General features: G+C 38.7%; 1 protein-coding gene and 3 pseudogenes across 4 annotated transcripts; 1 reads left to right on the top strand and 3 right to left on the bottom strand.

Annotated features, from left to right (window-relative positions):
- Positions 1-18,744: 18,744 nt before the first annotated feature.
- On the bottom strand, positions 18,745-38,071 carry LOC308639510 (ribonuclease inhibitor-like; annotated as a pseudogene). Its single transcript, XR_014024285.1, has 8 exons — positions 38,036-38,071; positions 37,867-37,922; positions 27,042-27,221; positions 26,265-26,433; positions 25,990-26,160; positions 25,521-25,691; positions 24,977-25,150; positions 18,745-20,973 (listed from the first exon to the last, which is right to left on the bottom strand). The product of XR_014024285.1 is annotated as a ribonuclease inhibitor-like (transcript).
- Positions 27,672-28,102, bottom strand: LOC308639653 (NADH dehydrogenase [ubiquinone] 1 beta subcomplex subunit 4-like; annotated as a pseudogene). Its single transcript has one exon. The product of its transcript is annotated as an NADH dehydrogenase [ubiquinone] 1 beta subcomplex subunit 4-like (transcript).
- On the top strand, positions 33,980-35,524 carry LOC308638949 (testis-expressed protein 13A-like; the record flags this gene model as incomplete). Its single annotated transcript, XM_081276885.1, has 2 exons — positions 33,980-34,762; positions 34,803-35,524. Exons 1-2 carry the CDS (start codon positions 34,261-34,263, stop codon positions 35,522-35,524), a joined length of 1,224 nt encoding a protein of 407 aa, XP_081133011.1. The 5' UTR covers positions 33,980-34,260.
- Positions 38,072-39,791: 1,720 nt separating the features above from the next.
- Positions 39,792-53,017, bottom strand: LOC308639509 (NACHT, LRR and PYD domains-containing protein 3-like; annotated as a pseudogene). Its single transcript has 5 exons — positions 53,014-53,017; positions 50,236-50,292; positions 49,058-49,103; positions 43,759-45,400; positions 39,792-39,801 (listed from the first exon to the last, which is right to left on the bottom strand). The product of its transcript is annotated as an NACHT, LRR and PYD domains-containing protein 3-like (transcript).
- Between the last annotated feature and the right edge of the window lie 19,072 nt (positions 53,018-72,089).

The raw sequence follows: 72,089 nt of genomic DNA, 5'->3' as shown, positions 1-72,089 counted from the left end.
ACAGCATGGTACTGGTACCAAAACAGGCGGTGGACCAATGGTACAGAATAGAGGACACAGTAACCAATCCACAAAACTACAACTATCTTATATTTGATAAAGGGGCTAAAAGCATGCAATGGAGGAAGGATAGCATCTTCAACAAATGGTGCTGGGAAAACTGGAAATCCATTTGCATCAAAATGAAACTGAATCCCTTTCTCTCGCCATGCACAAAAGTTAACTCAAAATGGATCAAGGAGCTGGATATTAAATCAGAGACACGGCGTCTGATAGAAGAAAAAGTTGGCTATGATCTACATACTGTGGGGTCGGGCTCCAAATTCCTCAATAGGACACCCATAGCGCAAGAGTTAACTACCAGAATCAACAAATGGGACTTACTCAAACTAAAAAGTTTTCTCTCAACAAAAGAAACAATAAGAGAGATAAACAGGGAGCCTACATCCTGGGAACAAATCTTTACCCCACACACTTCAGATAGAGCCCTAATATCCAGAGTATACAAAGAACTCAAAAAATTAGACAATAAGATAACAAATAACCCAATCAACAAATGGGCCAAGGACCTGAACAGACACTTCTCAGAGGAGGACATACAATCAATTAACAAGTACATGAAAAAATGCTCAACATCGCTAGCAGTCAGAGAAATGCAAATCAAAACCACCCTAAGATACCATCTCACTCCAGTAAGATTGGCAGCCATTAAGAAGTCCAACAACAACAAGTGCTGGCGAGGATGCGGGGAAATGGGTACACTTGTTCATTGTTGGTGGGACTGCAAAATGGTGCAGCCAATTTGGAAAGCAGTATGGAGATTTCTTGGAAAGCTGGGAATGGAACCACCATTTGACCCAGCTATTCCCCTTCTCGGTCTATTCCCTAAAGACCTAACAAGAGCATGCTACAGGGACACTGCTACATCGATGTTCATAGCAGCACAATTCATGATAGCAAGATTGTGGAACCAACCTAAAAGCCCTTCAATAGATGAATGGATTAAAAAATGTGGCATTTATACACAATGGAGTATTACTCTGCAATAAGAAATGACAAAATCATAGAATTTGGAGGGAAATGGATGGCATTAGAGCAGATTATGCTAAGCGAAGCTAGCCAATCCTTAAAAAACAAATGCCAAATGTCTTCTTTGATATAAGGGGAGTAACCAAGGACAGGGTAGAGACGAAGAGCTTGAGAAGAAGATTAACATTAAACAGGGATGAGAGGTGGGAGGGAAAGGGAGAGAGAAGGGAAATTGCATGGAAATGGAAGGTGATCCTCAGGGTTATACAAAATTACATATAAGAGGAAATGAGGGGTAAGAGAAGAATAATACAAGTGGAAGAAATGATTTACAGTAGAGGGGGTAGAGAGAGAAGAGGAGAGGGGAGGGGAGGGGAGGGGAGGGGGGATAGTAGAGAATAGGATAGACAGCAGAATACATCAGTCACTAGAATGGCAATATGTAAATCAGTGGAAGTGTAACTGATGTGACTCTGCAATCTGTATATGGGGTAAAAATGGGAGTTCATAACCCACTTGAATCAAACTGTGAAATATGATATATTAAGAACTATGTAATGTTTTGAACGACCAACAATAAAAAAAATAATAATTATTTTTTAGTTGTAGTTGGATACAATATTTTTATTTATTTATTTATTTTTATATGGTGCTGAGGATTGAACTCAGGGCCCTGCACGTGCTAGGCAAGCACTCCACCACTGAACCACAACTCCAGCCTCCTGAGATTCAAATTTAACTGTACTTCTTGTATTATATGTCATAGCCGTATATAGGTTGCTCAGTCTAAAGCAAAGTGATTCTCTTCCTCCAGTGAAGGCATCCCCTAGTATCCATAATCCTCTTTATATCAGCAAGGACAAATAATTCTTTTTATTTACAAATGGTCATCCTTTTTTTTTAGTAGACACTAGAGCCACAATCCCACAATTCCTTCTAGTTTTCCTCTTAACTTTCATCAGAATAATAACCTCAGTGGTGGCATTTACCAGTGAAATACATACACTCCCTCTCTCTAACCCTTTGCTTATCTCTTTGGGATGCTTAATTTCTGAATATGTTTTTCTCTTTATTCCTTCCACCCTCCCTATCCTATTCAGACTAGAACTTGTAAAGCAGAAAGGGCACGCAAGATCAGGAACCATGGAACAAGAATAAGGCACTCAAAGAAGGTTTATTAGGGGCGTTCCGGGGTGAGGTTCACAGGTTCTTGAAAGGGTGAGGGCCATGGAAGTCGTGGACGGGAAAGGCAAGAACAATGCTAATAAGGGAAGCTGGAAGTAGGAGGGCCTGGGCCATCTAAATTGCAGTCACAGATAGCAGATTGGCTGAGCCAGTTTTGGGGTACTGTGTCTGTCGTGGGTTGGTCAGGGCTGATGTGAGTTGACAGGGCAATTGCTTCAGCTGGTGGGAACCCCTGGTCCTTGGGTCTGTTGACACGTCAGCTTCTGATTGGCCATTCCTCAGGGAGATGGAAAGTCCCCGCCCACAGCCTCCATGAAAGGGGAGGGGGAAGGGAAGGCTGTCGACTCAACGCTTGTGGTTGAATGTGCAGCTACTATTAGGTGTATACCCAAAGGACTTTTTTCTTGTTCTTTCAACCTCTGATGACTCAATGTGCTATCTTATCATGGCTTCCCTCAACTACTGTGCATTATCAAGGCCTCTATCCCCTTCATTTTGTAAAGCCACAAGGTTTCACTTCAGCCCAGTTATGGTTTGAACCTATAAATGTCCTCCAAAATGTTCATGTTTTGAAAGCATGATCCCCAATGAAGAAAGGTTCAGAGGTGGGGCTTTAGGGAAATGATGAGAGCTGTAACCTTATCAGTGGATTAACCCATTTTATGAATTAATAATCTGAATGGACTACTTAGTGGCAACTGTAGGTAGGAGGGGCATGGCTGGAGAAAGTTGGTCACTAGGTGTGTGCCTTTGGCAATTATATCTTGTTCCTGGTTCCGTGCTCTTCCTCTGCTTCCTAGCTGCCATGAGTTGAGGGGCTATCCTCTACCACACCCTTCCACCATGATGTTTTCCTTGGAGTCAGTTAGACATGGACTGATACCTCTCAAACCATGAGGCTAAAATAAATTTGTTCTCATCTAAATTGTTCTTGTCAGGTATTTTGATCACAGCTATGAAAAGCTAACTGATACAAGCCCCTTCATACTTCTCTCAAATTTTCAACCACGATCTCTAAGATTTACAATTTCCCTAATTCCTTACCTTGATCCAGTAGTACATAACTCTCTCTTGTGTTTACCTGATCTAACCTCTTCTCAAGAGTACTCTATCTCTTGGAAACTTTGACTATAAAAGGACATACAGTTTGTAAGGAAAATTATTTCCCCAGACCCAGATTCACTAAGCCCTAATATATTGTAGGAAGACAAATTCCTATAAGCAGACAGAAGTACAACCATTCCAAAATTCCCTCACCCTATCAAAGAGGATTTCTAGGACTTCAGGTATTGCAGATAGTGGGTTCTGAACTTTTCTGGATAAGTGGATAACTATGTATATGATAACTAAAAATAGCATCTCTGAGCCCTTACAAAATAGCCTTTGTCTAACTCAAGGCCTCCCATTTTGGGTGATCCACAAAATATACCAAGACTTTTTTTCTGTTTATACATGAAAGGGATGCTCAAGCTCTTAACATTTTTTTTATTTTAGACACATCCTGGGAATTGGAGACTCATTGGGTACTGGTTAAATGTAGTTATCTGTAGCTGCATTTAATCCCAGGGTAACCTTTCACCTTTTGGTACCTAATGAAATTCAGACCCTTTTCCTCACCCAAAATAGTCAACAATTCTCTGCTTCTAGATTCATTTACTGCGAACTGAAGTTTCTACCTTTAGTTCACATCAGTATGTATAGGAATCTATAGGAGAACTCATTTTAGGAATTGAGATATAATTTGTATACCATAAAATGTATTCTTTAATAATACTATTTAGTGGATTTTGGTATTATCACAATGTTGTACAACCATCACTACTAATTTCAGAACATTTTATTATACTAAAGATCAAACCCTTACCCATTGAACGATCATTCCTCTATTCCCCCCCTGGCAAACACTTGTCTGCTTTCTGTCTTTATAGATTTGCCTGTTTTGGATATTTCATATAAAAATAATCATAGGGCTGGGGATTTGGCTCAAGCGGTAGTGCGCTCACCTGGCATGTGTGCGGCCCAGCTTCGATCCTCAGCACGACATACAAACAATGATGTTGTGTCTGCCAATAACTAAAAAATAAATATTAAAAAATTCTCTCTCTCCCCCTTCCCTCTCTCACTCTCTTTAAAAAAATAAAATAAAAATAATCACACACTGAATGGTCTCCATGTTTGGCTTCTTTCCCTTAATACACTGTTTCCAGTAGTTATTCATGTTGTAGCGTGTATCAGTAATTTATTCCTTTTTCTTGCTAAATAATTTTCCATTGGATGGAAATACCACTTTTGTTTATCCACTTATCAGTTGATGAGTATATACCTAGGAGTGGAATACTGAGCCACATCCCCAGCCCCATTTTGTATTTTATTTAGAGACAGGGTCTTACTGAGTTGCTTAGCACCTAGCTTTTTGCTGAGGCTGGCTTTGAACTCTCCTCCTGCCTCAGCTTTCTGAGCCGCTGGGATTACAGGTGTGTGCCACTGTGCCCTGCTCTGTTTATCTTTTTGAAGAACTGCTGAACTTTTTTCCATAGTGTCTGCACCATTTTATATATCTAGAGCATTGTATGAGGGATCCAACTTCTCCATGTCCTCAGCATTTCTCTAATTGTAATATAGCCATCTAATGTGTACACCTCAAGGAGGTATCTCATTGCAATTTTGACTAGCCTTTTCCAAATAATGAAACATGGGTATTATTGGCCATTTGATTATCTTCTTTGAAAAAATGTCTATTCAAACCCTTTGTCTATTTTAAAATTGAATTGTATTTTTTAAAAAGATTTGTAGTTGTAGATAGACAGAATGCCTTTATTTTATTTGTTTATTTTTATGTGGTGCTGAGAATTGAACCCAGTGCCTCATACATGCTAGGCAAGCGCTCTACCACTAAGCCACAACCCCAGCCCAAATTGAATTGTATTTTTATTGATAAACTGTAAGAGTTTTGGGGTATTATGGAAACTAGACCATTATCAGATATATGGTTTGCAAATATTTTCTCCCTTTTTGTCAGATCTTTTCATTTTCTTGATAGTGTACTTTGACACTCCCAAAGTTTTTATTTTAATATATTTCAAGTTTTTCTTCCATTGCTGTGAATTTCCTGGGACAATAAGAATGTTCAGGAATTAGGTAGTTGATGATTGTACATTTTTAATATACTAAGAACTATTCAATTGAACATTTTAAAATGGTTAAAATAGTGGATTTTCTGTTATGTGAATTTTATCTTAAAACTTTATTTAAGTTTTTTTTTTTTTTAAACTGGACATTTACAACAATGTTTACATCAAGAAGGCCTATGTATATGTAGTAAAGTGTGTAAAGTCCAGCTTAGAAATACTGACTTGGAAGTGATTGACAAAGCCTGAAGGTGAAGCTCTTGGAGTAGGCAGAATCACTCAGGGAGTGTTTGTTTGTTTGGTACCAGGGATTGAACTCAGGGGCACTAGACCACTGAGCCATATCCCCAGCCATATTTTGTATTTTATTTAGAGACAGGGAGTGTTTTTGAGTCAGGGCAGAAATGAGGTCAGAATAATGAAGAGGCAGTTGTTTAAGGAGTAAATACAGGAAAAGAGTCTGCAAATGAAGCAGAGGAAGAGCAGCAGGAGGGGTAGAAGGTAAATAAGGAGCAAGATAGAAGCAACAATCACTTCACCACTAAAACTCCTTTGTGACCTTAACCATGTCAGTTTCTCCTCTAAACCTTAGTGTCCATATTTATCATTACTTGGTTGTCCTTTACAAGAATTTTAGAGCTGGCCCTCTAGAGAGTACTTATACCAGGTATCTCGACCTTGACACTGTTAACATTTTTTTAATTTTATTTTTTTAGTTGTTGATAGAACTTTTATTTTTTTTTAATTTATATGTGGTGCTGAGGATCGAACCCAGTGCCTCACACATGCTAGACAAGCACTCTACCACTGAGCCACAACCTCAGCCCCCTTGACACTTAAGTTTTAAAGCAGTATAGTTCTTTGTGGTAGGGGGCAGTCATATAGGATGTTTAGTAATATCTATGGCCTCAACCCACTAGATGTCAGTAGCAACCCTGCAGTCATGACAACCAAAATACCTCTACACATTACAAATGTCTTCCCAGGGAACAAAGTGATCTCCACTGATATGCATAATCTTCCCAGCTCTGAAATCCAAGTGGTGATGAACCTCAGGCAGAAAATTAAAAAAGGGTCTGGAACTCCGAAAAAGGGTCTGGAAGGAGGTATATATTTCACAGTTTACTAGCATGTGGTGGTAGTTGAAGCCATAAGCATGGATGGAATCAGTCAGAGACAGTGTGAAGTATCAAAAGAGATGAGGAACCAGGACAGGGCCCTAAAGAGCAATGACTTTTAAGGGAGAAGCTGAAAAGAGAATTCAGAGATGTGGGAATAATAATTCTACTATTGCCACTAGTATTATTTACTACAACTAGTCATGTGCAAAAGATTGTACTAAATGGTTTACTGAGCCACAGTAAACCATTTTGTAAATGGTTTACAAATTTATTATTTAATACCAAACAAAACTTTACAAAGTAGCCATTATGTTCCCATTTTACTGAGAAGGAAACTGAGGCTCAGAGATATGAAAACAACCTGCTTGAGTTTATGCTGCTAGCTGGTGGCAGAGTTGGGATTCAAACCCAGATTTGTCTGCCTTTGCAGTTCACATGCTTGTTGCCAAGAAATCTAGGAAAGATTGGTCCTGATATCCAAGAGGTGATGGAATGTAAGGAAAAACAGAGTAATCCGTAGTATAGTATCAAATACAGACAAATAGTTTGGTCAGGTCAGATAAATACAGAAAATCATGCAAGAGATTAGCAACAAGGATAACATAGACAACCTTGGTGAGAATAGTTTCAGTAGATGGTGTGTTTTCTATAAACAACAGAATAGAGAAAGGGGAGAAGACAAGTGGAAACAGTGAATGGAGATTATTCAAAAACTTCATATTTGACATTCATAGAAGGTAGAAATTTCGGTGTAACATTGTGCAATAGCAACTGCCATTGTGCAAGGGTAATGGAGAGACCGGGATGAAACAGTTGAAAATATTGGTAAGATAGGGTATGAGAGATAATGGAGGGATCAAAGGATTAGGGGATTAAATGAATTATAAGGATAGCTTTAATAACGATAAAGACTAGAGAAATAGAAGGATTGGGTCAGAGAAGTAGAGCTCTAGCTACCAAGGATGCTGCTGCTCCAGGTCACAAGGATTGAGATTGAAATTAACTCATCTGGAACCAGTGCCATTCCAGAGACATACCAGTACAAAAAGTGTAACCCATGCATTTGTCCCCATGTTAATCCAAGTAGACAAGAGACTACAGAATTGAGAGAATGCTGGCCATTAAGCCTAGTTTCCACCCTCCTGTAAGAGTCTGTTGAGGCTACATCTATAGGCCCCCTCATCCAAGTTGCCATCACTCTTCCTTCTCCTGGTACCTATCTGCCTTTCTGCCATTATCTCCAAAATACCATGTAATTTCTTGCCCCTGCTCCAGTCTGCCATTCCCACCTGAGGCCCAGAAAATTTCCTCTGTACGTCCTGAAACATGGTGAAGTGTCACATATTAAGCAAACTCTCCTAAATGCTCACACTCATTGAGCGTTCCTTTCACCTCTTAAGCTTTATTAAATCCTGGTGGTTTCCAGTGCAGCCTTCTAGAGTATGGGGTTTTTTTTTGTCCTCAGAGAAACATGAAGGGTGAATTGCTTCCTGCTTCTCCCCATCTCTTCTTTCAGACCATTACTTCCCTATGCTCCTGACACAAAAATGAAAACGATAAACCCCAAATCTGATCCTTTCAAGTTTTTCAATTATATCCTATTCCCCTGTTAGTCACTCATGAATTTACCTTTGATTACTTTCATACATTTATCATTTATCAATGGCTTTGAGTCCTGGTTCACAGTCTTTCTTCCTATCTCAAGCTCTGCTACTAAACTGACTGATTTCAACATCCCCAAGGATAACCCATTTGATATCTTGCCACTCAGTTCCTTGACCTCCTCAACTCAAATGACCTCTTTCATCTTAGCCACACCTAAGGTCTTATTACCTAAAGCTGCCTCACTCCAGAAACAGAATTAGTCAACATCACAAATTCAAGCATCGAAACTTCTAGCCACAACTGTTAACACTCTGATCATTCCTGAGCTCCTCAAGTCCATGGATCCCTCTACTTCTTCCAACTCTATCAAAGCCCTTCATTTTTATTTTCCTCATCATTTAGCTTAGATTTCATGGTTCATCATTTCAATAACATTCTTGCCAGTAGTCCAGGTTACCTTGTCTTAAATTCGTTTTGTAAAGCCCCCACCTTGTTGAACCCTATTCTCTCTGAGCACTGCTAAAGAAATTCACACAGCAGGGCATAATGTTTACAAGAAGTTCAAGATCAACAATCCTAAATAGGTACACAACACTACTACATTGCTGTGATTAACTCATTCTCCAGAACAAATGTTTCAAACTCTTTGCCTCTTCAAACCCTGATTCTTTCTAATGTACCTCCCTTCTCCCCTCATACCTTCCCCTGCTTACACCTGTTCTTTTACATCAAAGAGAAAATTTTACATTCCCATCCTCATCTTATTCTCTTTGAATAAGATTTTGTGTTTGAAAAGTAGTTACTACTTGTCTCTAGTGACAATCCCTGTATGTGTCTTTCAAGAGCCTTAATACAATTGCTGATCCTTTATCTTTCCTCTCTGTTCACCTTTTCCCTTTCCACTGCATCTTTCCAAACAGGTCTAAATATATTGAAGTGTTTCCATTAAGAACAAAATAAAATAACATTAAAACTTGTTTAACCTTGCACTTGACTCAAGATACCATCCCCCACTTCATAGCTAAACTTCTTTAAAGAGTTGTTTCTACTTACTATGATTGTTTCTTTGCCTCTTGTTTACATCTCAGCTCACTTCTATCTGGTTTCTAGCTCCTTTACTATGGCAAAGTAGCTCTTGTTCTGGTCACAATGACCTCCATATTGTCAAACTTAATGGACATTTTTTATTTGACTTGACTTCTTGGCAGCATTTGGTTCAATTAATCAGTTCTTCCTTTTTGAACTCTTTGCCACCCTTGGCTTTTTAAATTGAATTTATTATTTGGAGATGATTATAGATTCACATGAAGTTAGAAGCGGTAATACAGAGAAATCTCATGTACCTCTGCCTAGTTTTCTCCAAGGGGAACATCCTGCAAAATTATAGTACAATATCATATTCAAAATACTGACATTGATACAGTCCAGATTCAGAACAGTCCCACCAACACAAGGACCTTTAATGTTTCTTATTATGGACAAACTTCTGTCCCATATCCTGTCACAAACATTCCTATCTCTTTTCTTAACCTCTGGCCACCACTAATATTTCCCCCATTTCAAAAATGTTATATAAATGGAATAATAAAGCTGGACCACTTTAATTTTTTTCCCTCTTAGCATTTACAATAATTTGTTTAATCATTCAACCTTTGAAAAAATGGCAGGATTGTTTCCAGTTTGGGGTTATTATGAATAAAACTACAATGAATATTCACATACTGGTTTTCATGTCAACATAAATTCTCATTTCTCTGAGAAAAATAGCCAGAAGTTCAATTTCTGTGTCATATAGTACTTTTGTGTGTAGTTTTATAAGACACTGCCGAACTGTTTTCCAGAGTGGCTACACCGTTTTACATTTCCACCAGCAATATATGAGTTTTGTATTGAGTCTCTGTATCATCACAAGCATTTGGTGGTGCTGGAATGTCCCCCAAATGCTCATGTGTTAAAAAAAATTGGTGCTCAGCTGGTGCAATTAGAAGATGGTGGAAATTTTAATAGGTAAGGAGAGGTGGAGTCTAGTGAGAAGTCTTAGGTTATTAAAGCCATGCCTTTGAGAGGGATTATGGAACACTGGTCTCCTCTCTATTTTTTTGCTGCCATGAGGTGAATGGTTTGGGCATTCTCTGCTACCATAATGTACTGCCTTGCCACAGGCCCAAAAGCAATGAGGCCAACCAATCATAGACTTTAATCTGCAAAACTACAAGCCTTTCTCTTTATAAACTAATTATCTCAGTTATCTTTTACAGTAATGGAAAGCTAACACATCGTTTTTTATTTTAGCCATAATTATAGAAGTGTAGTGATATATATATTTTTTATGTTGCTGGGGATTGAACCATGGCCTTGTGCATGTGAGGCAAGCACTCTACCAACTGAGCTATATCCCGAGCCCTGTAGTGATATCTTGTTGTGGCTTTATTTGTAGTTCTCTAATGGCTAATGATGGTCAATATCTTTTTATGTGCCTATGTGTCCTCTATAATCCTCTTCTGTGAAATATGTTTTCATGTCTTTTGCCCATTTTTGGATTGAATCATCTGTTTTTATACTATTGAGTTTTAAAAAAATAGATGTTAACGGACCTTTATTTTATTCATTTATTTATATGTGGTACTTAGAATTGAACTCAGTGTCTCACATATGCTAGGCAAGCACTCTACCACTGATCCACAACCCCAGTCTCTACTGTTGAGTTTTAACAGCTATTTATATGTTTTAGATTAGTCTTTGGTCAGATATGTAGTTTGTCAGCATGTTTTTCCTGTCCTCTAGCTTGCCCCTTTAACAGGGTGCTTCACAGAGCAAAAATTTTACACTTTAATGGGGTCCAATTTTTCCTTGTGCATTTGGTGTTAAATCTAAGAAATTTTACCTATCTTTAGATTACAAAGATTTTTTTTCCTGTGCTTCCTTCTAGAGTTTTATAGTTTTAAATTATGTCCATGATTCTTTTTAATTTTGTATGAGTGAAGTTGAGATTAGAGCATATTTTTTATTTTGACCTATGAATGTCCAATTACTCTGATATCATTTGTTTAAAAGCCTATCTTTCCTCTATTGAATTGTTTTTGCATTTTTATAAGAAAAAAGAAGTTGGGCATATTTCTGTGAATCTATTTATTGGTTTTTAATTCTGTTTCAAAGATCTATGCATATATCCCTCCTTCAAAACCACATTGTCTTGGTTACTATAGCTATACAGTAAGCCTTAATAGATGATATATGTTTTGTTCACCATTGTATCCTCTGAGCCGTGCACCGCACCTAGCAAATGAAAGATACACAATACATTTTTAAAAATATATCTGAGGTGCAGCAGTTAAGTGTGAAAAGAATGTTGAGAACTATGTTGTCTAATACAATTTTTGTGATAATGGAAATTTTCTCTCTGCATTATCTGAAATGTTGGTCATTAGCTCCATAAGGGACTGATTTTAAATTTTTATTTAATATAAGTTAATTTAAGTTTAAATAACTACCTGTGGCTAGTGGCTCCTGCATTAGGCTGCACAACATTAGAGGGTAGCCAAGAAAGTATGTGAATAAAACAGAGACAAGTTAAAGTAACTGGGCTTTAAGTCAGGAACTGCTAGGACAAAGGTTTGGATAAATATATTAGATGGGCATTTAAGCTCCCTGGGATAATCACATGAATGTTGAAGAGGAAGTCTGTATATTAGAGGCTGAAAGACCTGGATCATTTTGGGAGCATGGCCAGTGTCTAGGCAATAGACATAAGGTACAGTAAGTGATTGATGCAGTTGGCATGTGCTTAACATTGTGTTTCCACATGGCAGAGAAGCAATGGTCTGGAAGCTGCCTCAGAAAATCAAGAAGATGTCAGTCCTTCCTCCAGTCCTTATAGTGTAAAATACCCTTAACTCTGCACTGTCCTATAAGGAGTGTCCCTGGGGAAAAGCCAGAGTCAGTGCAAGGAGGTGAAAGTAACATTCAACAAGGATGATGTAGGAGAGCTTTTTCATCACTCAACAAAGGACCTGAGAAACTTAGTGGAAATGTCTGTGAAAAAAAGGGAGACACGTGAAAGAAGGGCTGAGGAGAAGCAACATAAAATAGTATGAGAATGTAGGAGATGATTGAGGCAATTCTTCTCTTCAAAACTCTGCTGAAGTGGCAATATGCTGGCCTACTGGTCTCTTTGGAAAAAAATTCTGTTGCCCTGATTATATATCTTTTGAACCTTATTTTGCAGGAAGATAACTTTGTGCAACCATGCAAATCATATTAGACTTATTTTAAAAATAAAACTTAACATTTTGTATAATAAATATTTAATTTATTGTGGTAAACCCATATCACATAAAATGTACCACTTTAAGTATTTTAAAGTGTACCATTCAGTGGTACATAATACATCCATAATGAATAAATGGTTTTAAATAAAAAAGAGTGGTGGTAGTGGGTACTTGTGGTAGTGGCCAATGAAGGGACTCTGATGGGTTTCACTGTTGTCAAGATTCCAAGTGAAGTGAAGGTCAGGAGCCACACTGCCTCAGATTCAATGCTGGCTAAGGGACAGGTGATACTGAAGTAGCTGGTGGTTTATAGGCACTGCGTTGGTTCAGTTCACTCAGAAAGACAGACAAGTCAATGTTGAGTCCAGTTTTCTCCTTCTGCCTCTGAAGAGCTCAATTACACACTATTCTGAGTTACAGAAGTAATTAACTCTATCTGGGGATGGTGGCACACACCTCTAATCCCAGCAGCTTGGGAGGCTGAGGCAGGAGGATTGCAAGTTCAAAGCCAGCCTCAGCAAAAGCAAGGTGCTAAGCAACTCAGTGAGATCCTGTCTCTAAATAAAATACAAAACAGGGCTGGGGATATGGCTCAGTGGTCAAGTGCCCCTGAGTTCAATCTCTGGTACCCCCTCCCAAACAAAAAGAAGTAATTGACTCTCCACTAGTCTTGATTCCTTATGTATTCAATGAATTAATAGCTCCAGAGTTATCACAAGGATTAAATATATGTAGAATTTATCAGCAGAGGGCCTGATACATTGTATCTATATCAATAGATACTAGCTATTATTGTGTTATGGTACTGATCCAATTCTGTTTTTTTAAAAGACTTTTAGAACAGTGGTCAAATATCCTCTGTCCAAATAATTTCCTTAAGGGCAGGAACTGTGCATATTCACCTTTTGTATACTCCATAAACCCAGCATAGAGTAGGAAGTATATACATATTTTTCAGATGGAATAATTCTTATATATCCATTCTTCCTTCTTCCTCCAATCCAAGCTGGATTCTACATAAAGAGGTATGGTTATCAATAGCACAAGTTTTGGATCAGATACAGATTTGAATTTTAGCTCTGCCATTTGCTACCTGTATGACCTTTGACAAATTGCTTGACAGTACTGGGTCTCATATATAACATCCAGAAACTAAATACCTACTTCATAGAATTAAATAAGAGAATATAATAAAGCATAAGGTGTATCCAAAAAAAGTTCTTGAATTGTAATAATTCTTCATGCTATTATTATTATTATTATTATTATTATTATTATCTTTTTCTGTTTCTTTTATAAAAGAAGGCATACTCTAAGCACTTCCTTAAAGAAGTTGCTTGCTGAGATGGAGCATGATACATTCACATTAGGAAATAGAACATATTACTGCATCTTCAACTTTTTCAGGGTTAGAATTGAAAAAGCAAGAGAGAGAGAGACAGAGACAGAGACACTACCAAATTCTGGCAACTCCATGTGGAAATGAATCTGGATATGAGGTGGACAAAAGTTGGGGAAGACCTCAAGAGAAAGAAGATAAAAATGGCACAGTCATTTAGAGTAATATGTGAACATTAAATAGGTGGCCATAATTTTGAGGTGCTTATTGTGGTTGTTAACACATTGAGAATACCCAAGGTGTTTGCTTGGAAGGACCCATCTGTTTTATTTTCCTTTACTTCTTTTCAAGAATCACTCTACCCAAGCGCTCAGTAAGCAATTATCTATGCAGCATGGGAAAGTTTTTCCTGCCTATCTCTCTCATGATTTAAGGTTCTCAAAAGCACTGCATAGTGAGAAAATAAGACTCTCTTTGTAGTGTGTTAAATTCTAACCTATGATTAGCTCCTAGTTTGTTCCTAGGATCCTAAAATATAAATAGTAAGGGAGTTTGGGTGGTGAGAGGGGTGGAAGAGAAGGTTCTGGAGCATTAGTGAACAACATGGCAGGCCTGATTTAGGCACATCAGTAAATGCCTAAATTGGAGGACACTGCAAAAAAAAATATATCAGCTACTTCCCAGTTTTATTCATGGCTGATTCAGTTTTTTTCTGTTTTCCTGTCTCTCTCCACCATCTTTGAGCTTGCATTCCCACTGTAGGACTGCCTCTCTCAGTCAGCTACTACCCATGGATATTTCTTGAGCACCTACCATGTGTAAGGCCCTGACTTCTACTCTTGGATACTACTGAGACTCTAATGTATGGATTTTAAAAAAAAATATTTCTGGGGGTGTCAGTTGACTTTCATTTAATTTATTTATATGTGGTGCGGAGAATCAAACCCAGTGCCTCACACATGCTAGGCAAGCACTCTACTACTGAGCCACAACCCAAGTTCCATCTAATGTATGGGATTATAGTGTCCACTATTTATCTCATAGATGGTCTAATTTTCCAAGAAATGTTATACCTTTCAATTGATTTACTTACCTGATTCTTTTTTTTTTTTTTTGGTGGTTGTGGTATTGGATATTGAATACAGGGACACTTTACCACTGAGCTACATCTCTAGCCCTTCTCATTTTTATTTTGAGACAGGTTTTCACTATGTTGCCCAAGCTGGCCTCAAACTTGCAATCATCCTGTCTCAGCCTCCTTAGTAGCTGGTTCCTATTTTTGAAAAGTATGTTAACACTGAAATGATCAATCATCCTGGCTTTCCCAGAGCTGAAGGATATTCTGGGATAATCAGTGTTAAAAGCAGAAAAGTCTTGGGCAAACTTGGATGGATAGTTTCCCTAGAACACTTACTGATGGTCCACTGTTTATCTAGCATGACTTTAGGCACGGATGGGTTGTCTTCCAGTCCAGACATAAATGAATGCCAGAGAAAAATGATGCTTTAAGGCAGAAATGCACTAGTGTCTAACAACAAGTTCTTTGGGTAGGAAGGAGATCCCTGATTTGTAATATTTGATAATTTATCTGGTATAGACACTCCCACTATGGCCAATTTCAGGCTACCAATATGATGTCACTGAATGGGAAAGAGAAGAGATGTAAAATAAAACACAGTTATTTAATATCTCTATTACACAGATTATAAAAATGTAAATAACTTTAATAACATAGATTGTAGTAAAATTATTAGGAAGTGATGAGTTTGAGTATTCATTAAATTTATTTTAGTGTAACTTATTTAATTGTAGTCTTATATGATCTAAATTTTAATAATGACTTTTTTCAACCACTAACTTGAAAACTTCCTTTGGAAATTAACCACCAGCACTCATGAATCAGTACAAGTCAGTTCCAGCACACTATTGAAAAGATCCTGGGAAAGTCACCACTTGTCATTAAGTGTGTCTTTTCCACTGGTATGACACAAAAGCCTAAAAATCCACCAAATGAAATTTATTATGTTGATCTGAATTCCTCCTCTGGTGTACTAAGGACAAGAACAGGAATAAGGAAATTTAAGATCCTATCTCAGTCTTATCATGAATTAACTGTGTTACCTGGACCTATTTGGAGCCCAGGTTCTTCATCTGTAGAATAAGGGAGTTAGAAAATTGTGTTCTTAAATGACTCTTTCAGACATGTTTATGAATATGTGTATGAATATTTGTGTTTATAGCTCGATTGAGGTATAATTGACATATAACAAACTGAATCCATTTGAAAAATACAATTTGAAATTTTTTGACTGAAATCATCAAAGACAAGATAATGAACATATCTATCACCCAGAAAAGTTTTTTTGTACCCCTTTGAGTCTATCTCTTCGTCTCCCCATTCCTATTCCCAAATTAGTTCTTACTTGCTTTCTGTCACAAATACAGTACTTTTTGAATCTTCTAGAAATCTATAAAAATAAAATAATACAGTATGTATCCTTTTCTCCTAGCTTCATTCACTCAGCATATTTATTCTGAGATTCATTCAAATTGCTGCATGCATCAACAGTTTGTTCTTTTTATATTTGCTGTATTATATTGTATGGATATGGTACAGTCTGTTTATCCATTTACTTGCTCATGAGGACTTGAGTTGTGAATAAAGGTAGTATGTACATTCACGTGCAAGTCATGTAGACATATGGTTTCATTTCTCTTGAGTAAATACCTAAGAATAAAATAGTTTGGATATAAGGTATGTAAGTAACATTGTGAACAACTGAAATGTTTCTTCCAAATTGGATATACAATTTTACATTCATAATCAATTTTTTAGAGTTTCATCACTATAAATGTTGAATGTGGTCAACCTTAATGTTAGCCATTCTAGTGGGTGTGTAGTTGAGGCTCATGGTGGTTTTAATTTTTATTTTCCTAAGAAATAATGATGTTGATCAACCTGACGATGTGCTTCCATGGAAAAAAATTAGAAAGAGGAGCTATTCAGCATTCTCAATCTCTGAATGCTATTTTGCATCAGAGAGATAAATAGAATGTGGTTAATGCAAAAGGACACAAGGGGTAACACAGATTTGGGAGTCATGGTAACTTCCATAATACCACTGGGCAGAGGTAAAGGGCGCAGGTGAGAATCATGCATAGGACTCCACATAAGAATGACCCATAGAGGGGCTGTGTTGTGGCTCAGTTTTGCTCTGTCTTCTGCATATGAGAGAAAATATTCAACCCTTGAGCTTATGAATCTGTCTTATTTCATTTAGCATGATGCTCTCCAGTTCTATCCATTTACCAAAAAATTCCATAATTTCATTCTTCTTTATGGCTGAAAAAAACTTCATTGTATATCTATACCACATTTTCTTTTTCCATTCATCTGTTGATAGGCATCTGGGTTGATTCCATAACTTGGATATTGTGAATTGTGCTACGATAAACATTGAAGTTAGCTAATTTTAGGGGTTTTGTTTTTTGATAAATACCAAGGAGTGGGATAGCAGGGCCATTTAGTAGTTTCATTTCTAGTTTTTTGAGGAATCTCCCCACTGCTTTACAAAGTAGTTGCACTAATTTGCAGATTCACCAACAATGTGTGAGAGTAACACTTCCCCCACATCCTCTCCAGCATTTATTATTATTTATATTATTAAGGATTGCCATTTTAACAGGAGTGAGATAAAATCTTAGTGTAGTTTTTATTTGCATTTCACTGATTGCTACGAATGTGTAATACTTTTTCATATATTTGCTAGCCATTTGTATTTCTTCTTTTGAGAAATACCTATTCAGTTATTTTGTCTATTTATTGATTGGTGGCTTTGTGCATGTGTGTGTGTGTGTGTGTGTGTGTGTGTGTGTGTGTGTGTGTTAAGATTTTTCAATTCTTTATATATTCTGGGCATTAATTCCCTGTCATAGGAGTAAGTGACAAAGCTATTCTCCCATTTTCAGGTTCTCTCTTCATGCTCTTGCTTCCTTTTCTGTGCAGAAGCTTTTTAATTTGATGCCATGTCACTTATTGATTCTTGGTTTTATTCCTCGAGGTATAGGGTTCTTGTTAAGGAAGTCAGTACCTCTGGCAACATGATAAAGTATTGACACTGTGTTTTCTTCTAGCAGTTAAAAAGTCTCTGGTCTAATTCTGGCATCTCTAATCCACTTTGATTTGAATTTTGTGCAAGGCAAGAGATAAGCATCTGGTTTCATTGTCTACATATTGATATCCAGTTTACCCAGCACCATTTGTTTAAAAGGCTGTCTTTTCTCTAACATATTTTTGGCAGCTTTGCCAAGTATCAGATGACTGTAACTATGTGACTTTGTCTCTGTGTCTTCTATTTCATTCATTTTCATCTCTGTTTTGATGCCAATAGCATGCTGTTTTTTTGTTATTATAGCTCTGTAGTATAATTTGAGATCAGGGATTGTGATGCTTCTGGCCTTGTTCTAACTGGTAGTAAAATTACAGCTCCTTAAGTAAACAGAAAATGAGGTAGAAGGGCAAGAGAAAGTTTGAAATATTTAAAAAGTGAAGGGAGGGTAAGCAGGGGACAGGTAGCACGTGATGGCTATATTTTGAGCCAATATTTGTATGAATTAAGGATGTAGAGCCATTCATTTGCAAATGCCTATCCAATTGTTACAGCACAATTTGTTGAAAATATTATCTCTTTGCATTGCATCAATTGTCCAATGAGGGTAGATATTTCTAGACTCTATTCTGTTTCATTGTGTATATCTGTCTTTGCACCAGTATCACAAAGTGTTTTAAAAGAAGAAGAATAACTCACCAGTATGATTTTTATTTTTAACAGCAAGTTTATTAATTATAAAAGTAATACATGTACATGGTAAAAACATCAAGTAGAACAGGAGGATATAGATAAAAAGTTTCTTTCCTATTCTATTTATTGCCCTGCTTGCCAAATTCTTCTTGCCAGAGCTTATCAGTATTTGTGATTAATCATATATATTATTCCATACATTTTTCTGTACAGACACATACAAATACATATACATGATTTTTACACACACACACACACACACACACACACACACACATACACACAGTTTTGCAATTTTTCTTTTAACTTTATATCTTTAAGTTCTTAATGTGACTGAGTTTTATCATATTTTTTACCAGACTGACAGAGGAACTAGGGTAATCAGAGAATACAAAAGAGGGGAAGTGCTCAGGAAAAGGCATAATCATCTCTGTAAACCCAACATTAGCACAAAACCTGGCATATAATAAATATTCAATAAATATATGTTAAATGAGTAAAGGGAACTTGATTAATCTGGGAACAAACTACTTTGATTATTATTCTTATGGGAGCCTGGTCTCCTTACTGAGAGTTACCATCTCCCAGGAGGTGGTAAAAAATATACAATTATGGATGAGGTCATGGAACAGCTGGATTTTCCACAATCTCTCACCTGAAGTATTGTCTCACTTTGTTTCTTCTACCACTAGATTCACTGCCTCTAGCACATATTTAGTTCAAATGGAAAGTTAACTCGGATTACTACAGCAAGAAAATCTAGGAGTTCAAAGACTACACAGCTGAATGATACTATAGACACATACTCATACAAACAAGTACAGCTAATTGATGCCTACAGTGGAGAAGGAAACATTGGGAAGCAGCCCTTCAAGGCTAAAATCAATTTATCCCATTTTATAGATAAGAAAATGGAGGTTCTAGGAATCTAAGTGAATTGTTCAGGGTCACACAGGTAGTTGAATAGCTTCCAGGAACAACTCTACACTTTAATAAGGCCAGCCTATTTCTGTTGATCCCATACTCCATTCACATCTATTTCAATGAGTTTTTGCTATTTTCCTTGCCTGGCACTCTATTTCTGCATTTGTCTCATCTGACATTTTGTGGAAACTAGGCAGAGATAGGAATAGGGTGCTATGAATGATCATTGTTGGGCTAAGTGAGATGTCAGGAATGAGGAGTGTGTTAGTCTTGGTAACCCATGAACAAATACAAACACATTTATGAGATACTAAAAGTTCAGAAAAAGGGGGCTGGGGCTGGGGTTGTGGCTCAGCAGTAGAGCACTCGCCTAGCAATTCAAGGCCCTGGGTTTGATCCTCAGCACCACATAAAAACAAATAAAATAAAGGTACTGTGTCCAACTATAAGTAAAAAATAAATATATATATTTTTAAAAAGGTTCAGAAAAAGAATTAAGACTGGGAACTGGAGAGCACTCTCAGGAGCCTAGTAGTAGTATGGATACTATGGTAGCTCACTAAATTCTAAAGCAAATATTTCTCTCTTCTCTCTTTTAATGAGATACTTACAAAAATAGTCCTGTAACCTTGCAGTCTTTTTTTAAATTCTATTTTTTTTTTTTTGGTACCAGGGATTAAACCCAAGGATGCCAAACCACTGAGCCACATCCCCAGTCTTTTCTATTTTTTGAGACAGGGTCTTACTAAGTTGCTGAGGTTGGCCTTAAACTCACTAAGTTGCTGAGGCTGGCAATCTTTCTGCCTCAGCCTCCTGAGCTGCTGAGATTACAGGCATGTGTCACCCTACAGTTTTAAAACCAAGGTCTATTATACTTTTGTCTATCTCAATCCTTCTCACTCTTCAAGACCAACATCAAGTCTTACCTCCTCCATGAGACTTTCCCAATTAATCTAGCTCATTTCTCTCTCTTTCATGAAATATAAGTTTACTTAAAATCAGCACCATAAGATATAATGTATGTTTGTATACTCCTTTGTCTTTTAATCGATTCAAGGATCTTGTTTAAGTAGACTCATTCATGTTTTTTTTCCTACTGTTTTTTTGCATGGTCTGAGAGTTGGAAGAACTGGCTGAATTCCAGCCTCAGCTCTCTCACTAATGATCTGTGTAACCTGGAGTTAGTCACAACTTTTCTAAACCTAACCTTCCCACCTTAGAGGTTCTTGTGATAGTACAGTTAACATGGTAATACAATATATAAATATAAGGTATTATTGCTGAAAACATTTCAACTAAGGTGCTTCTGTCTTTTACATCCTATTTAGTGGACGGTTTTATGTAAGAAATGGCAATCACTGATACTTATTTCATAGGAGATTCCTCAGCAAAGGTTAACAGATTTGGAAAAACAATACTGCACATCTGTTAAAGGTGGTACCAAATGTAGAGAGTCTGTATGAAGTCTTTTCAGAGGCTCTCCTGGGAAATTACCAGGTAGGTCCAGGCTTGCTCATTTTTAAAGCTTCCATCTTTTTAAATGTATCTTCATGTAAATGATCTGTGTCAATGCTGTGAGAAACAAAAAGAAAAAATCTTGAGTAAAGTCAAGCCAGCAGATTCTTGAAGCAACTCTCCTATTCTAAAGGATAACATTCCGACTCATACTTGCTCCATGGCACCAATCAGTTACTGCATCCACTCATTTATCTACCTCCTCCCCCAGCCTTAACTCCTTTCCTCTTAGATTCTCACTCCTGTCCCTGCCTTGTCCAACCCCCTGTTCCATCATTCCATTAGTTCCCGATCCTGTAGCTGCAATGTCTCCCTTTCTATGGGCTCCTTTATCTCAGCCTACAAACATACCTATCTCAAGGCAAAAAGAGAACTCCCTATTTTTTGCAGCCCCACACCTCCGTCCAGCTGTGACCTTACATCTGTACTTTTCACAAACTTCTTGAAAAAGTACTCTCTGCTCTCTCCATTTCCTTACTTCTCTCGAGTTACTGCAATATGGTTTCTGAACCTACCCCACCACTAAAACATCATTTCATAAGGTCACTTATAAATTCCTAATTGCTCAATTCAATGCACACTTTTCAGTACTCATTCTAATGGACCTCTCTGCTGCATTTGATGTTGTTGAGCATTTCTTCCTTGAAACTCATTTTCCCCTTGGCTTCAAGAACACCATTCTCTCTTGGTTCTCTCCATGGTTTTTCCTTTCCATAGCTACCTCTTAAAAGCTGATATTGCTCAGGACCTATTCCTCCAGAGAGATTTTTCATGTTCTTCTCTCCTAACTCTTCCTAACAGATCCTAACCACTGCCATAACTTCAGATATCATTTCTACATAGATAATTGCTTCCCAGGGCATACTCCTGTATCCAGCTGCCTACCTACTAGAAAACTTCCTGAGTGTTTCTTAGGCACTTCAAACTCAATATATATATCCATGATTAAAGCCTACTGACTACAAAAGACAACTCTTTCAATTATGAAGTGAAGTATAGTTTTTGTGGATAAAAACTAATCTTTATCTAGAAAAGCAAAATGAATGGCTTCATTTATATAATTGTATGGTAGGTGTATATTTAATGCCATACAAGTGTAACAACACCTTTAGAATATTTTGAGTGACCTAGCAAAAGCTGCCTTCCCTTGTTATAGGTAGCATTTATCACTGAGTTTGCGGAGGCAATTTAATCAGGAAGCCTAGATGTCTTCTGGAAGTAAAGAGAACTCTCAATCCTTTATTTCTACATTTAAAATTAGGAACAAGTATCAAGGATGAGCTAGGGAATCTCATCCAAGGTCCACTGGCTGGGAAAGACGCCAAGATGACTAAAATAAAATTGACTTGAAGAAAGAGGAAGGCTTAAATGGTGAACATTGCTCCACTCAAAGGCCTTGGTGAGCAAGAGAAGCCTTCAGCATGTACATACCTGTGGTGATAAATGGAGCTCCTCCACACTCAGCTACCCTGACACAAATGGTACTTTATAAAACAATAAGTGCATATTTGCATATAGATTAAAATATCTGTAACTGTGGAGTGGAAGTGTAATGTCACTGCAGGGCTAGCAGGAATCCTTGAACAACCAGGACATCACTGTTCAGTTACCAAGCTTCTGTTTGAATGGGTAGGATCGTTCTCAAGATGAACACCAAGGATCAGTGAGAAGCAGCAGCAACCCTAGACTGATTTCCCATCTAGCTTTGGACATATGGGATAAGGAGTGGTTCCAAAATGTACTATTACTACAGGAGCATGTAGGATAAAGAGATGACTGAATATATGCTCAAATTCTACTAACAGGTCTAACTTGTCACATATGATATATGAGAGTCCTGACTCCTCCCCAGGCCCATTTACTGACATACTGCTTAGCAATTTGTGCTCTAGCAATGCCAAAGTTCTCAGAAATTTCACACCCCTGTTCTCATCACGAACCATAAACCATGTTGTTTGTTGTCTGGGTACCTTTCCTTATGCTATCTCCTAAGCCTGGACTACCCTCCTCCATCATTACCCCCACCTCCCCTAGCTATAGTCATAAACATTCAACTCTTGTGGCCTTTCTTCCAAGAAGCTTTCCCTGACCCTTTTGAGCTGGGTTAGTGTATCCTGCAATGGCTTCCTTAATACCTCTTGGTTGATTATCTCATTGCTTTAATGAGTTTAGGTATCTCTCTACTACTGGGCTCATTGGCCCCTGAAAAGTATTAACGATGTCTCATATCTTATTCATTCTTGTTTCATTACATCACCTGGAACATCAATCTGACACATAAGAGGTATGGAATAAGTGCTTGTGGAATGACTGAAGATGAGCTTTGTCATTTTAAGGACACACTTTTTATTTTTCTTGATCTTCTGAACATCTAGACACTTAGTCTTTATTGAACATAATAATAATTGTCTTCTTTCTTTGGCCCTGGATGATCTAAATTACTAACTGGCTTCTTATATGTAGTTCCAAGCACTGTGCCAGGAAATTTACAGAGGAACTATAATGAGGAACAAGATTCAGACCCTGCACTGAAGCAGCTCATAGAAAATAACCATCTTATAGCCTTTATAATTTCTAGAGAAGACAATTCTCAGGAGGCTCTCCTTGATTGACTCATCGCCGGCTCACTATATTAAATGATCCACATGTTCCTCTAACTTGGGTTAGTACCTGTTTCCAATGATTTCAGTTTTGTTTTGTATACATTCTAACACTCAAAATTTATTTGAAATCAACATATTATTTCTACTCTGTTTGTGTGTCCTTTATTTTATATTCAAATTTACAATTGCACACTGCCCTCAACTTGTGGATTGACAAGTTATGAGGGTTTGAAAGTTGGCCTGAAAACATAATTAAAGCTTTTAGGTTAAAAGACATAGGTTAAAAACATAAGAGAAATGGGAAATAGTGTAACAATTTATAACTAATAACAACAACAAAAACAAGTAACTGCACACCATCCCCCCCAAAATAATTTCTTCTTGCTATTATTTAGAAACTTTACCGCACCATACACACTGTTGGGTGCTGCCACGTTAAAACTACTTTCATTTAAATAAACCTTAAGTTAGTAGCTGAGTTTATTTAACTTTCTTGAAAATAAAGGCTCCATCTACATCTTTTTGAAAGAGACACTATGAAGGTCCCTAATCCCTGAGGTTTGTAATGTTGTGCATAATTACCTCTGCTTGGGCAATAATCACCACACTCTTGAGCCTTTGGAACCAGCAGACTTCATTCTCTGGTAAAGAACCAGTTTTGTTTTAGACATACTTGTAATCCATCCTTTATGCTGTTTTCATTTACAATTCAACCTATCAAATGGATTTTGGAATGTGGAATTTTTATTTTCAGGCTTTATTTTCCATTATGTGTTCCAGTTCTGAATGCCAGAAACAAATGGTCATTTGGCCACTAGTTAGTTGCCAACAGAGCACAGTTGTATTGTAATTAAGAATTACTTTGTGTGTTATGCCAGCCTGCTGAGTTGACAGACGGACACTGATCAGGGAGGGTTAAGACCTCCATCTTCTTTAATTATACAACTACAGCTTCATCCCCTTGAGTTTTGGAGACACTTAAAATATACATATTAAGCATTCCATAATGTACTAAAAGTAGAAATGGAAAGGGCCTAAAATTTATGGAGTACCTCCTATGTGCTAAAGGTTGTACATCTAAATCCAGTGCCCATGTTAACCTTGGGTAGTCAATACCAGCTTCATCCCCATTTTCAGACAAGGATACTGAAGTTCAGAGAGATTAAGTTAGCATGCTGGTCATGTAGCCAGTAGATGTTAAGATCCAGGATTTGAGCCAGACCTAGCAAAATCTAGATCCTATGCTCTCTTTCCCCTACCATGCTTCTTCCTTTAGTAGCAAGATACAAGGCTGCCTGTTCTCAGCTTCTCCCATTAAACTTACTTTATTATTTTGTCTAAGCTTTGTCTGCCTTCAGTTTTACTTCTCTTTCTTCACTGAAGTGAGTGATGACCAAACCCAATGTGCCTGTCCTGAAAAGGGCCCCCTGCCCATTTCCCCGACCATAGTGACTTACTAGAATATCTGAAGTTTGCATATTGGATGAATCAGTACATCACAGAGCATTTGCACTCCAAAATCTTTGAGGTCATTTCCACTTAAGTCTAGCAATGTTAAATTCTCATTTCTGTTTGAGGACTTTGAGGCAAGGGCTCCATAGCACACACCTGTGAGGTGACATTCTACTAACCTGAAGGGTTTGAAGATTTAAGAAAGAAATCTGTGAAATCCCAAGTTCCATAGTGGCCTTCCCTTTCATAAACAGCCTGAAACAAAAGCTCACTAGAGCCAGGCACAGCTATGCACACCTGCAGTCCCAGCAACTCTGGAGGCCAAGGCAGGAGGATCACAAGTTCAAAGCCAGCCTCAGCAACTGAGCAAGGCCCTAAGCAACTCAGCAAGACCCTGTCTCTAATAAAATATAACAAAGGGCTGGGGATGTTGGGAATGTGGCTCGGTGGTCAAGCACCCTTGGGTTCAATCCCTGGTACAAAAAAAAAAAAAAAAAAAAAAGACAAAACAAAACAAAATTCACTAGACATGAATCTCCCTACAATTACCACAAGGACTGTAGCTTGCAGCAGGGGTGTTTCAGCCCTTCACATAGCACCTTCATGCCCTCTTCCCCTAAGGCATTGTCACTGAGGTCAAGGTCTCTCAGGTGTTCATTTGTATAGAGTGCACTGCAAAAATTCTGGCAACACGTTCCAGTCAGATGACAGGTTCATAACCTGCCAATAATTAAGGAAGAGAAAGCTGATGACATTTCATCTATACCAGGTCACTTTAGGAGTTGTTTTTTCCCGTTAGAAAATCACATTAGATAATTAGAGTGCCACGTTAGAAAAAAATCCCTTGGGTCAGAGCAAAGCAGTGATTGTGGAGAAAGGATAATTTATTCCCTCTAAATTATTTGGCTCTTCATTTATTGCTTCCTTGGAGATTCAATCACCAGGCCAAGAAATATTTAATTTGGGGAATTGCTCAACTATCAAGAAACTGCCTATGGCTACAGTCCAGAATACTTACGCCAGATCCTTTAACTGACAGCCGGGCTGTTTTAATCCTTCACACAGCAATTTCAGTCCCAAATCTTCAATTCTGTTATTAATCAAAAGCAGTCTTGTCAGGCTCCAGGTGGAGCTCTGGACTTGGACAAGGGGCTTACAGGAAGCTACAGAGAGGGAACATTCAGAAAGCCTGGAAAGAAAAAGACACCACGATGGCTGTTAACTATAGCAGCTGGGATTCCTGCTGACCCTCAAATGCAAAAGCTCATGAGGACAAGGATAAGCAGACAATACACAAGATTCTCAATTACTCCCTTTGCATGCAGCAGACCTTCACAGAGATGCTGTACTCCTGTCTCCCAGGACATTGGCAAACACAAACAGTTCTTTTAAAATGTGACTCACTTGCAAGAAAGAAGAGAGCTCCACACAGCTCACATCTGAGAGGTAACATTTGCTTAAGCTAATCAGAGAAAAAGAAAAGAAAAATCAGCCACTGTCATCATTTGGGATTCCTGGGCATGTCCTAGCAGGCTCCCTGCTTCCTCCTTTGAATTCCAGCTCATGTCCCACCACCTTCACAGAAGCACCTCCTGATGTCTCCAGCCAACAGTGACCTCATCCTCTTCCTGAGCTCATCTGACATTCCACAATATGGTTACGTATCTGTTATGTTCTTAAGGGTAGCCCTGTCACATGAAGAACTTCTGATAACACCACTGACATCTATCCCCACAATCTTTGGATACATAGTAGGTATATTTTATGTAGTTAATAATTGATGTCATTCCTATAAACACAAAGCTGTGGTATACTACAAAGAATATCAGATTTGGAGACATATGTTGGAATCACATCCTGACTATCACTTATTAGCAGTATGACTTTGAACAAGTCACTTTTCCTCTAATCTTCAGTGTCTTCATCTTTACAATACAGATAAGAAAGTCTGCCCTTTATGTTTATTCTAAGTAGTGAATAAAGTGAGATAACTTCTGGGAAGCACCAAGCACATAGCTTGCACTCAACAAGTGATCATTAGATGATGCAAGAGAGTTGTAAGAAACTTACTCTAGTTTCTCCAATTTACAGTTGGAATGTCTAAGACCCTCACAAAGATACTTCACTCCTTTGTCCCCCAGGGGATTTTCATTCAGGTCCAATTCAGTGAGATGTGAGTTGCAAATGAGAACAGAGGCAAGATACTTGCAAACAGCCTCTGAGCTTTCTGGGAGAAGGCTAGCACACAACCTGAAAAGAAAGATGAAGAGAGATAGAATTGGCCATTTTAGAATACTACTCACTTTCTACCTATAATACCACATGAACAGAAAAAAAAAAGTTTCACAGTTATAAGACCCCAAATCTTTTTTTTTTTGAGAGAGAGAGAGAGAGAGAGAGAGAGAGAGAGAGAGAGAGAGAGAATTTTTTAATTTTTTTTTTTTTAGTTTTCGGCAGACACAACATCTTTGTTTGTATGTGGTGCTGAGGATCAAACCCAGCGCCGCATGCATGCCAGGCGAGCGCGCTACCGCCTGAGCCACATCCCCAGCCCAAGACCCCAAATCTTAAGCATGTCACAAAATTATGAAATGTTTCCAAAACAAGGTGTTTTCACAGTGGGAACTCAATAAATGTTGACTTATCTTAGAAAAGGGTTGGGAGGAAATCTTTTTTTTAAATGATTATTAGACGATTTATTAAGCAAGAATATATTAGTCATCATTGCCAGACTTAATAGGAGATATTAAATTTTCAGTCCAATTTTCCTTCCTGGGTAAGTTTTTCCTTCCTATTCCTATAAGTTTTGAAAACATAATACCAGAAGAACAGGGGTTCAATTCCAAACAGAGCTCCTAAGAGTGAGTTCTTGGGAGTGGGTCTAAAATTTGGATAGATATTTTCTGATCTTGCGTAGGTCCAGTGAATTAAGGCAGGATCTTCAATGAGCCCTCCACGGTTGGGGTCATTGTACTGAAGCAGATACCCCCATTTAAGCCGACTCTTATGGCCAACCTCTCAGCTTGCGCCTTCAGGGTTTCCAGAGATATGGTGTATTTGGTGTACTCAGCAGGGTCAAGGGTAGGGAGTAGAGTGGCCAGACGCAAGGGCTTATACTTTGGAAACGACATCTTGGTGCCCTGGCACAACTGCGACTGCCGAAATCTTGATAATCTAATCTAACTTTAAATTCCTGTATTAATTTAACACTCTATCTCATTTCTTTCAAATCCCAGAGGGAAAATTCTATAATTGTCCTTAATAAACTTTACAGCCAATGCACTTTGTTTCCTCTTTTCTTAATGTTTTTTTTTAGTTGTTGATAGACATTTATTTATTTATTTCCATGTGGTGCTGAGGATTGAACTCAGGGTCTCACAAGTGCTAGGCAAGCGCTCTACCACTGAGCCACAACCCCAGCCCTCTTTTCCTCTTATCTAAATATCCACTATTATTAGTTTCCCATCCTTAGAGAAACCTAATTTATCAGAATCATCCATATAATATTCATTTTGGGGAATGAAGAGTGTTTTTTATTGACTTCCCTGTTGCCTTAATCTCTGTTTCTCCATATTAAGTAGTCAAATTCCTGAACCATTTCCATCAACTTTTCTTTTACCACTTTCAAGAATTTCTAGATATACACTACGATCTTTTAATCCTCAATTTTTTCTTGACTCACTATGTTCCAAACTAAGTCTTTTTTTTTTTTTTTTTTTGGCTGTTGAAAGAAACTTTAGTAGGGCATGGCAGACTTTGCTTCTTAGAGTTAAAGGTTAAAGAGGAAGGGCATCACATGGACACTTTCTCAAAGCTGTCACAGAAACAGAGATTGTGATGAACAGTATTCTTCCAGCCTTTTGGTGCATTGCTGTCCAGAAAAAGGGGAAGTGTTGACAAATGAAACTGCAGATCTGCTACATATTGAGGCCACCCACAGCAAGGACTGTTTCTTAGTGCCAGGGCAATTAGGTGGAAGTAATTGAGAGGGGGCTGGGACCAGAGCCCTTCCCTCTGGGCTGATGGCTTTGGGAAGCCTCCACCTTTGGAGGGGAGCCCTTGAGTGAGGAGACAGAGAGCCACAGAGGAGCTGTCATCCTGGTCCTTAGCCGCCTCCTCTTCAGGGAGCTCCCAGTTGCTGGAGGAAGAGGTGAAGTGCTTCCAAGAGAGACTTCTCACTGGAGTAATGCAGCAATGATTTCGCCCTTGTGACCTCTAAGCAGCTGGAATCTTCCTCCTTCAGGAGTGGCTGAGGGGATGGGAACTCACTAATCAGATCCTCCCCTTTCTAGCTTGCCATGGGGATACACCACATTGGGTTTCACCCACATCCACAGGTTGGGCTCAATATCTGGACCATATTCATCAGCAATTGTTTCTTTTTTTTTCCCAAAAGGTACTTTTGGTGGTTCAACTATTCGAAGTTCATATCTGGTAAGGTTCTGCTCCATCAGGGCCAGGTACATTCCCCTTATGCCAGTCCAGCAATCCTGGGACCTTGCCATGGAAGCTGTCCCAGAAGTCAAGATCTTGGAGTTTGAGGTCTACTTTTAGGGAGAGAAGGCACAGAGCAAGAGTAGAGGATACACCAAACTCAGTATTGAAGAAGGTTCATAAGGAAATGTATTTATAGCTCCCCAGTTTTGAAATTTTAAAAAGAGGTACTTTGTATAAAATGAGTTCTCAAAGTGGATTTTATAAAGCTTTAATGCTAAAGAGCTTTTGCTTTTTAAAAGTCCCACATATAAGCTGGAACAGTGGCACATGCCTGTAAACCCAGCTACTTGGGAGGCTGAGGCAGGAGGATCTCAAGTTTGAAGCCATCCTCAGCAACTCACTGAGATCCTCAACAATAAGACCCTGTCTCAAAATTAAAAAGGGGGGCTGGGGTTGTGACTCAGCGGTAGAGTGCTTGCCTAGCACATGTGAGGTACTGGGTTCGATACCCAGCACCACATATAAGTAAATAAATAAAGGTCAATCAACAACTAAAAAATTAAAAAAATAAAAATAAAAAATAAATTTAAAAAGGGGGCTGAGTATGTAGCTCTATGGTAAGACACCCTTGGGTTCAATCCCCAGTGCTGCCAAAATTTTTAAAAATCCCACATATATATTGTGAGTTACTTTTATGTGTCAAGTTGGCTAGTCCGTGGTAGCCAGATATTTGGTCAAACATTGTTCTAGATGTTTCTGTGAAGGTACTTTTAAGATGCGATCAGTATCTTAATCAGTAGACTTTGAAAAATGTATGTGGGAGAAACATGTCTAATCATTTGAAAGATAATGGAAAAATACTGACCTTCTCCTCAGAAGAAATTCTGTCAACAAACAGCCTTTGGACTTAACTGTAACATGGGTTCTTCCCTTGGTTTCCAGTCTGCCAGCCTCCCCTGCAGATTTCAGACTTGCCAATCTCCATAATCACATGAGCCAATCTTTTAAAATTAATCTCTACACAGTCACATGTGTGGGTGTGTGTACATGCATACCTGCACACAAACATCCTATCCATCTGTTTCTCTGTCAAACCCTAATACATATATGATGACAAATATTTAATTAAGGTGAATACAATGGACTGTGAATTCATGTAAATCTGGGTTTTGAATTCTGCCCTTGCCATGTTGTTTAGCCTAATGATGTTGGGCTTCCATTTCCTCCTCTGCTAAAATGGGTACAATAATCTGAACCTCTTAGAGCTGTACGCAGATTAAAGGAAATCATTATACAAAGCACTTAGCACAGTGCTTGTTATAGAGAACTCAATAGGTACTCAATGAGTTAATATTGACATTGATTATATGCCATTTAGAATAAAAAATATTTTTTCCAAACTTGTTACACAGGACAAGTTCAGGGATTGCCACTCTTTTTCTTGTTTTCCATAACTCTTTGAAACGTGCTTTTTAACACCACACACATCTTGCAGAACAGCAACTAACAATTGCAACTTACTTAAAATGCTGGTTCTTTGGATGCTGGAAATATAGACTGTGGGTATGGGTATGTGGGGGTGTGTTTGTGTGTGTGGCCTCCCATCTGCTAGGCAAGCACTGTACCCCTGAGCAATATCCCCTTTAAAAAAACCAACTTTATATTTTTCTGTATTATAAAGATTTTTTATAATAAGCCAGGCACAGTGGTGCATGCCTTTAATTCTAGTGATTTTGAGAGGCTGAGGCAGGAGGATCACAAGGTCAAGGCCAGCTTCAGCAACTTAGGGAGATAACAAGAATCAACAAATGGGACTTACTTAAACTAAAAAGTTTTTTCTCAGCAAGAGAAACAATAAGAGAGGTAAATAGGGAGCCTACATCCTGGGAACAAATTTTTACTCCTCACACTTCAGATAGAGCCCTAATATCCAGAGTATACAAAGAACTCAAAAAATTAGACAATAAGATAACAAATAACCCAATCAACAAATGGGCCAAGGACCTGAACAGACACTTCTCAGAGGAGGACATACAATCTATCAACAAGTACATGAAAAAATGCTCACCATCTCTAGCAGTCAGAGAAATGCAAATCAAAACCACCCTAAGATACCATCTCACTCCAGTAAGATTGGCAGCCACTATGAAGTCAAATAACAACAAGTGCTGGCGAGGATGTGGAGAAAAGGGTACACTTGTACATTGCTGGTGGGACTGCAAATTGGTGCGGCCAATTTGGAAAGCAGTATGGAGATTCCTGGGAAAGCTGGGAATGGAACCACCATTTGACCCTGCTATTGCCCTTCTTGGACTATTCCCTGAAGACCTTAAAAGAGCATGCTACAGGGATACTGCCACATCGATGTTCATAGCAGCACAATTCACAATAGCTAGACTGTGGAACCAACCCAGATGCCCTTCAATAGATGAATGGATAAAAAAAATGTGGCATCTATACAATGGAGTACTATGCAGCAATAAAAAAATGACAAAATCATAGAATTTGCAGGGAAATGGATGGCACTAGAGCAGATTATGCTTAGTGAAGCTAGCCAATCCCTAAAAAACAAATACCAAATGTCTTCTTTGATATAATGAGAGCAACTATGAACAGAGCAGGGAGGAAGAGCAGGAAGAAAAGATTAACATTAAACAGAGACATGAGATGGGAGGGAAAGGGAGAGAAAAGGGAAATTGCATGGAAATGAAGGGAGACCCTCATTGCTATACAAAATTACATATAAGAGGTTGTGAGGGGAATGGGAAAATAAACAAGGAGAGAAATGAATTACAGTAGATGGGGTAGAGAGAGAAGATGGGAGGGGAGGGGAGGGGGGATAGTAGGGGATAGGGAAGGTAGCAGAATACAACAATTACTAATAGGGCATTATGTAAAATTGTGGATGTGTAACCGACGTGATTCTGCAATCTGCATTTGGGGTAAAACTGGGGGTTCATAACCCACTTCAATCTAATGTATGAAATATGATATGTCAAGAGCTTTGTAATGTTGTGAACAACCAATTAAAAAAAATAAAATGCTGGCATATAACTTTCCATATCTTAAATAAATAAATAAATAAATAAATTTATATATGTATGTATATACATGTAATTACATGTTTATAACACATTATATCACAGAAAGATGTATTTTAAAAGTTAAAAACTTTTTTCTAACCTTCCATCCAACTCCACCTTCCAGTGATAACTATGGTAAGAGTGTGGTGCCACCCTTTCCCACTCCAATTATCTGATTATAGAAATATATGAATATATACTAGATTACATATGTATGATATGAGATTTATTTCTACATTTTTTAAAAATGGGATCACACAAACCATTATTTCTTCAACTTTACATGTACTTTCAACATTTTGTCCTCATCCTGGGCCCATAGGTAGAAACTAAGATTCAAGATGATAAAAATGCCAAAAAAAAAGTGGGACTCAACCTAGGATCTCTTTAGTTTATCCTATAAGCCTCAGAAAGTCATTGAAAGCTGGGGATGTGGCTCAAGCGGTAGCGCGCTCGCCTGGCATGCGTGCCGCCGGGGTTCGATCCTCAGCACCACATACCAACATACCCGCCGAGAACTAAAAAATAAATATTAAAAATTCTCTCTCTCTCTCTCCCCCCCTCTCTCACTCTCTCTTTAAAAAAAAAAAAAGAAAGTTTTGAGAGAGAGGATCACATCCCACTGATGACGGTTACATCGGGTCAGTATCTGACGTCAGAGAGCTGCAGTGGTTGAGGGAAGAAATGAGGGGGTCTAAACTAATATCAGGGATGGGGGTGAACAGATTCAGGGTACATTTTGAGGATGGAAATAGCCACTGTTTATTACCAAAGTTACTGCAGTGTCCCGTTGGGTGGGCGTTGGGGGATGGGCTGTTTCCTGGCTTCTCCTCTTCCTTTGGGGCTACTGGTAGCCACAGTGCTGTTGGAGTTACTTCCTGTTCTAGAATATTCCAAGTATGGGAGGGGGCTCACCAGGCGTGGAACAAACCATCATGGTGGGGCGGGACCTTTTGGACTTACTTCTGAGAGCTTCATTTTCTTCATTCTGGGTCTTTTCTAACCAGTCCCGTTTCTTCCCGCCTTCGATGGCTTTCAGCCATGTGGTGGGTTCCCTTAGGAGCCCAGGAGGGGGCGGGACCTTCCGCTCTCCCTCCTCGGCACCCCCGCAGTCTCTGGGAGTTGGAACAGTCCTAGAGTAAAAGCCTAGAGATTTGGCCGCGTGGCTCCCTTTTCCCGGAGCCCTCGGAGCGAGAGGGACCCCTTTCTCCCTGGGAGAGGGCTGTGGTAGCCCTGTATCTACTCTGGTGAGCCCGGTGGGAAGCGTTCTATGAGGGGACCGAGGCTGAGGTGGCTCTTTATGAGTGGCTGGGACAGAGAAGCGAGGGGTGGGGAGCCAAGGAAAGAGGAGGAGACTGAAGGGAGGGGAGGGGCTAAGGGTGGGGGAGGGGACTGAAGGCATGGTGTAAGGCTATGGGCCATGCCGGTGGTGGGTATGGGTGAGGGGAGAGATGTTAAGGGCCATGGCGGTGTGAGTACAGGTGGGGAGCTAAGGGCAACTAGAGTGGGAGGCTACAGGTGATGCAAGGGTGGGCGTGGGGACTAAGGGCAACAGGGTAGGGATGGGGATGGAGGACTAGGGGTGAGGGAGAAGGCTAAAGGTGAAGAACACAGCAAATGTTTGATCCGCGGTTTGGCATTTAGCTCAGCTGCATACACAAAGCCCTGGGTTTGATCCCCAGCACACACACAAAATAAATAAATAAAAAGGAAAAAAAATGTTTGATCCATCTCCCAGGGACCAGGAAGCCATAAGGTCCTGAAACATCATGGCCTTGAAACCTGACGACCCCTGTAGTGGGTTTCGCCATGGCAAGGTTGTGGCCTTCATCAACGAGAAGATGGCCAGGCACGTGAAAGGCCCTGAGTTCTACCTTGAGAATATGTCTTTGTCCTGGGAGGAGGTGGAAGATAAGATCAGAACCATCCTGGAGGACAGCGAGATACCCATCCAGGCCCAGGAAGCCTGCGCTTGGAGCAGCCTGGCTCTGGGTATGCGCTTCGCTCGCAGGCAGGGGCATTTACAGGGACGCAGGGTGCAGTGGCTACACGACTTTGCCAAACTACACAAGTCAGCTGCCCATGCCCTGGCCTCAGACTTGAAGCAGCTTGGAGCACAGCGGGAGATGGAACGCAAGGAGGCTGCCTTCCAGTTGCGGCTGGCCCAGGCCAAACTGGCAGAGGTGCAGAAAGAGCGGGATCTACTGAGGTGGAAGCTTCTCAGGGCGGTAAGATTACCCCACCATCCTTGCCCCACCCCCTACCCCAATAGTAGGTCTGCCCCCTGACTTTCCCACAGAACATATTCCAGCCCTGCCCACTTATCCCCAGGAGCTGAGGGCCCTCCCAGACAAGGCTGTAGAGGGGCCAGGCTTGGCCACTGCCAGAGGAGCAGGGACTGAAGTAACAGGTGAGATGGAAGAAGCAACAGCTGCTGCAGATGATGCTACAGGAGGAGGAGGAGGAAGAAGAGGAGAGGAGAGTGATACAGTGGGAGCCGCCCCCACAGAGGCCGAACAGGAGATGGGTGGGAGCTTCCTGCAGCTTCTCGGAACTACTGAGCCAAAAAATTACACCTCTGGTGGGCAGAGGGAGGGAGAACACAGATCCATGGAAAATACCATGTTTTCTCTTGCTGGGACCCTGAATCCTGGGTCCATAGCCTCATCAGAACCCCTCCCTGTTCAGCTCCCTGCCTCATTCTCTTACTCATATTCATCTCCATTGTCCCCCTTCCCAGCCTCATCCTTACCATCCCCACCAACAGGCATGGTCACAGCACCTGCTCCACCTCAGATGCTTCCCCACAGCTCAGCCTTTGATGTTAGCCTCTGGTGGTCTGATATGGGGGCCCAGGGATTAGACCCTCCAGAAACACTTAATAGGAAAGACTTTGAATCCCATCAGCAGAGAAAACCTCCGGTTTTTCGCCGGCCTGGGGATTGGGACTGCCCTTGGTGTAAAGCTGTGAATTTTTCACGAAGGGAAAGTTGCTTCCGCTGTGGGAGGGGAATCTGGCTGCAAAGCTCTTAGTGAATTCAGAAATATGAAATAGAACTGAAACATATCCCAGTGGGAACTCAATTCTCAGAGGTGGGTGGGAGGTGCGGGTTAGGGGTAGGAGGGAGGTAAGGGATGAGAGATGGGGAGGGTGTAGGTGGTGGAGGGAAAGACATGCTTTGATTACCCCCCCCTTTTGTAGTATTGGGGATTGAGTCCAGGGATGCTGTACCATCAAGCTACATCCCCAGTCCCTTTATTTATTTATTTTATTTTTTTTTTTTTATTTTGAGACAAGATCTCACTAAGTGGTGCAGGCTGGCCTCAAACTTGGAATCTGTCTGCCTCAGCCTCCCAAGTAGCTGGTATTAAAGGCATATGCCACCATGCCAGGTCAGATTACACCTCTTGTATTAGAGAGCATTATCATTCAACACTAGAATTACTGAAGCTTCTGTATGTGTGTGTATATACATATATCTATATCTATCGATCTATAGATTTATAGATTTATCTGTAGATCAATAGAGATAGATCTATGTCTGTCTGTCTGTCTGTTTCCCCATCCTAGTGTCTGGTGGGCTTGGAAATCCATGTATATAAAAGGCCATCCTCTGCCCACCTAGTCCTTATGATGGTTGAAATAGGACTGGTCATTTGACTCTTATCCTGAGCCACACAGATTCCTAGGCTAGATCATCAGCACTGAGAGGTAGATGCCATAGTCATGATGGAGTTGGTCAATAAAGCAGTGAGTAATTTTGTTGAGGCCTGGGTCATAGCCACAAACACCGAGGCCTGGCCCTGAAAACAGGGAGCAAAACTGAGTGCTTTACAGAGGTATCTTTTAGAGGACACCAGCATGAGTTTCCAGGGTACAGACAGGCATAGAGGAGTTGATCCAGTAACTCTAGAGAGCTGGAGAGAGTGGCTATGATGCAATTCCTTTCACATCTTGCAATCATGCTACATGAGGATCCACTTTACCCAGATATTCTTTTATTTTTTTAAACATTTTTTATAACTTTATTTTATTTACTTACTTATTTTTATGTGGTTCTGAGGATCGAACCCAGTGTCTCACATGAGTGTGAGTGTGCTACCACTGAGCCACAACCCCAGCCCCAGATACCCTTTTCTTTAAGCTAACTTGAATAGGTTCCTATTCTGGAGAGTCTGATTACTTCCCAGTCAGAAACTGGTACCAGCAGAGAAATTTGAAACAAAAAACCATCAAAGAAAAATTTGGAGGGCTGGGGCTGTGGCTCAGTGGTAAAGCACTTGCCTCGCATGTGTGAGGCACTGGGTTCAATCCTCAGCACCACATAGAAATAAATAAAGATACTGTGTGTTCATCTACAACCAAAAAAAATTTAATAAAAAAGAAAATTTTGGAACTGGCTGGGGAGTTCCATCAGGCTTGTCAAGTAATAGGAATTCCTGCATCCCCAAAGTCCCCAGGAGCAAAATGAATAGAATGGCTCATGTTCTAAGGGAGTTAAATAATAAGAAATAATCGGAACAAGTCTGGGGTTAACTCAGGTTTACTTAATTTAATTTAATTTTATTTAGTACTGGGGATTCAACACAAGGGTGCTTAACCACTGAGCAACATGCTCAGCCGTGTGTGTGTGTGTGTGTGTGTGTGTGTGTGTGTGTGTATGAAATTTTGAGGCAGGGTCTTGCTGAATTACCAGGGCCCTGCTAAGTTGCTGAAGCTGGGTTGAATGTGCAATGCTCCTGCCTCAGGCTCCTGAGTGGCTGGAATTACAGGCATTCACCATCATGCCCTGCCCCACATTTATTCTTAACACAGCAGAGATTTGCCACCCCAAGGGAATCCCACAGGGCTGCATACAAAGGAAGCCAGCAGCACCAGCTGCCGGCAAGGACTCCTATAACTGCACAGTCTCATGACAGGAGAATCCTCCCCACTCATCAGTAGATGAAACCAGAGACAGATCTGAACTCATACCACTGCCAAGGTGAGTCAGAAACTCATAACACTCAGAGGGTGTACTCATCTAGACCATTCTCTCCTCCAACCCACCACCATGAAAAATGTGGTAAGGGAATCTGGCTATAAAGCTCTCAGTGAATTCATAAATGTGAAATAGAACAGAAGCATATCCAATGGGAAATCAACCTCCAATGGGAGGGGGAGAGGTGGGAGGAAGATGAGAGTGAGTCGGGGAAGGGGGTGGGTGGGAGGTTGGTCTGCTTTTCCCCCTGGTGACCATAAGCTGTGTTGAAGGGGGCTAAAAGTGTGCTTTAGCCCTCAGGTGGAAGGATGGGGAGGAGGTGTGCAACTGGAGCACAATGAGACATGACGGGAGGAGTCCTGGACATCGCCTAGGGACTGTGGACCTACATACCAGAAAGCTGCCTTGGCTCTGGGACATCCAGCAGAGATGTGACTTTCGGCTGCCTCCTGTTAGGAAGGGTGTGGACAATCACCATCCAAATTGGGGGCCAGCTACTTAAACTGTACATTTCATAAATGTCTTTGGTTTGTTTATATCCCTCTAGACAGTGTTTTCTAACCTCAGTACTCTTGACAGTTACAATTGGATAATTCATTACTATGGGGGGCTTGCCAGTACACTGTAGCAGAATCCTTAGCCTCTATCCACTAGATGACAGTGGTACCCACCTCACTCAGCCATAACAGACAAAAGTGTCTCTAGATATCCAAAAAATGTTAAAATCATCCCAGCTGGAGATGGCTGGAGGCAATAAAATAATTAGGAACAGTTTGAATGGGGGATGAATCAAAAGAGAAGGTGTGTAGGGGGTGCTGGTATTATAGCTCAGTGGTAGAACACTCGCCTAGCACATGTGGGGCACTAAGTTCAATTCTGAGAACCACATAAAAATAAAATGAAGGTATTGTATCCAACTACAACTAGAAACCAAATTTAAAAGAAAGTCGTGTAGGCTGAGGGGCCCTGGGAAACAAAAGCTGAAAATGTCCATTGGGCTTGGCATTTACTTTGGATCTTCAAGCAAATTCAGGGGAGTGGCAGGATAGAAGCCAAACTGCAAGGAGTGAGTGAATGGGAAATGCAGAAGTGGAGTCAGTGAGGGGAAGCTGTTTTTAAGGACAAAGTTTGAATGTGACAGGACATGTGGTTGAGAGAGTTCTGAATATTGAGAGAAACTTGAGTCATAGGTAAGAAGATCACAGAAAGAAGCTTGAAAATGCAAGAAATATGTGAAAGAATGAGGTAGAGTTCACATATTGTATTTGAGGCATAGTTACTGTTCTGTGAAATGAAAAAACAATTATATAAGTCACTTTTGTGTAAAATAACCTTCCATAGTTCTGTATCTATGTATGCTGTATATCTTTATAGATTATGTTTGTCTTATGTTACAAATTCCTATTTGTGTGAGGAGAAAAAAGATCTGGAAACATTAGCAAAGAAGATATTACCCTAGAGAGGGTGGTCTTAGAGGTCAGGGAATGGAAGGCAATAGGTTGGGGGCATGGATGATAGGGTGGAATATAGGTCAGCTGGATGAAAGGTTTTTATATTGTTTTAAGATTCTGTGATGTGAAAGTAAAATAATGAAATGTTCACAAAAATACAAATAAACTGAATTTACTGGCTTCTTTGGGTTTGGAAAGGCCATTTCTTCCTCTGGGATAGGACAGGAGAAGGACTGCAGACACTGATCTATGTGGCAAAATAGATATGGAAAATCAAGGAGGCTTGTGCTTATATGCTTGTAATGCAGACAAATATCTGAAAGTGTCCAGGATGGGGGCTTCTTGGGGCACTTTGATGAATAAATGGGGGCAGTGGATTGGGCATGGGGGGAGAGAAAATGATCACCACACTGCAGTTACACAGTAGGACAGGACCCAACTGAAAGAAAATTTAGGGGAAGGATCTCGGGTCTGGTAGGAAAAGGAAGAGGGGTAGATCCAGAATGAACCACAGACAAATCTCTTAGGTAGTTACAACTTGCCACCCACTCATTGCAGTGCATTGTTATGTGCAGAAACAGTACCTACAAAAACCAGGCATGTGGACAAAGATGTTACTCATACCTTTCTTCTAGGTTTGTAGCATCTTTTTATTTGCTACTCCACTATGGACAAACTGAACACTAGTTATATTTTGTTTTCAGGTCCAATAAGCCCACAGTGCAATTTCTGGCAACCCAGTATTTACCTGCAAATACTTCAGAGTTTAAAGTAAAGTTCAACTTACTTCAGATCTTTGATTTTACATTATGGATTACACAGTGCTTGGCAAAGCAAGTGTAGCTGAGACACTAGGAAACTGCGCATCTAAAAGGACCTACAAGAGATGAGAAAACAAAAATAATTTTAAAACTTTAAGCAAAAAGCTTATTTTGGCTTCTTTTTCTATGCTAGTATTAATTGACTCTTCTAAAACCTTAGAAGGTGTAACCCCATGTTGCAGATTAGGGAATTAGGCACAAAAAGTTAAGCAATTTGGTCAAAATCATATAAGTTGACAAAGAACTGAGACTATTAATCGGGTCTTACTCCAAATCCATGCTACTATGTGCCAGGCATCAAGGTTATCTGGCTCTTAACATAATGACTATTATAATCATGATTTTAAAACTTTTGTTATATAGTTATACATTACCGTGGGGTTTATTTCAACATATTCATAAATTCATATAATTTGCTCAATTTCAATCCTTAGTGCTTCCATTTTCTCTCCCTCCCTCTCTCCCTCCTATAATCCCTCTCTCTACTGGTTCTCCTTCTATTTATTTATTGGCTTTTAAAATTATAATCACCTCTCTCACTCTCTTGCTCTCCCTCTCTCTCTTACTCTCTCCTCTCTCTTCCGCCCCTCCTCTCTCCCCCTCCTCCCTCTCTCCTCTCCCCTCTCCTCTCCTCTCCTCTCCTCTCCTCTCCTCTCCTCTTCTCTTCTTTCTCTCTCTCTCTCTCTCTCTCCCCCCCCCTTCTCCTCTGTGACTGGCCGCTACAATCCTGCTAATAAAATCTTGGACAGGTAAACGGTTTTTTTGGCTTGTTGAGTTTACAGATCTTTTCCTCCATTCCTTACGTTGGTGCCAAAATTCGGGACGGGGATCCCCGTGGCTCAAGACAGAACCCTGTTCCCAAACTCTGAGCCCAGCCATTCCTGTCGTAGTCCACTCCTCTGATCGCCTGCCTGACATCCACCACTGGCAGTCCGCAGATTGTTCTCAGTGGACACAACATCTTTGTTTGTATGTGGTGCTGAGGATCGAACCCAGGCCATACATATGCCAGCTCCTCCTCAGGTATTACCAGCTACTGGCCAATGAGCCAGACGAAATGCACATCCAATCATCCCAAGAAATCTCCACTGAGTGCTGAAAGATGAAGATACCAAATGACAACTCCACCGAAGGGCCATCTCTCCCCACCATGCCAAAAAAATAAGCCCTTGATTTTCAGCTTTATGTTCTAATCTGCCTTCTCCTGGGCATAGGCTTTTTTCTACCATTCCTACAGACTGGATGACATGCCAGAAATTAATGCTGTTTCTTTCATAGTTGCAGGGCACATTCATGGACTTCTCCCCGGAGGAAATCCATGCTTTCAGTGCATGGATATGGGGCCTCCTGGCCCTTCTTCTCCAACCAACTGACCTCCCTTCCTCCCTCTAAATGATGCCCCTACTCAGCAGGAAATAGCCAGATCAAGTATGACACCCCCAAACCAAAACAAAAAAGGGAGGAATGTTGGTAAAGATGGCGCCCGGAGTGCTTCTCTTCCGGGAGCTCAGGAGTGTTGGTAAAGATAGCACCCGGAGTGCTTCTCTTCCAGGAGCTGAGGTCCATGATGCACTGAATGGTGCGCAAACCATCACCTCCAATCCCTGTGAATGACGCAAAATTTGAATGGCGCACCTCCAATCCCTGAAGTGGCACGAACTCTTGGCCAATAAAGAAGTAACAGCTCACTTGCCTTGCTCCTCCTCATCCGTGTTAAGCCCATAAATATCAACACCCTCTTTGTGTTCGCCCTCTTACTCTCCCTCTCTTACTCTCTTGCTTTCCCTCTCTCTCTTACTCTCCTCTCTCTCTCCCCCCTCTCCCCCCCTCCCCCTTCTCTTCTGTGACTTGCCGCTAGGGTCCTGCTAATAAAATCTCGGACAGGTAAAATAAATAAATAAATAAATAAAATTATAATCACCACTTTGCAGATGTTCTAAGAGATCAAGTGACTTCCCCAAGCTACCTGTACAATATAACTGATTCTTGGTTGTCCGTTCAAATAGAAAAACTAATTATAGTAATTGAAACTCAAGTTTAAGTTCAACAGTGTACTCTCACTTCACCAATATGCTAATGTTGGGAAAGGAATGTTCTGGCTTAAATTTTGACAGGCATTTAAGCCCTCTGATAAAAGCAATAAAGGCAGGGGGTGGAGACTCCATCTAAAGTTGACTTTCTGGAAACCCAGAATTTATCAGAAGCCCCTTTTGTTTCCATCTCTCAAATGTATTTGAGAGTTTTCTAAATCTCTTAAATGTATTTGTCAATTATTTTACTTTATAATATACAACGATCTCATTGGGACCTTATAACCAAGATCCTTCATAATTATTTGTTAACTTAACCTCTCCTACCCCTCTCCCTGCTAGTTCTAAACAAACTCTTCTTGCACTCCCTGTCCTTCCCTATTTCCCTCAAACACAAATTCTCCTTTGCCCATTACCACCTCTATGCTACAGCCAGCTGAGGAAATCCATCTATAAGAGCTAAGAATAGGATTAATGCATTCCTCTAAGAGATCTTTCTGTTCACTCTTCTCCTCAAGGTCCCCTACCACTCAGCTGGCCCCACAATAAGGAAGAGGCATTGTCCTTCATAACTCAGATATTGGGAACAGATTGATATGGTTATTCACTGCTTTAATCAGTCAATAGAACTGTTTTATATAGTGTACAGAATCCATACTATAAAAAGGAAGTAGAATTGCATTTTATCGTATACAGAGAGTTCATATTATTATAGTGGTTTACCTATGTCTCTTTGAACTTCAGCTCTCAGTCCTCTATAAAGGTCTGGTAGGAAGAGCTCAGGTGTTACAGAAAGATACACAGACATGTAGCTCCTCTTCTTAACCTGGAAATTTTTGAGGCCTCAGCGATGAAGTATACATGCAGAAGAGTGACAACCAATCCAATGTTAGGTTTGCAAACTTTCCCAGAATGGTCACTGACACCAAAATCGTGGATCTTGAAGATTTTAAATGCTTATAACACTTTATAATGATAAAGCACATCCACAGAGTGACAATGAAGACTAATGTGCACGTGCACGTCACACACAAAACACACACACAAACACACACACACACACACACACACACACACAGCACCCAGTACATGGTAAGTGCTCAAAAAACTAGCTTTCCTCATTGTTTACCTAGGCTAGTGTTCAATGCATGGTAGATAATCAGTAAATCCTTACATTATTGACTGACATAAAATATGGAAAGCTGAGGTGATTACTTCTACTTATTGATGACACTTGAAATGATCATATGCCTAAGTACTTAAAATAAATAAGTAATAAAGAAAGAAATAAGGCAAAAAAACTAGAGGAAGGATATGAATATACTCACTGATTAAATGTTTTTTTTCTTTTTTTATTGGTTGTTCACAACATTACAAAGCTCTTGACATATCATATTTCATACATTAGATTGAAGTGGGTTATGAACCCCCAATTTTACCCCAAATGCAGATTGCAGAATCACGTCGGTTACACATCCACAATTTTACATAATGCCCTATTAGTAATTGTTGTATTCTGCTACCTTTCCTATCCCCTACTATCCCCCCTCCCCTCCCCTCCCATCTTCTCTCTCTACCCCATCTACTGTAATTCATTTCTCTCCTTGTTTATTTTCCCATTCCCCTCACAACCTCTTATATGTAATTTTGTATAGCAATGAGGGTCTCCCTTCATTTCCATGCAATTTCCCTTTTCTCTCCCTTTCCCTCCCATCTCATGTCTCTGTTTAATGTTAATCTTTTCTTCCTGCTCTTCCTCCCTGCTCTGTTCATAGTTGCTCTCATTATATCAAAGAAGACATTTGGTATTTGTTTTTTAGGGATTGGCTAGCTTCACTAAGCATAATCTGCTCTAGTGCCATCCATTTCCCTGCAAATTCCATGATTTTGTCATTTTTTAGTGCTGCGTAATACTCCATGGTGTATAAATGCCACATTTTTTTTATCCATTCATCTATTGAAGGGCATCTGGGTTGGTTCCACATTGTTGGCATTAATGTCATGGTTTTTTCTTCCTCCTCAAACCCAAGTAGGTGCTGACACTTCAGAGACATTGAAAGAGGACTGTGACTGCTTTTTACACAGAACAACATAGCCAGAATGTCCATTTTTGTATAGGTAGATTGGAGTAGTACAATTGACTGTAAATTATCAATTATCCTTTTTGCATATTCTTATTCCTGTATCTCATACAACCAGTGAAACAAGTCCACTGATTTAATCTGTAATCTAGAAGATTTATCCTTTGTTTTCCTTTTGGTCCACTTCAATAACTCTTCTTGAAGTCCTGGAGAGACTTTTCTCCCAAAAGTAGTTTCCACAGTCTTTGCTTTTCTGTTATGTAAGAGGCCAAATAAAAATTGTATCATTGGTGATGAAAACCCTTTTCCATATTGTTGGAATATTTCTTGCCATGTTTTTCCCACATGACAAAAAAATATCCTTTTTTTTGTCAGTCTTCAGGGCATAGAACACAGCAGTCAGGAATTCTTGGAAACTGAAGTGAAGAAAAGTATAGACATTGACATCTCCTTCATTTTTTTAAGAAAATGATTGAGAAAAATGCAGTCAGTATCATAAACTCCTATTTGATGTTTTCTGAGGTCACTAAATGCAAACATAACCCGATGCTTCTGTAGACCCTCCACAGCCAAAGAGCAAAGGCCCCACAGGCAACTTTGTCCCTTCCACATTGATATGCCTATAAGGGTTTTGAGGCACTTAGAAAAGTAGAACAGATACATGTCAGTCATGGTCTTAAGGGACTGCAGAAGAGTTCTATCAACATCTCCCTGTGACTGCAGGATACTGCATAACATCCAGGAATCAATTGGAAGAGAAGATATAATGTCAAGGCCTTCACTGTGTTGCAAACCATAGAAGATTTTCATAGCTGCATTAGCACCTGAAAACTGACTCAAGAAATATGCTCTTTTTTCAGCATCTGTAAACTATAGGACTTCTGCCTGGATAGGTTGCTTTAACAGAGAGTGGAGTTTCTTCATGGCTGTGAGCCAGGCAGTTATTAGGAGAGAGGATTCAGGAAAGTTTTTCTTCACCAAACTGCACAAGAGTATCTCTACTGGCTTCCTCTCCTGGGGATTATCAGTAAGATCCTCTTCTTGGTCACCCCCATGGTATTGCAGCTCAGAAAATCCATCAAGAATAAATAGAAGTTTCTCTGGATATAGAAGTATAATGTCCAGGATTGGTCCCTTTATGTCTTGAAATATGTTAGTGATCAGGTCAACAGCACTAAGATTATTAGTGTGGCTGATTTCTCTGCAACTGACATAAATGAGATAGTCAAATCTGCCTGGAGTGACCATTCCTGCTGCCCAGTCAAACATGAATTTGTGCACCACAGCTGTTTTCCCAGTCTCAGCACATCCCTGAAGCACCAGAGTTCTGGATGAGCTGAAACCTTCTTCATTAGGATTAAATACATGTTCCATCTTAACAAAATGATATTGTTGAGGAATTCCACATGGTGTCTTTTCTGATACACAATTCTCTTTTACAAGAAGCAGCCGTGACTCTACATGCTTGCCATGGTGATAACATTTATCAACTCCTATTTTTAGGTGTTTTTCCCTTAGATGTTTTCTGTATATTTCCTAGTAGTCTAATGAGGTGACACCAAGAGTAAATAATTACAGAATCGTAGACAGCAATGCAAACAACAACTATGACTAATACCACCATCACTGCCATCTCTTCTTAGATGACTCAAAGGCTCTTCAAATTTTACATGTCTAAACCTGAGCTCTTGATTTATATACCTACCTAGCCCCAGTGCCCACAAATTACTCTCACCCAGACATCTTTTATCTCAGTTAAATGATGCCATCTGGGGCTGGGATTGTGGCTCAGCTGTAGAGCACTCACCTAGCATGGGAAGGACCTGGGTTTGATTCTCAGCACCACTTAAAAATAAAGGCATTGTATTGTGTTCATCTACACCTAAAAGATAAATATTTTTAAAAAATTAAAAAATGATGCCATCTAATTGATCAGAAAAACTTTGAGATGTTTATTTTTTCTTTCAATTATCTATGTCAATTAACAAGGTCTATTATTCATACCTTCAAAAATAAGCCCTAGCAATCATCAAGAATACAAGTATCAGGCTAGGCGTGGTGGCAAAAGCATATAATCCCAGCAGCTCAGGGGGCTGAGGCAGTAAGGGGATTTCTGGAAAGCAGTAAGGAGATTTCTCAAAAGACTAGAAATGGAACTACCATTTGACCTCATTATTCCACTCCTCAGTATATATTCAAAGGACTTAAAATTAGTGATACAGCTACATCAATGTTTATAGCAGCTCAATTCACTAAGCTATGGAACCACCTAGGGGTTCCTCAACAGATGAATGGATAAAGAAAATGTGTATATATACACAATGGAGTATTACTTGGCCATAAAAATGAAAGTATGGCATATTCTGGTAAATGGATAGACCTGGAGACTACCATGCTAAGTGAAATAAGCCAGACCCAAAAAGTCCAAGGTTAAATGTTTTCTCTGATATGCGGAAGCTAGTCCAAAATAAGGTGGGGAGGTTGAAAAAAAAAAACGATAGGTGTGGTGGTGCATACCTGTAATTTCAGTAGCTTGGGAGGCTGAGGCAGGAGGATCTCAAGTTCAAAACCAGCCTCAGCTACTAAGTGAAGCCCTGAATAATTTAGTGAGGCCTTGGGCAGCTTACTGAGACCCTGTCTCAAAATAAAATATAAGGGCTGGGGATGTGGCTCAAGCGGTAGCGCGCTCGCCTGGCATGTGTGGGGCCCGGGTTCAATCCTCAGCACCACATACAAAGATGTTGTGTCCACCAAGTACTGAAAAATAAATATTAAAAAAATTCTCTCTCTCTCTCTCTCTCTCTCTCTCTCTCTCTCTCTCTCTCTGTCTCTCTCTCTCTCTTTTAAAAAAATAAAATATAAAAAGGGCTGAGGATAGGTATCAGTGGTTAAGTGCCCCTGGGTTCAATCCCTGGTACCAAGAAAAAAAAAAAAAGAAGACCAGTGGGGTAGGAAAAAGGAAACAAAGAAAAGGGTAGTGGGATGGGATAGGGAAACACAGTGGAATGAATGTAACCTAACATTCCTATGTACATATATGAATATACTACATTGAATCTCTCCATCATGAGCACCCACAAAACAAATTAAAAAAACAAAGTAAATAGCAAAAAGATCAAAGTAATACAGAGAAGGGAATAGGGGGGTAAGAGGAAGAGAAGGGAAGAGGAAATACTGGGGAGTGAACTAGAACAAATTTTATTCCATGATTCTCTAATTATGTCAAAATAAATCCTATTGTCATGTATAACTAAAAAGAACTAATAAAAATAAAATTTAGAAATGAAATTTAATAAAATTTTAAAAAGCATAAGCCTCAAATTCATTTATTTATCAGCATGTCCTCAAGATCACATAAGTCTAAGGTACTATGAACTCTACTGGACTGATGAAACAGACTCCTATTTTTCTACTCTTATCTATCTGATCCAAGTAGCCAAAGTGAGTTTCTATAAACATTAATTAGATCATGTCACTGCCCTGTCCAAAATAGTTCAAGAGCTTTTCATTGCACTTGGTCTAAAAAACAAAATCCTTATTTCATCCTACAAGGTGTTCCATTATCTGGACCCTACCTATCTCCCCTCCCCAGCCTCGTTTTATATAATTCTCCTTACTTCCTCCAATAAAGCCTCTCATAAATACCATTTTCTCTCCTACTTCAGAGCCTTTTCACTAGCAGTCCTTTCTACCTTGAATATTCTTCCTCCTGTTCTTCCCATGGTGAGTTTCTTCTTATACTTCTGATCTCAAATAGGACTTCTCAGAAGAGATTCTGCCTGGCCACCAAAATAAAGATTCATTCCACTATTCCTCTTCCCAGCACCCTATTTTTCCCGGTATGTCACTTATCACAATTTATAATTATCTTATTTTTTTGCTTCAATTATTTGTCTTCCCCACTAAATAATAATCTAAATGACAACAAAGGTCTTATCTGTCTTTTTCACCACAGTACCCAGAATACCTAGCACAGTGGCCAGCACATAGTGGACACTAAATACATATTTATTGAATATGGCTATTAATGCTTTTGAATTAAAAGCAAGTCATTTATTATTAAATATTCTGTGCTTCATATTGTGCTTGGCCCTTTACATACATTTCTGATTTAATTCTCAAAACAATCTCAAAAGTTAGGTATTGTCCACATTTGATAGTTGAAGAAATTCAAACATATAACCAGGACTGGCTTCTGGAGTGTGTGTCAGGTCTTCATGCTCAAGACCCACGCTTGATTTAATATTCAGCTATTGCTGTCTTGAAATTCTTAACATTTGAACAAGAGATCCTGTGTTTTCACTTTGTACAAAACTGCAAATTATATAGCCAGTCCTCCTTATGGCATTTGGTAGCTTGATCAATTCTGGTAAATGAAAGAGCTTTAATTCTGATCCAGGTTTATCTGAGGTTTATGTGCTTAAACACTATACTAAGTAGCTTTTCACCTGCATCTAGAAAAAGTAACTCAGGAAATCAGATATCCAGTTCAAACTACTGTTATGTGAATGTCTACACAGCATTTTCCAAATGAGTTGTTCCTTAGAACATTATTATGCCATATATTAGTAAGGAAAGCTGTAAAAAGGTGTTCTGTGACCAAATAAATTGAGGAAAATGCACCCTCTTTCCCCTGAGTTTCTAAATGTTAGATATTAGCTTATGAAATACTTCTTTATTTCAAGTTAAATAGGCTATTTAAATTTATTTAATCTAACATTTTCTGGTCTTAAATGACTAAAGAACCCTAACAGCAAAGTTGTTAACTCCTGGAAAACAATGTCTGTAGAATGAAGGGGAATGCTGAACCACATAAGAGTTGGCAAATATTTTCTGAAAAATTGTCATGAATAGTTTGGGTTTTTCAGTCTCTATTGCAAGTACTCAATTTTGCCATCTTAGCATGAAAGCAGCCATAGACAATATGTAAATGAATAGTCTTTTCCAGTAAAACATTTTTACAAAAATAGGCAACTGGCTGGATTTGGCCTACTAGCTACAGTTTGTTGGTCCTTATTTACATAATTCCCAAAGAGAATTTGCTAGCCTATAAAAATTTCTACATCTATCTCTTAACAACTTTTGTTAATGATTGCTAACGAATAAAGTGGAAATGTGAAAAGGTTGGGGATGAGAAGGTGGTTCATGAGAGAGACTAATCCCAAAATAGAAAAAGAGGGTAAAATAAAAAATACATCTACCTGTAAGCTCCTTCCTTGAAAAACGAAACCAGAGAACCAGAAGCAGCTGTGGAGGAAGAGTTTGAGTTAGGAGAAGCACAAATATACCTTCATACCTAATATACCTTCATACATGAAACAAACAGAAATATAGCTACATTGCTACAGCCATTCATACTGTTCCTCAAACAGAAATACAAGGAACAAAGTAAGTCACTTCACATCTTTTTTTAATGTACCCACAAAGATATTTTATAGCTAATGCCCACCATAAAGGAAAACATAAGAACTTCCCTTACATACATATATGGGTTGTGAACATTTTAACTTATGATTAATAAGAAAAATTTAGGCATAAACTTAAAGATGTGTACAATACTTGAAATGACTATTTTCTGCTATTTTTCTTTCCATTGAACATTAATTAGCCTATTGCTTCTGTAGAACCTTCTTTTGAGCCTAACTTGGTAAATGGGAAAGAATAAAGCATTGGCCTTTAACAATATATACAATGGCCTACATTCACATACATATATCCATGTTCAATCCAAACACGTGCACATAAAAGTAAATAAATAAGAATAAACAAGCAAGCATACAAGTCCACATTCCTATAGTAGTAGTTATTGTTTGTTTACTACTTGCAACCTCTAGGAGAAGGTGTGACTAGATGGGTGATAAAGGTGGGTGGATGGAAGCAGGGTCTGCAGAGGCAGACATTAGAATGTCACAGAAATGAGAAGGCAAGAGACTGGTACCAGGTTTTGTTCCCAGCTGCTAAACATTCCTTGTAGTTCAGGAATCAGCCACCAGGGGAGGACTCTAGCAAAGTTTACTCTTTGCTCTTTTGTGCTCTCTTGTTAGAAAGCTGTGGTTACAGCAAAGGGAGATGATAAGCCTTTTCTGATTATATGATTATGAATGCTTTGCAGATTATGGAAAATAATAAACCACAGTTGCCTCTTCACCTTTCTGCTTGCTTTTTCCTCATTTTGGGCAACACAAAAATTGTGCAGTCCATTCTAAATTAAGAAGTAAATACTGTATCCAAGTTATATCTTAAGATACACACACATACACATACACACACATACATCTAACAAAAAATTTAAGTTTTCAGAAGAATCACAAAGGCTATGATAAATAGAAGAAAGAGAATGAAAAGTTTTATCTAGAATACTCCTTATTCGTTCAATTACCTTTCTCTGCAGACAACAAACTCCAGGTACAAGCAGGTTCCATATCTTTTCTTCTGACTGTTCATCCTAGAAAATCAAGAAAATAGAAATAACAGCTATAATACCCTTCTACAAAATATCTTTGGTGATCTTGGTAAAGAGAGAATTGTAAGACTATATGTTGGAATGTTTAGAAAAAATAGTCTAGAAAATCAAGAGACATAGGCCCTAGTTCCATTTCTGTCTACCTATGGAATTTGTGTAAAATTATTTACTTTTCTTGGTCTGTGTTATTATTTTCAAAATGGCTGAGGAAATGCTAGACCAGGTTTCTTTCTTTTTAGGTTTCACATTGAAAGAAAAGTGGTTTTCAGTTATACCACTGCATATTAGAATCATTTTTATACTACCATCTGGAACTAATTTTCCTTCTTTGCAATATGAATTATCACATTCTAATATATTTAGTCATTTACTTTTGTATGAAAGAAAAGCAAGGAACCAGGAGGTGGGTGAGCAAGAAATGAAAGACGAAGACCAGGCAGAGATACACACGAGAGTTTATTTATCAGAGCTGACAAATAAAGGCCATCTCTCCATTGAAGGAGAGAGGCAATACAGGCTTGGGTTCCAACTTTTATAGGGCAGGCTCAGGAATCAGAGCTGCATGGGTCCTAATCTAGGCAGTGAAGGGTTGGGTTGGTAGGAGGGAGTGGTGAACCTTTCTCAGACAGGACCTTGGGCAGGAAAGCAAAACTTTTTCTTAAAAATGACCATCTAGATGCAAAGCAAGGACCTTGCAATGTGTTACACTTATTGTTATTTGTCAGTTTTCTCACCTAAACTGTATTATAGTCATTGCCATGAACTTTACAATTCTACACAAAAATGTGGGGTTTATTTTTCTATTTTTTTTTCCTTTTAGCTCAACCTTGAGACTTGCTTTGACCAAAACAGTATACCCATAATTGGACATGCCCCCTCTTGAAATTCTTTTTTTCCCCACATTTTTATTGGTGCATTATAGTTGTACATACTGGTGGGATTTGTTGCTACATATTCATATGTGCACACAATATAATAAATTTAGCTAATATCACTCCCCTGCACTTCCCCCCTCCCCTCCTCCATCCCCTGGTCACTTTCCTCTATTGTTTTACAGATCCCACTTTAATTTTTAGGAGATCCACCTCAACCTTTCTTTTCCTTTTTCGTCTCTAGCTTCCACGTTTGAGAGAAAACACATGACCCTTGACCTTCTGGGTTTGACTTAGTTTGCTTAACATAATGGTCTCAAGTTCCATCCATCTTCCTGCAAATGACATAATTTCATTCTTCTTTATGACTGATGAAAACTCCATTGTTTATATCTATCACATTTTCTTTATCCATTCATCCATTGACAGACACCTAAGCTGGTTCCATAGTTTGGCTATTGTGGATTATGCTGCTATAAACACGGGGGTACATGTTATCACTGTAACAAGATGACTAATTGTTCAGGATGAAAACCAAGAAGTGGTAGAGCTAGCTGGGTCATATGGGCTTTGTACTGAGGTGGGGGGTATGCATGCATGCAAGGGCTGGGAGTTATTAAGTGCTTCCTCTTTTTGTGTTGCTCACAAAGCTGCCATTTCAAGTGTCTAAGGATTGAATCTAAAATAGCTTTTAGTTTCCCTTCTCACCAGTTTAAGGTTGGATGAAGTGGTATGTACTGCTGATTGGATTTTTGTCTGGACAGATGAGACAGATGCACTCCGAGAGTGGGGCTGCTGCAAAATTCTATAAGGAAAGTTCTGGCAGCTAGGGTGTAGGATTAATCAGGCCTTAGGGGTTTTGTTGGATGCTATCTGCTCTGGAGAGATTAGATCAACACACCCCTAGGCCCCCTCAGATGCTGATCTCTGATGGGAGTCTAAATTTCAGGATCCTCCCAAGAACTCTACTTACTGGGCAGGGGAACCAACCCTATACACACTCTGCTGCCCACAAACACAGCCTATCCACACTTAGTCATTGAGTATATTCACATCCACCTGTTAAGACTCCATAGCCTCTTCAGCTGGTCACATGAGCCATCAGACTCAAAGGAGAAGTGAACTCAGCTCCTCTTCATTTTTCTAACTGAATCCCTCAGGAACAATCTTCCCTGTGCTTGTTTCTTTCATGTTTTCTGCTAGATACACCCTATGCCACACAGTAGGCACTTGCCAGGAGAATATAGCTATGTTTGCTATGATCTCCTAGGTTCCTGAAACAGCTAGCTGCAACATGGCTATCTCAAAATGGCTCCTGCCTCAGCTCTCCGCTTACCAGTTGAGAAATACAGACCACTTTTAAAAACATCAGTTTGTGGTGCAGTTTCCGGTTCAACAAAGTTCAGGCTGCTTTTCTGATCTATAGGGTTTTCTGTAGCAAATCTGTTTATTGTGTTTCTCTCTGTGTTGTCCCCTCTGTGGTAAACCAGACTGCTGCCTCTGCTGCAACCAGTTTGATTTTATGTACTCTTTCTTCTTTGTTCAATATGCCAGAATTTCTGAGTCTCTAAGACACTGTGTCCAATTATTGAATTTTAGCAAGATTGCTCTTTCACCCACCTCAGCGAGAAGCAATACTCCTGCTACTTGAATTCCAAGCCACGGAGCAACTAGAAATGAGCCTTCCTCTAATCTGCCATCTTGAATCTCTCCCTGTCTTGTAATTCCATCACTATTAGGAGAGGAGTCTTAAGAGAAACAATCCTCAGCTAGTCCACTGGTCCAAGAAGGAGGAGTATGTGAAGCACACCACCTAGTTTACCCATAATCCTAGAGCAAAAATGTAGAGTCTTACAGTTGCCCAATAGAGCTAAGCAGCTGAGTCCCAGATGGCCTCCAAAGTTGTGATAATGTAAGTGCTTAATATCACAGAGATTATGTGGTTGCTACATACCACTGTGGCAATAGCTAACTGATAAATCTTGATAGAACACATATGCCTAGTACATGTTTGGCACAGAGTAGATATTAAATATTTGATGAATAAATTGAATGGATAGATGCTTTTAAAGATAATCCAATTACTGGCCCATACTCTTGATAAATCAGAATCTTTGGTGAGGTCTGGCATTGATTTTCTTAAAAGCATATCCAGGTGATTCCAATACATGGACAGCAAAGAAAGCCACTGTTGGAATTCAAGCTCCCGTTTGCCTGCTTCCCGCAGACAAACAGCTGTGACTCAGCACTAATCCATCCTGCTGAAACAACTGGTCAGCCCTTCTCATCCTACGGAGGTAAATGCCTACCGAGCCTTCATAGGTAGTGGCCACAGGTTTGAAACGGGGCTTGGGAGAGACAGTAAGGACCCACCCGTTGTATTGGTTGCCTGGCAAAGGGAAACGAACTGTCGCCATTTGCAAGAGACACCACTATGGCAGAGAACTGAGGTCATCAGACTGCGGCGGAGGAGATAACTTCATTGAAACCTACGGCTACAGGTGTGTAATCCCCTACCCTTCCCTCTCCACACATCGGGGAAACCTTAAGGGCCCCTCCCAGCTCTCCCGTGAGCACGATAGCCAGACCCAGGGAATCAGAGGTGGCGCAGGACCCGCGGCTCAGAACTACCGCTCCCACCAGTGCTGACAGCTGAGGTCTCTTGCACCAGCTACCCGAGGCGTGGCTACCGGAGGGCAGGTAAAATTCGCTGAGGATTCTCAGCCCCAAGCTCTACAAACTTAGGGTCTGAGGGAATGGCAAACTGGGAGAGTGTGCCCAGTCGTTCATGAAAACAGGGCTCCCGGGAGCAGCAGACCCGGCGTGTAGCCAGTATTGTGGTGAGCGGCACCCGTGAGAGGGGCCTGGCTAGAGGAAAAGTGGGAAGTGACTAGACACAAGAGGAGGCCCTAGGCACTCAGGATTGGAGACTCGCCCAGTATGGGAGGAGCTGCTGCACAGTGATTGGTTCCCGCGTATTGACAGGAGAAACTTGGCCTGGTGGGCACAGCGCCACCTACTGGAAGAGAAGTTAATCAAACTCTAAGATGGCATTTATTAGTTTTTTTTTCTTTTCTCTCTTTTTTTTTTTGATTTGGGTTTTTCTTTCATTTTCATTTTTCTTTCTTGTTTTTTTAATTTTTTTTACAATTTTTTTTAAATTTTTTTTCTTCTAATTTTAATTTTAATTTTTTTATTATTTTTAATTTTTTTTTTATTTCCTATTTTTTTTCTTTTGTCTTTTCATTTCTTTTCAATTATCTTATCCCCCCTTCCTTGAATTCTACCTGCTTACTCTCATTCTCTTTAGTGACTTCTTCCCTTCCCTTCTAATACCTTTCCTCCCAAGCATCTAATAAATTTATAGGAGTAAACAGTAATTCATCAGTCAAACAGAACAAGAAGTAACATGAGCAGTTTCAAAAAGCAAGGAAGAAAAGGAGTACAAACAATGCAGGACAGCCTAAATATTCAGGAGGACCTAGAGTCATCAGAAAAATGGTCATATAAAGAACTCAAGGAACACCTTAGACAGATGGAATGGAACCTTAAAGAGGATACAAGACAGCAAATTCAAGCAGCGAAAGAACACATTGAGAATGAATTACATAAACAGATAAAAGAAGAAGTTAAGCATCTCTATCAGGAGATAGAGATTATAAAAAATAATCAAACAATAATTCTAGAAATGAAGGAAATGATAAACCAAATTAAAAACTCAATTGAGAGTATCACTAACAGAGTGGAGCAAGTAGAAGCCAGAACGTCAGATAATGAAGACAAAATATATCATCTTGAAAACAGTCTAGCTATCTCAGAAAGGCTGGTAAAAAATCACGAGAAAAACATCCAAGAGTTATGGGATAACATTAAAAAACCAAACTTACGAGTCATCGGGATAGAAGAAGGTACAGAGATTCAAACCAAGGGAATGAGTAACTTGCTGAATGAAATAATTACAGAAAACTTTCCAGAAATAAAAAAGGAAACAGATATACAAATTGAAGATGCATACAGGACACCGAGCACACAAAATCACAGTAGACCAACGCCAAGACACATTGTTATGAAGATATCCAATATACAGAACAAAGAGAAAATATTAAAAGCTACAAGAGAAAGGAGACAGATTATATTCAGGGGTAAACCAATAAGGTTAACAACGGATTTTTCATCACAGACACTGAAAGCAAGAAGGTCATGGAACAATGTATTTCAAACACTGAAAGACAATGGATGCCAACCAAGAATTCTGTATCCAGCAAAATTAAGCTTCAGGTATGACAATGAAATAAAAATCTTTCATGATAAACAAAAGTGAAAAGAATTTGCAGCCAGAAAACCAGCATTGCAAAGCATTTTGAGCAAAACACTACACGAGGAAGAAATGAAAAACAATAACCAAAACCATCAGTAGGAAGTGCCTCGGTAAAGACAGAGGGCGAAGGGAAAGATAATCATGGAGAAACAAACTAAATTTTTTTTAAAAAAAGGATAAATAATCAAACATGAATGGAAATACAAACCATATATCAATAGTAACTCTGAATGTGAATGGCTTAAACTCTCCAATAAAGGGACATAGGCTGGTATCATGGATTAAAAAAACAAATCCAACAATATGCTGCCTCCAGGAGACACCTGATTGGAAAAGACATACATAGGCTGAAGGTGAACAGATGGGAAAAAATATACCATGCACAGGGTCCTCGTAAGCAAGCAGGGGTGGCCATCCTCATATCGAATAAAATCGACTTCAAGACTAAGTTAATCAAAAGGGATAAAGAAGGACATTATATACTGTTAAAAGGAACCATTCACCAACAAGACATAACAATTATCAATATTTATGCACCAAATAATGGTGCTGCGACATTCATAAAACAAATTCTCCTCAAGTTCAAGAATCAAATAGACCACAACACAATAATTATGGGTGACTTCAACACACCTCTCTCACCATTGGACAGATCCTCCAAACAACAGTTGAATAAAGAAACTATAGAACTCAATATCACAATCAATAACCTAGACTTAACTGACATATATAGAATATATCAACCATCATCAAATGGATATACTTTTTTCTCAGCAGCACATGGATCCTTCTCAAAAATAGACCATATATTATGCCATAGGGCAACCCTCAGTAAATATAAAGGGGTGGAGATAATACCTTGCATTTTATCTGATCATAATGGAATGAAACTGGAAATCAATGATAAAAGAAGGAAGGAAAAATCCTACATCACATGGAAAATGAACAATATGTTACTGAATGATCAATGGGTTACAGAAGACATAAAGGAGGAAATCAAAAAATTCTTAGAGATAAATGAAAATACAGACACAACATATCAGAATCTATGGGACACAATGAAAGCAGTTTTAAGAGGAAAATTCATCGCCTGGTGGTCATTCCTCAAAAAAAGAAAAAACCAACAAATAAATGAGCTCACACTTCATCTCAAAGCCCTAGAAAAGGAAGAGCAAAACAACAGCAAATGTAGCAGAAGGCAAGAAATAATTAAAATCAGAGCGGAAATCAATGAAATTGAAACAAAAGAAACTATTGAAAAAATTAACAAAACTAAAAGTTGGTTCTTCGAAAAAATAAATAAGATCGACAGACCTTTAGCCATGCTAACGAAGAGAAGAAGAGAGAGAACTCAAATTACTAACATACGGGATGAAAAAGGCAATATCACAACAGATGCTACAGAAATACAGAAGACAATTAGAAATTATTTTGAAAACCTATATTCCAATAAAATAGAAGATAGTGAAGACATTGATAAATTTCTTAAGTCATATGATTTGCCCAGACTGAGTCAGGAGGATACACACAATTTGAACAGACCAATATCAATGGATGAAATTGAAGAAACCATCAAAAGACTACCAACCAAGAAAAGCCCAGGACCGGATGGGTATACAGCGGAGTTCTACAAAACCTTTAAAGAAGAATTAATACCAATACTTTTCAAGTTATTTCAGGAAATAGAAAAAGAGGGAGCTCTTCCAAATTCATTCTATGAGGCCAACATCACCCTGATTCCAAAACCAGACAAAGACACCTCAAAGAAAGAAAACTACAGACCAATATCTCTAATGAACCTAGATGCAAAAACCCTCAACAAAATTCTGGCGAATCAAATACAAAAACACATCAAAAAAATTGTGCACCATGATCAAGTAGGATTCATCCCTGGGATGCAAGGATGGTTCAACATACGGAAATCAATAAATGTTATTCACCACATCAATAGACTTAAAGATAAGAACCATATGATCATCTCGATAGACGCAGAGAAAGAATTCGACAAAGTACAGCATCCCTTTATGTTCAAAACATTAGAAAAACTAAGGATAACAGGAACTTACCTTGACATTGTAAAAGCTATCTATGCTAAGCCTCAGGCTAGCATCATTCTGAATGGACAAAAGTTAAAGGCATTCCCTCTAAAATCTGGAACAAGACAGGGATGCCCTCTATCACCACTTCTATTCAATATAGTTCTCGAAACACTGGCCAGAGCAATTAGACGAAAGAAATTAAAGGCATAAAAATAGGAAAAGAAGATCTTAAATTATCACTATTTGCAGATGACATGATTCTATACCTAACAGACCCAAAAGGGTCTACAAAGAAACTACTAGAACTAATAAATGAATTCAGCAAAGTGGCAGGATATAAAATCAACACGCATAAATCAAAGGCATTTCTGTATATCAGCGACAAAACTTCTGAAACAGAAATGAGGAAAAACTCTCCATTCACAATATCCTCAAAAAAAAAAAAAAACTTGGGAATCAACCTAACAAAAGAGGTGAAAGATTTATACAATGAAAACTACAGAACCCTAAAGAGAGATATAGAAGAAGATCTTAGAAGATGGAAAAATATACCCTGTTCATGGATAGGCAGAACTAACATCATCAAAATGGCGACATTACCAAAAGTTCTCTATAGGTTTAATGCAATGCCAATCAAAATCCCAACGGCATTTCTTGTAGAAATAGATAAAGCAATCATGAAATTCATATGGAAAAATAAAAGACCCAGAATAGCAAAAGCAATTCTAAGCAGGAAGTGTGAATCAGGCGGTATAGCGATACCAGATTTCAAACTATATTACAGAGCAATAGTGACAAAAACAGCATGGTACTGGTACCAAAACAGGCGGGTGGACCAATGGTATACAATAGAGGACACAGAGACTAATCCACAAAGTTACAACTATCTTATATTTGATAAAGGGGCTAAAAGCATGCAATGGAGGAAGGATAGCATCTTCAACAAATGGTGTTGGGAAAACTGGAAATCCATATGCAACAAAATGAAACTGAATCCCTTTCTTTCGCCATGCACAAAAGTTAACTCAAAATGGATCAAGGAGCTTGATATCAAATCAGAGACTCTGCGTCTGATAGAAGAAAAAGTTGGCTCCTATCTACATATTGTGGGGTCGGGCTCCAAATTCCTTAATAGGACACCCATAGCACAAGAGTTAATAACAAGAATCAACAAATGGGACTTACTTAAACTAAAAAGTTTTTTCTCAGCAAGAGAAACAATAAGAGAGGTAAATAGGGAGCCTACATCCTGGGAACAAATTTTTACTCTTCACACTTCAGATAGAGCCCTAATATCCAGAGTATACAAAGAACTCAAAAAATTAGACAGTAAGATAACAAATAACCCAATCAACAAATGGACCAAGGACCTGAACAGACACTTCTCAGAGGAGGATATACAATCAATCAACAAGTACATGAAAAAATGCTCACCATCGCTAGCAGTCAGAGAAATGCAAATCAAAACCACCCTAAGATACCATCTCACTCCAGTAAGATTGGCAGTCACTATGAAGTCAAACAACAACAAGTGCTGGCGAGGATGTGGAGAAAAGGGTACACTTGTACATTGCTGGTGGGACTGCAAATTGGTGCAGCCAATTTGGAAAGCAGTTTGGAGATTCCTGGGAAAGATGGGAATGGAACCACCATTTGACCCTGCTATTGCCCTTCTTGGACTATTCCCTGAAGACCTTAAAAGAGCATGCTACAGGGATACTGCCACATCGATGTTCATAGCAGCACAATTCACAATAGCTAGACTGTGGAACCAACCCAGATGCCCTTCAATAGATGAATGGATAAAAAAAAATGTGGCATCTATACACAATGGAGTACTATGCAGCAATAAAAAATGACAAAATCATAGAATTTGCAGGGAAATGGATGGCACTAGAGCAGATTATGCTTAGTGAAGCTAGCCAATCCCTAAAAAACAAATACCAAATGTCTTCTTTGATATAATGAGAGCAACTATGAACAGAGCAGGGAGGAAGAGCAGGAAGAAAAGATTAACATTAAACAGAGACATGAGATGGGAGGGAAAGGGAGAGAAAAGGGAAATTGCATGGAAATGAATGGAGACCCTCATTGCTATACAAAATTACATATAAGAGGTTGTGAGGGGAATGGGAAAATAAACAAGGAGAGAAATGAATTACAGTAGATGGGGTAGAGAGAGAAGATGGGAGGGGAGGGGAGGGGGGATAGTAGGGGATAGGGAAGGTAGCAGAATACAACAATTACTAATAGGGCATTATGTAAAATTGTGGATGTGTAACCGACGTGATTCTGCAATCTGCATTTGGGGTAAAACTGGGGGTTCATAACCCACTTCAATCTAATGTATGAAATATGATATGTCAAGAGCTTTGTAATGTTGTGAACAACCAATTAAAAAAAAAGAAAGCCACTGTTCTAAGATTTGGTTCTTCTTGATAAAAAAATGGATTAGTGAAGCACAGAAGTTTTAGAATCCAACAAGTAAGTTCAAGCCCTGATTCTACCATTTACTATGTGACAACCATGGAATTAACATCTCTACACATCAGATTTTGTTATTCATTAAGTGGAGATAACAACAGTACTTTCCTTATAAGGTGGTTATGAAGACCAAATGAGATAAGGCATATAAAGTTTTAGTCAGTCCACTATGCAGTATATAGTAAGGACTAAATAATCCTAAACTATAGCTAATGTATTTTATCATTTTATATGGAGTAGATATATCTTTGAACTCACATAGACTTTAAGTCCCATTTCCAATCTTTCTAGAAAAATGAACTTGAGTAAATTAAACTAAGACTCCAGTAACCCACATGTAAAATATGATTGATAGAATAATATCTACTTCATTAATTATGAGGATTAAATAATATGGCATTCATAAAATGCTTAGCATGGGGACAGGTACAATACAAATGGTAAATGTTAAGAGAAAAAATAAGATGTCATTTATTATAACTTTGACAGAAAGAAGTCATATTCTACTAAAATCTATACATAAAAATTTAATTCCTATCATGTGAAATGTTTCCAAGGTAGAATTATATTTTTTCCCAGTCTCTAGGAATATCATTATTCCCCTCAAGATAGAATCAATCCTTGGGCTGGGGATGTGGTTTAATGGCATAGCACTTGCCTAGCATGTGCAAGGCCCTGGACTCAATCCCTAGCACCATAAAAAAAAAGAATCAATGCTCTAGCTATAAATTATTCCAGTAAAAGTGTCTGTCCTGGATAAAGGAGATGGAGAGATGCATGGTCTCCTGCTCTTTTCCTGAGCAATCTAAGACTTGTCCATTATTTCAATTATCCTTTTGACTCCTAATTGTTTATTCCAATCTAGTCCCTTCCTCTGATATTCCAATTTATATGTTTAAAAGATTATTCAGCCAGGCACAGTGGCACATGCCTATAATCTCAGCAACTCGGGAGGCTGAGCAGGAGGATTGCAAGTAGAAAGCTGGCCTCAGCAGATTAGTAAGGTACTTAGCAACTCAGCGAGACCCTGTCTCTAAATAAAATATTTTAAAAAGGCTGGGAATGTGGCTCAGTGGTTAAGTGTGTTGGGTTCAATTCCCAGTACCCACCCCCAACAAAAAGCTTATTCAATATATCCAATATATATATATATATATATATATATATATATATATATATATATATAGACATGTCTCTATTTTTACCTCCTTTGATTGTTGTTTTATTCATCTGGCATTCTTTCACTGACCTTTGCTCTTATAAGAAATGAAAATACCTCAAGGAAATAATCAGATTCTTCTTCTTTGAATTTTTAAACTTGATTGAAGATTCTGGAGTTCTACTACCAAAATGCCTCCCTGGTTCCTGAACTCAAGGCCTTGATTTTCAGCATTTTGATTTGAATTTGATCAACCCAGTATCTTTCCAAATATCCCTGTTTTTAATTAACTTATGCAAATCAATTTCTGCTATATGTAAGTAAATAATTCTAATATAAAATTTATATGTGAGAGTGAATTAAAGTTAACATGCTTTGGGAATTATAGGGGAGGTATTTTATTGCTGGATATCAGTCCCAGCTAGAGTAAAGGCTGAGAGATGGCCCAAATTCCAGAAAAGGAAAGTAGTATTCATTGTACTAGGATTTATGCAAGGTATTAAAAGGTGCCCTCTCCAAGAAGACAAATAAGATTGTCTCCTCTAGGTAGCTGAATAATAAAATGATAAAATTATATGCTTTCCTGTGAGACAACACAGCACCAAGCTAGGGTACATGAGTAAGAACAGAGTACAGAATAAATTCAGTCCCCATTTACATCTATGAATGTGTGTTTTTTCATTCAACAAACTGCAAAGTTTTACATGGTGACTCTACAAAATGCATGCTGCCAAAAATAGGGAATTTACTAGAATGTTTTCCCAGTCTTATTGAGAACCAAAAACTATATGTTAAAGGTATATGTGATGGTTTGATATGTACATACACTGTAAAATGATTACCACAATCAAGCTTACATATCAGTCACTTCAGTTTTTCTTTTTCTTTATGTGGTGAGAATTCTGAAGATCTAGTCTCTTATCAAATATCAAGTATACTATACAGTATAACTATAGTCACTGTACTGTATGTTAGAACCCCTGAACCTACACATCTTGTAATTGAAAGCTTATACTCTTTGAACACTTTCCCATTTTTCCAGAGCCCCAGCTCCTGGTAACCACCTTTCTTCTGTGCTTCTGTGAGATCAACTTTTTTAGATTCCACATACAAGGGAGATCATACAGTTCTTTCTTTCTGTGTCTGGTTTATTTCATTTAGTGTAATGTCCTATGGGTTCATCCATATTATAAATGGAAAGATTTCTTTCTTTTCATATTCCTTTACATACTACATTTCCTTTATCCAGCCATCTATTGACAGACACTCAGGTTGTTTCCATGGGACACACAAGTTACAACAGAGTATAGGATAATTTCAGTCCCCATTCACATCTTTGGCTGTGTGCCTTTTCATTCAACAAACTGCTCAACTCTACGTGATGACTCTACATTATGCATGCTACCAAAATTAGGGGAGATAGTATAATTTTCCCAGTCTTTTTTTTTAAGAGAGTGAGAGAGAGAGAGAGAGAGAGAGAGAGAGAGAGAGAGAGAGAGAGAGAATTTTCAATATTTATTTCTAGTTCTCAGCAGACACAACATCTTTGTTGGTATGGGGTGCTGAGGATCGAACCCAGGCCGCACGCATGCCAGGCGAGCGCGCTACCGCTTGAGCCACATCCCCAGCCCAATTTTCCCAGTCTTATTGGTTATTTTGAATAATGCTGCAATGAATGTGAGAGTGCTGAATTCTCTTCAAAATATTAATTCCACTTCCTCTGACTCTATACTCAGAAGTAGAATAGCTGGATCATATGGCAAATCTATTTTTAATATTATGAGGATCTTTCACACTGTTTTCCACAATGGCTACGTGCCAATTTATTTTCCCAGGAACAGAATACAAGGGTTCCCTTTTTATCACCCCTCACCAACTTTTGTTTTTTCCTGTCTTTTTTAATGACAACTATCTTAATATATGTGAAGTGATAGCTCACTGTAATTTTCATTTGCATTTTCCTGATGATTAATGATGCTTATCACCTTTTAATATTTGGAAAAAAATGTTCATTCAGTCCTTTGCTTGTTTTTGTGTTAGGATTAGTTATATATGCAATAAAAATTCAAAGATCAACCCTCATTCCCAAGCCTAAAATGAGATTGCACTTCAAAAACGTGAGACATAATTAGCATATCATAAAGTTACTCTAAGTGTACAATTCAATGTTTTATAGTATATACATAACGTTTTATAACTATCACCACTAATTCCAAAACATTTACATCACCCCAATAAGAAAAACTGTACCAATAAGGCAGACACTCTCTATTCCCTCTGTACTCCTAGTACTTGGTAGCCACAATTCTATTTTCTGTCTCTAAGGATTTGTCTATTCTGAACATTTTATGTAAATGCAGTCATACAATATATGAACTTTTGTATCTGGCTTTTCTGACTTGTCACTATATTTTCAAGGCCTATGCATAGTATACCATGTATTGGTACTTTGTTCCCTTTTTATAGCTGATTAATAATCCATTTCATATCCACTAGAATGGCTATACCACATCCTTGCTATTTTTCATTTTTAAAATTATAGCAAGGATGCGGAAAACTTAGCACCCTAATACATTGCTGGTGGGAACATAAAATGATGTGGACACTCTGGAGAACAGTTGGCAATTGCTCAAAAAATTAAACAGAATTACCATATGACCCAGCAATTCCACACCTAAGTCATACTCAAAAAAACTGAAAACTAGTATTCAAACAACTTGTACAAGAATGTTCCTTGCAGTACTGTACACAATAGCAAAACATGGAAACAACCCAAATGCCCACCAATTGATAAACTGACAAAATGTGATATATGTATATGATGAAGAATTATTCAACCACAAAGGAATGAAGAACTGATACATCTAGCATAGATGTCCCTTGAAAACATGTGTGGCAGGCATGGCGTCACACTCTTATAATCCCAGATACTCAGGAGAATAAGGCAGGAGAATCAGAAGTTTGAGGCTAGCCTGGGCAACACAGCAATAACCCATCTCAAAATTAAAAATATATATATATTGGGCTGGGGATGTGGCTCAAGCAGTAACACGCTCACCTGGCATGCGCAGAGTGCTGGGTTCGATCCTCAGCACCACATAAATAAAATAAAGATGTTGTGTCCACTGAAAACTGAAAAATAAATATTAAAATTTCTCTCACTCTCTCTCTTTAAAAAAATTATATAGATAGATAAATATAGTTATATATATATATATATATATATATATATATATATATATATAGAGAGAGAGAGAGAGAGAGAGAGAGAGAGAGAGAGATATGGCTGGAGATATAGCTCAATGGTAGAGCACCCCTGAGGAGTTCAATCCCAAGTAAACAAAACAAAACAAAAACCAAAGAAACAAAATAGAATTATGTGGGAGGAGGGGATTGAGGTGGCTGATTAGAGGAAAGAAGCATCTCAGAGCAGTCCCTCAGCATCAGCTTCTCAGCAAGGTCGCAATTAATGTTACAGACATCAAAGTAGACTCTAGACCTTTATTCATCAGTTACTGATGTTAGTGCTACTCCTAACCCACCCCCTCCCTCACTCTAAGAGGGGCTGAAAAGTGACTGGGACACTTCAAGATTAGGGACTAAACCCTATTGCTGAGAAATTTTTACAACCTAGCCAAACAATAGTGAATCTCACTCCACACAAGATCTAACCCCACCCTGGGCCTAAATATAACTTCAACTCATAGAATTAGGGGAGAGAAAGTACCCAGAACAGAAACCAGGCTCCAAGAAGGAACAACCAGAAGGGAACTTCATGTGCACTCCCCTTTAACATCTACATATATATCAAAAACAGAAATTGCAGAACTAAAAAAAAACTATACACATATAAAAGAGTAAGGGTATACACATCAATTGATGCACAAATCCAGTACCCCTGAAAACATAAGGAAACAGGCAAACAAACCCCTGTCCCCAAAATTCAGAACTCTTCAAAAAAGGATCCCACACAGAAGTGGATGAAATTCTAGAGAAAGATTATGAAAAATTGATTATTAAAATATTCAATGAACTAAAAGAAGATCTAAGGCATTGATTAAGAAAGCAAATACAGGAGATGAAAGACCACCTGGATAAAGAAATAGAAATAGTGAAAGTAAATCAGAACTCTTGGAAATTAAAGGCACAATGAATCAAATTAAAAATTCACTTGAGAGAATCACAGCCTCTGGGACAGGAGCCCCTTGTGTTTCTCCTTTGCCAGCAAAGCTATAAAACTTTGTTTTCCTTTTTGTCAAAACTGTGTCCTCATTATTGGATTGGCATTGGAGAAAGGACTGAACTTTTGGTAACAAATTTGGTACTGCAGGTGAGACCTGAGAGCAGCCCTTGATCCAGCTTTCTTGAGAAGGCTTGGCTCTCCAAGGAACCCCACTTCCATGCTGAGGATGCAAGGAGGCTGTGAACTTGAGAGCCAACTGCAGGAGAGTTAGGAGATGGGTGAGTTTGCCTTGGGTGCACTACAGGAGCTGTACCTGTGAGTAAAGGAAAGGACTGAGGGACCATCCCAGCAGCAGCTGAAGTTCCTTTTGCTTCAGGGAACTCCCACCTGCGCTCCCCAAACAGTGTACTTGCTCCATTGTGGTCCACTTTTAAGAAAAAGGAAACTGAACTCAGAAAAGTTGCAACAACTTTGGCCATTTAAGTCCTCCAGTGTGCACGTCAAGACCCTTGATTCTACACATCTGGTCCCTCTTTGTGGGAACATCTATGGTGCACTGATATACGAGTCAAGATTAAGTATGACTTGAGAACGTAAAGTTATTTGCTCCCTTCTGGTCTGTTCTAGGTTGTCATCTGTTTGTTTGCCTTGGGTTTGGGAATTCCCTCTGGTTGTCTGTGTTTTTGTTTGTATCTGTTATTGACCCAGTAGTGACCTGGGCACTACTGCATTGGTTCTATAGGTAGCCTCTTGGGAAAGATCTTGGCTGGTCTGTTTTAAAGGTTCCAGTTTGTTGGACATGGTTTTGGGGATCCACTCTGGTGGTCTCTCTCTGTGTTTATTTTTTGTCCAATCATGCAATTGAAGTTAGTCTGTCAAAGGTAAAATAAGTTAGAAAGACCACTGTTAGGTATAAACCTATCGAAGATAAAGTTTTACTGTAATGATCTGGCTTTTGAATAGCCTTCTGGACTATTATACAAGTTTGCATAATTGGAGTTGATCTGTCAAAGGTAAAGTAAGTAGAAGAAATTTGTATGTGCAGGTCTCTCTGTTTTAAAGGTTCCCATCTGTCAGCCCTGGTTTTGGTGATCCTCTCATCTGTTTTTTTTTTTTGCATTTGTATCTGTTACTGGCCCTTTAAGACATGGGCCATGCTGCATTGATCTTACCAGTAGTCTCCTGAGCAGAGAGATCTTGACTGAATGGGCCACCTATAGGTATAAGCTTGTCTAAGAGAAAGACAGGGTACTGTAACACAATCTAGCCTTCGAATGGTTTTTCTGGATTATTACACAATTTTGAAGTTGAAGTTAGTCTGTCAGGGATAAAGTATATGAAAGAGATTCTGTAAGTACAGGCATTTATGCAGCTGTATGATAAGGATTCTGAACAGTCAGGAACTAATTTGAAGGAGCCTAAAGGCATTGCCTCAGGTGAATAAGGATAGCAGGACACCAGAAGAAAGGGTTACAAAAAGATTTCAATCTTTTAAACCCAGTGTAGGCACTCCCAGCACTGTTTCTCTGCCTGGCCCCAGGCAGCTGAAGATCATATCACTATGGTCAAGGAAACTAACTCTAAACTAGGGGGGGGGAATCCCAGAAAAGCTGCCTGAGCTGTAAAAAAAAAATGGCCCAAGAGAACCTCCTCTCTGCCCTGCCTTCCACCCCTTTTACCCATGGGGGTTGGAGGCTGTGGGCCACAGAGAACGGGACAGTAATTTCTACCACTGTTAGTTTATAGCCTGGGGACAGAATTAGTCTCCCCTTTTAAGATCTGACAGGACACCTCATTTGGCCAGTGGATATCCATCACTGGGGCAAAGTAGTTCCTGCTTTAATGTTATCCCATCAAACTAAATGCATGGGGAGACTGGCAGAATAAACAACTGTACCCAGAAAAGAAAAAGAAACTAAGGCCAACCTGTGTTTTGTAGACAGCCTCTGCAAACGGATCTTCAAGGAAGCCTAAAAAAAGAACGTAAAGGGCCTCCTCCATTCCATATCAATATGTCCAATATAAGAAAAAGACTCAAAAGGAGCCTCTGGGTACAAGTGATAGTGGAGAACTCACTTAAAGTTGATGGCATCATGATAATGACAAGGCAGACAGGTCAGGCTAAAACATATCCTGTGCTCCAACCCCTTACATGCAATCTGGGAGAGAAAATGTTAAGGCACAGTTTTTGCATATGCTGTATTGTCCAACCCTCTCCTGGAATGAAACAGATAACATTTACAAGGATTATTTCAGAGTATTAATTTAAGAAAGGTCTGAAACTAGAAAAGATAAAACAAAGTTATAGGTATGGAAATATTTTAGTATGGAAAATTTGAAGGTAAAATAAATGTTTCTGGGTGAGAAAGTATTTTGTCTGGTAAAATAATATTCTTGTGCTAAAGCCCAAAATGAAAGAGGGCAAAACTAAGGATGTTAACAAGTTGTGCAGGTCTAAGTAATTCACAAAAGATTTGCAGAAGATAAATCTCAAAAAGTTTGTGTTTGTGATCAAATTGGCTATAATGAGCACAAAGTTATTTGAACTTTAATAAGAAGCAAAGTCTGAAACCCTGATCAGCTCTTTGTCTATCAAGATAATTTTCTTGGGCTGGGGTTGTAGCTCAGCGGTAGAGTGCACGCCTAGCATGTGCAAGGCCCTGGGTTTGATCCTCAGCACCACATAAAAACAAGTAAATAAAATAAAGACATTGTGTCCAACTACACCTAAAAAAATAAATATTTTCTTTTAAAAAAAGGATAATTTTCTTGTATTTGTTAGGTTTTATTACTTGGGGAAACTGTCTTAAAGGAATTAGAGTTTGCACCTGTTTAAAAGTCTTAAATGATTACTTTGAACTGGTTAAACAAACAACTCTTCAGCACCACATAAAAATAAATAAATAAAATAAAAGGTATTGTGTCCAACTACAACAAAAAAAATATTTTAAAAAACAATTCTTACTTAGGTTATAACAATACAGTTGACACCCTAAATATATGTGACTAGTTATATGTATGCATCTGAGAACTATATCTGTCTAAGTCTTGGCTAAGTGTTATGTAAAAGTTTATAAAATAAAATTTATGTAGGTTTTCCAGCAAGATAATCAATGAGTGCTCTCTTTATACATTATATGTGTCTTAGAAGGGCCATATTCATTTGAAGGACTTGTCTTATATCTGTTTGCTTTGACTAAGTCAATTTCTGATAATTAACACTGTTTCCTAAGTGTATATAAGGCTATCTTTTGAGTTTTGCTAACCCATGCAGACCTGTGATTATAGATTCTAAATTGTACTTTAAAAGTTAAACTTAGTTAAATGTAGAGCTTATGAGAGCACTTTGCCAACTAAAATGATCTGCAGCAATAATCTCGGGTTTATATAGAAATAACAAATTAGGTTGGTATTTATTCAAGTCATTTGATGTTTTACAGCTGGATAAAGTAACCTGTTGTCAATAAGTTAAAAAAATTCAATCGAGGGCTGGGGTTGTGGCTCAGTGGTAGAGCACTTGCCTAGCATGTGTGAGGCACTAGGTTGGATCCTCAGCACTGCATAAAAATGAATAAACAAAATAAAGGTATTGTGTCCATCTACAACTAAAATGAATGAATGAATAAATAAATAAATAAATAAAAATTCACTTGAAAACAACATCAACAAGGGGTGGGGATGGTAGAAAGTTTGTCTAGCACGTGTGAGGGTTCGATCCTCAGCACCACATGAAAATAAATAAAATAAAGGTATTGCATCCAACAACTAAAAATATTTTTTAAAAATCATCAACAATCACCAACAGATTAGAATGCACAGAAAATAGATCATCATCCCTTGAATACAGAGCCTCAGGCCTGCAAGACAGGATACATCAATTGAGTACATGGAATACACTAAAGGGGAAAAATAATAGAACATGATCAGAATAAACAGGAAATCTGGGACAACATTAAAAGACCAAACCTGAGAATCACTGCCTTACATACACTCACAGGCTGAAGGTAAAAGTATAGATAAAAGTATCTAAGACAAATGAAATTCAAAAACAAGCTGGAATAGCTATACATGAATATGACAAAGCTGATTTCAAGTAAAAATTAATCAGAAGAGACAAAGAAAGCCATTGCATCCTGGTAAAGGGAACAATCCATGAAGAAGATATAATGATAGTAAATTCCTATGTCCCAAATGTCAGCACATCCAGTTACATTAATAAAAATAATCATTGATATTAAACCTCATATAGATCCCAATACAACAATACTGAATATTTAAACATACTCTTATCACCAATAGATTATCAAAGTATACAGTTAATAAAAACATATTCAATTTAAATAAAACTATGAATCAAATGAACATCTACAGAATATTTCACCCCAAAACAGCTGAATTCACTTTCTCCTCAACAGGACATGGAACTTTTCCAAAACAGGCCATATTCTAGGTCACAAGATAAATCTTAGCAAATACAAAAAGATCATGCTTTCTATCGAAACATAATGGAATGAAACTAGAAATTGACAACAAGAAAATAATAGAAACCACATAAACACATTAATATTAAACATTACTCTTTTAAATGAAGAATAGATCAAAGAAGAAATGAGAGGGGAAATCAACAAATTCTTAGAAACAAATAAAAACAAAGATAAACCATATCAAAATATTTGCAATACTATGAAATCTGCACTAAGAGGAAAACTCATTGCATTGAGTGCCTACATCAAAAAATGGAGAGATCCTAAGTAAATAAGCTTATGACCCACCTCAAACCCTTATAAGAAAAACAAAATAACTCCAAAATAAGTAGAAGACAAGAAATAATAAGAATCAGAGCCAACATTAATGAAATTGAGAATAAAAAAATAAACAGGTTTAGGATGGGGTTGTAGCTCACTGGTAGCGCACTTGCCTAGCACCTGTGAGGCACTAGGTTAGATTCTCAGCACCACATATAAATAAATAAATAAAATAAAGGTCCATTGACAACTAAAAAAATATTTTAAAAATACACAGGATCAATGCAACAAAGAGTTGATCCTTTGAAAAGAACTTATTTTGAAAATTTTACTCCAATGAATGCAAAATCTAGAAGTCATTGACAGATTTCTAGACACACATGACTTGCCCAAAGTAAACCAGGAAGATACAGAAAACCTAAACCGTCCAATATGAAGTAATGAAATTGAAATAGCAATTAAAAGCCTACCAACAAAGAAAAACCCAAGACCAGATGGATTCTCAGCAGTGTTTTACCAGACCTTTAAAGAAGACTCCCCAGCTTTTCTCAAATTATCCCATGAAACTGAAAGGGAAGAAACACTCCAAGTCATATTCTATGAAGCTAGTGTAACCCTGTTACCAAAACCAGACAAAGACTCATCTAAGAAAGAAAACTACAGACCAATGTCACTGATTAAAATATAATCAATTCTCATTCAAAAACATATTAATAGCCTGGTGTGGTGTTAAACACCAAAGTAAACCAGGAAGACACAGAAAACCTAAATCTACCAATATGAACAAATGCCATGGCTCAGGCAGCTGAGATAGGAGGATCACAAGTCCAAAGCCAGGCTAGCAATTTACTTTAGTGAGACCCTAAGCAACTTAGCAAGACCCTATCTCAAAATTTAAAAATAGAAAGAGGCTTGGAATGTTGTTCAGTGGTTAAGCACCCCTGGGTTCAATCCATGGCCAAATAGGCTTTGTACCAGGGATGCAAGGTTGGTTCAACATATACAAATCAATAAATATAATTCACCACTTAAATAGAATTCAGAATAAGAATCATATGATCATCTCAATAGATGCAAAAAAGGTCTTTGACAAAATACCCCAAACTTTTATGATAAAAACACTGAAGAAATGAGGGATAGAAAAATCTTACCTCAACATTACAAAGGCTACACAGACCTGTAGCTAACACTGTACTGAACAGAGAAAAACTAAAAGCTTTTCTTCTAAAATCAGGAACAAAATAAAGATACCCAGTATCACAACTTTTTTTTCAATACAGTTTTCAAAAATCTAGCCAGGGAAATCAGGCAAGAGAATTACATTTAAGGGAAAAAAATAAGAAGAAATAAATAAAAATAAAAATAAAGAAGTCAAATTATCACTGTTTGCTGATGACATGATTCTATATATAGAATATTCCAAAAAAATTCCACCAGAAGACTTCTAGAGCTGATCAAGGAATTTAGTAAGGTAGCAGGATACAAGATCAACACTCATAAATCAATAGTTTTTCTATACTCCAACAGTGCTTCAACTGAGAAAGAGACCAGGAAAAAATATTCCCTTCATGATAACCTCAAAAAAAATTTTTTTTAAATACTTGGGAATTAATCTAACCAAGGAGGTAAATTATCTCTACTATGAAAACTATACAACACTTAAGAAAGAGATTGAAGAGGACCACAAAAGATGAATGGACCTTCCATGTTCTCAGATAGAATTAATATAGTCAAAATGGCCATGATACTAAAAGCAATAGACATATTCAATGCAAGCCCCATCAAAATACCAATGTCACTCTTTACAAAACTAGAAAAAATAGTCCTAAGATTCATTTGGAAGAATAAGAGACCCAGAATAGTCAAAGCAATTCTGAATAAGAAAAGTGATACAGGAGGCACCACAATACCTCATCTCAAATTATACTACACAGCTATAGTAGCAAAAACAGCAATGGTATTGGCATTTA

The sequence above is a fragment of the Spermophilus citellus genome (genome assembly GCF_964194105.1).
Source record: "Spermophilus citellus genome assembly, chromosome: X".
NCBI classification, from domain to species: Eukaryota; Metazoa; Chordata; class Mammalia; order Rodentia; family Sciuridae; genus Spermophilus; species Spermophilus citellus.
Note: the sequence above shows the minus strand (reverse complement) of the source record. Positions and strands in the feature narration are given on the sequence as shown.